The sequence below is a fragment of the Malania oleifera genome, chromosome 7, assembly GCF_029873635.1.
Source record: "Malania oleifera isolate guangnan ecotype guangnan chromosome 7, ASM2987363v1, whole genome shotgun sequence".
Taxonomy (NCBI): Eukaryota; Viridiplantae; Streptophyta; class Magnoliopsida; order Santalales; family Ximeniaceae; genus Malania; species Malania oleifera.
The window spans coordinates 19,577,141-19,649,229 of NC_080423.1; the positions used below are offsets into that span (position 1 = coordinate 19,577,141).

At 36.7% G+C, this 72,089-nt stretch overlaps 4 protein-coding genes across 4 annotated transcripts; 3 read left to right on the top strand and 1 right to left on the bottom strand.

Moving 5' to 3' along the window:
- Positions 1–8,300: 8,300 nt before the first annotated feature.
- Positions 8,301–8,747, top strand: LOC131160769 (egg cell-secreted protein 1.4-like). The gene has a single exon (XM_058116652.1). It carries the CDS (start codon positions 8,301–8,303, stop codon positions 8,745–8,747), a length of 447 nt encoding a protein of 148 aa, XP_057972635.1.
- A 1,739-nt stretch (positions 8,748–10,486) lies between these two features.
- On the top strand, positions 10,487–10,942 carry LOC131160770 (egg cell-secreted protein 1.3-like). Its single transcript, XM_058116653.1, has one exon. It carries the CDS (start codon positions 10,487–10,489, stop codon positions 10,940–10,942), a length of 456 nt encoding a protein of 151 aa, XP_057972636.1.
- Positions 10,943–33,631: 22,689 nt separating this feature from the next.
- LOC131160771 (egg cell-secreted protein 1.1-like) lies at positions 33,632–33,940 on the top strand. Its single transcript, XM_058116654.1, has one exon. It carries the CDS (start codon positions 33,632–33,634, stop codon positions 33,938–33,940), a length of 309 nt encoding a protein of 102 aa, XP_057972637.1.
- Positions 33,941–35,051: 1,111 nt separating this feature from the next.
- Positions 35,052–35,867, bottom strand: LOC131160772 (fasciclin-like arabinogalactan protein 19). The gene has a single exon (XM_058116656.1). The coding sequence runs from the start codon at positions 35,865–35,867 to the stop codon at positions 35,052–35,054; it is 816 nt and encodes a 271-aa protein (XP_057972639.1).
- Positions 35,868–72,089: the final 36,222 nt, after the last annotated feature.

Here is a 72,089-nt window from a genome sequence, read left to right on the forward strand (position 1 = left end):
GAGAGACGAATGCTTTGGGCTACGCTCAACTGGGAATCCCAGATGCTGGAAGGCACCAAAGTCGAAATTAAGGAAATGACCCTCTACAAACGAGAATTGGATAGCCACTGGGATGAACAAAGGAGAACATTTAACTAGGCGCTGGATAAAGCAGATCCATTCATAAAACAGGCCAGGTACTGGGAGGTTTAATACCAGGCATTGAAGCAAAGAGTAGACAGATGGGCACCTAGAAGGTCAAAGCCAGCTCAAGAAGGCTCGAGCCACGTCAATCAGGGCAAGCAGGGGAACCAGAATCCTGCATCCATTTAGTTCATTCAGAAGCTCCCTGTATTTTGTCAAAAATGTTTTACGGAAAATTGTAATGAAATGATGGTGATTTTTCTCGAAACCTTGGTCAAAGCACATAGGCTGCATACATGATTGTATTATTTGTATATGTTCATACACTAACTACATGTTTGCATACATATTCATTGCATACTCATACATACATTATCCTAAAAAGCATGGGTTTTATGTTTAGGGGAAAAGAGAAGTGATCGTGAGTCGGCAAAATTGAGGCGCCCACTCATCCTTACAATACTTGGAGAAAAGTAAGGATCATGGTTGAGCAGGTAGAAAACTGAATTATGGGCCTTGAACAAGGGCAAGAGGAGATGAATGACAAAATAAGAAAAATATTGAATTTATTAATGAGCAAAGGGAAGAAGATTTGGACCTAAATGATGAAACGATGAGGATCCCGTACATGCTCCGGTTTTTACCCCAGTCCATAGGCAAGCATCTGGGCCACCACCGATTGTAGTAAAAGGCCCACTACCTAACATGGCCCCATTTATCCCAGTGGCACCAGCACTAGGATTTCCCATGGATAGAGCATCTCCAATGGTGGCAACAGAGGCAGGAACAAGTAAGTTTGCAACTGAGCACCGCTGCGACGTGCTCAAAGAGCGCTTGAAAGCCATATAGGGGGTTAACATATTTGGTTCCTTCAACCCTACAAATCTCTGTCTGGTACCCAAAGTCGTTTTGCCACCAAAGTTTAAGGTACCAAACTTTGAGAAGTTCGATGGGACCAAGTGCCCACAAACTCATCTTCGTCTATACTTTCATGCAATGGTAGCCTATTCTGATGATGAAATATTAATGATGCATTGTTTCTAAAGCAGTTTGACTAAAGCAGTGGCTCGGTGGTATATTCAACAAGATAGGACTCGAATACGAACTTGGAGGGATCTCCCTAATGCCTTTGTCGTCTAGTACCACCATGTAGTAGAAATGGTGTTAAATCGATTGACGCTATGAGAGATGGAGAAGAAACCCACCGAAACATTCAGGGAGTATGCTTATCGGTGGAGAGATGTGGCTATTTAGGTGGACCCTCCTATAAATGACCGCAAGGCCATTTTTCTATTTGTGGACACATTGAAAGACCCCGATAGCTTTGGTGTATTCCCAAGAAAGGAGGGGGGGGGTGAATTGGAATTTTAAAATTATCTCCTAAGTTTAGCTAATCTAACAGCAGTATATTCACAACCTAGGGTTTGTCTATACAGTTCCAAATGCATAGATAAATAAAACATGTGGAAATTAAATCATGCGCGACATTCACAATATAACATACACATGCGATAAATAGATTATGAAAAAAATAAAATACACACACGATATGTTATCTGGATTCGGCCAATACTGCCTACATCCCTGCCTCTAGCGTGCAAGCCCGATGATTTTACTAATGCTCACTTAACAGGTAGAGTAGAACTGGTTACAACCAGGTCAAATTAACATAGGGCTAACCTCAATCTTTACAAATTTTCCTTGTGGGGTAGAGAAGGTGTAGTAACTGGGAAAAATAAAATTAAAAAAAAAAAATAATAAAATAATAAAATAAAATAAATAAATTAAATTAACAAGTAAAATGAATAGTATAATAAGGAAAAAATATATATATATATATATGTATATATAAATATTGAAGCATGTATATATATATATATATATATGTGTGTGTGTGTGTGTGTGTGTGTGTATATATATATAAGTAAGTTATTATGATATGCATTTAATATATAAGTTAAAGGTATATATATATATATAGAAAGTGTGAAAGCTTCTTCAAGAAGCTTTACTTTAATTAATGATTACTATATATAAAATATAACTCAAGCTTCTTCAAGAAGCTTGCTTAGATTTTTTGGAAGTGCTCTCTCTCTCTCTCGTCTCTCTCTCTCCTATGACTCTCTCTCTTTCTCTTCGATTTCGGGCTAGTTTTACGCTAGATCGACAAACCGAAGCCACCACAACGCTCCTGGCGAAATTCTCTATAAGTCTGCCGGAGCGGATCGTCAGGGAAACGAAGTTGGATTTCATCCTAAATCCAAGTTCGAGGGGTGTTGATTGGGAACGTTGGGAATCATCCCTAAGTTGAGGGTATTGAGTTGAGAACCTTGTGGGTACGGGGAAGATTTTCTTAGGGGCTTTTTAGGAATCAGGTAAGGGGATAAATTAAGCTAGTTTTGTTTTGAGAAAATGCATGTATATATATGTAGCATCTGGTTTCAGGAAAAATAAATATATTTATATATATGATTTATATTTGGAAAATACTGTTTAAATGATGATATGTTGAATACGTGGAAAATTTGTTTAGTGTGGCATGAGTATAAAAATGTTGTGAAATACTATTTTCTGGGAATAGGAACGATATGGATTTCTATGATGGAAAATCGGAATATGGGCCGAGATATATATATATATATATATATATGTGATTTGCTGGCATACGGGCCGTGCTATGTGGATATGTTTGCCGGCGTACGGGCCGTGCTATGTGAATGAGATTTGCCAGCGTACGGGCTGTGCTACGTGATTTGCCGGCGTATGGGCCGAGCTATGTGATTTGCCAGCGTACGGGCTGTGCTATGTGATTTACCGGCGTACAGGCCGAGCTATGATAAAATGTGTAATTCCGGAGTACGGGTCGATGATTTTCATGAAATATGTATATGTGAAAAATGATATGATTGATTTGATAATTATTGATATGAGATATCCATGTATCATGATTTTAGTATATGTATATGATATCAGAACCTGGTTGGCTTGGTCTAGGCAAGCACTTGCATGGTACCGTTGCTATGTGTCCATGGTCCTCGTGATCATGATACCTGTGTTAACGCCGCTGTAAGGAGTGGTGTGAGATTGGATGGTCGATGTGGTTATTTTCAAGAAGTGTGCTGTTATCGCCCCTGGTGTACGGACCAGTCTGGGTAGACCCATCGGACCTACAGACTACCGTTTGACTTGGCAGTGGTTGGCCAACCATTGTCAGGTCCCGCCTTCGGGCCACACAACCTAGTCATATGGGGGTAATACATAACAACAGCCAATTAACCTACCAGGATTGTTTTTATGTTATTATTATTATGATATGAGATGAGAAATGTTTATGAAAATGCAGTATGTTCTGCCATGTTTTGATATGCATATGTTTTCCCAGATTTGATAAACAGTATTGAATATGTTATGTATGGTATATGTAGAATACAGAATACTCATGTTGCCACACACTAGTATTAATTTATTTCCCTTACTAAGAGGTGTCTCACCCCTAAATCTTATACATTTTTCAGGAGCCCCTGATAGGAGAGCGGGAAAAGCCCCGCTGATCTAGATCAGTTGTTTGCCCTCTTTGGAAGGGTAAGTTTTTGGTAGGGACAGTTAGGTTTTGTGGGGATTGTCCCTAGATTTCATTTTTGAAATGTATATACTATGAGATAGTAATTGTAGTGACTCTGGTATGTGTTATGCACATTATGATGAGATGTATATGATTTTATACTTTCTGCTGCGTAGGCTTCTGCTGTATGTTTTGTTATATTCCTGGTGCCCACGGGTCCAGGTGGATTGTGACTTGCTGAGTTGGAATGTATGATGTGATGATAATTTATTTATATAAAAAAAATATATATGTGAAAAAGGAGCAGGTCGTTATAGAAGGCCCTAGGTCAAATTCACAGGGCTGATCCCAACTTGATCCTTCCGAGTTAGATGAAACCCCCTTAGGCCACACTTGGAATTACAACAGATGTAAATTTTTGCGTACATAGAAATGCTTCTTACACAAGAAGATCTGTACCACTAAACTGAGTATAATCAATTAATCAATGCACATCAATAACATAGGAACTATAGGTTCAATGCAGATAATACTACAACTCTCAAGATAATGTCACTAGGCAATTCAAGTGTGAGAGTGTGTTTGCAATCTATCTTTGAAATAACATATAAATATATATCAACCACAAATAGGGTTTCAAAAATTTTCAGAGAATGTAATCAAAATATCACTAAGATGTTTTCTCAAGATTCTAACATAAGAGATATTTGAAATCAAGCTTGTTTAAAAAAAAATTATTTCACAAAGCACAAGAACAAGTCTTTGAATACTTGCAACAATAATGCAAGATTCAAAAGCTCAAACGAATTATCCCAAGATAATATTTATCAATGAAATAATCTAGGATCAACTCAAGCTAACTCTATAAAAATGATTTCAACAATAATAAATGAGAGAATGTACTAGCTTTAGAGTAATGCATGAAAACACACAAATATATTCACCCTTCAAGTTGCAACAATAATGCAAATGAAGAGAATACAATAAACGCTCTCTTTATCAAAGATGATTTTGTAAAGAAGAATCAAAGAGAGTGCGAAAAATTTGCTTGGAATGTTGAGTATATATAGGAAAAAGGGTATAAAATATTTGAGAGAAATTTTCCTAATCACTTTTTCTAATCTCTTGCTAATCCTTACAAACGAGGAGGTAAATATAGAGTTCCCCAAAATTATAACCGTTCAGGACATGTAGGGTATTATTAGGATTGTTTTAAAACATTTTAGCAAAGTTAACCTCTTTTAAAAACTTTTAACCTCAGTAAAAAATTGTCCAACCCAAGAGCACCGATTGACTGAATTTAAGGTTTGGTTGACCAAGTGACAGAGTTTGGTTGACTGTACAAAAAATAAACTGAGAGTTCGATCGACTCTACTGAGGATCTTAAAGGCGATTTTCCCAAATCCGCATGGTTTGGTTGACCAGTCTGTTTTGAACTATGAAGTTTGGTTGACCAGGGAGTTGGAATCTCCCACGTGGGGGTTCGGTCGACCAAGGCATTGCCTATATATTTCTGGTTAGTCAACCGAGGGGTCAAACCGTTAACCTGGTGGGAGTTCGGTCGACCAAGTTGTATGAACTTGGCAAGGTACGGTCGATTGTATTATGGTCAAAATGCTGACCTTTGACTGGTTCGGTCAACCAAATGTTCTTATACATTCTGGTTCGGTTGACTGAACATGCATTTTTAATGCATTTCAGTTCTAATCTCCTTATACAACGATCCTATTCATATAAGCACATTTGTTTATGCATGCATGTGGGTCCTAAGGTCATTCTTGGTCTTTTTGAGGACATACAAAAAAAAAAAAAAAAATCCGACGTTTGTTTAAGGTCATTTGATTTTCAAGTGATGTAAAAGGACCTAAAGTCATTCTAAGGGCTTTGAGCTTATAGTTTGTACATGCATGATATGCATTAAATATTACAGACCTTTCCTATATTACTATTACAGACCCAAATGAATAATAACGAATTACAACATAAATGATTTTTAGGGTCTTCATGCTCTACATCATGTGCCATCAAAGTATTTGCGAATATAAACCTGCACACAAACTTGATAGCTATTAATTATCAGTATTTGTCATTATCAAAACCAGGTGTGACCCATAAGGTGAACAGACCCCTACCGTGGGCACCTACGGTAAGCGACTCCCCATGACTTCATGGACATCGTGGCACCAGGAGCTAGGATTGAAGCAGACATTAAATAGGGCTTGCTAAAGAACAGTGGAACCGAGGTCAGACCAAGTAAGAAGTGGGTCGGAAAAAAGAGAAAGGAAGAAACCCAGATGGTTCAAGGACCATTTAACAGGAGAAACCAGAGAGGTCAGAGTCAGTGGCCTAACAAGAATTTCATATAGGAGCCAATGGTAAACCAGACAATACATGCGGGCGCTGGGCCCCAATTCATGGCTACTCAGTACACAGCTCCCATTCCCACGCTGGCTTGATAGAACATACCGGCCTGTCCAAATATACAGACTCATGATGGGAATGCTCCCCATAACTGGAGAATCGAGCCAATTCCCATGACTTACACGGAACTATTCCACAACTGAAAGAAAGAGGAATGGTGACAACCATACCCGACATCCCCGTAACTAACCCTCCCTAATAGTGGTACAATCTTGAGGCTCACTACGCATATCATGCGAACTCTCCCGGCCACGTTATCGACCGGTGTTGGGCATTCAAGCCCAAAGTTCAGGATTTGAGAGATGCAGGGTGGCTAGCTTTCAACGAAAAATAGCCCGGAATCTAGCGAAACCCCCTGCCTAACCATGGGGAAAACCATGTTGGAATTTTAGAAGCAGGAACCAAGGGAATCCGGGAAACAGATCTCGATCAAATGACTTTAGATTGGGTATATGGTGAGCTCAAGGCAGCAGGCCTAGTAGGTCTAGAGGCCACTTGTCTAGAATGCACACTCTGTAGATGCCAAAACTTAGGAAAAAGAACCGTACAACGATGAGAAACATTCCAAACTTTTTTGTGTAAATCGCTTGATAGTAAGATTGTGGAGGTTGGCTTTGTTAAGAAGGATAGAGAAATCTTAGCTATAGGGGACAACGAACAGGAGCATCCCCAATACATGCGCCGACCCTTCATCCTCATTGCAAGAAAGACCCACTATACCCCTTAAGTGCCGTCTCATCTTGTTATTTCCATTCCCCAACCATTTCCATATCGGAGTGAGAAAGTAGTATCCAGGAAGTATGTCTGCGAGGCTCACGTTGAAGGAGGCACAAATAATGTTGTGGGAGTAAAGGGGGTAACTTGTAGCGGGAGAGTGTACACGCTCGAACGACTAGAAAAACAGAGTGCAGAAAAGGCAGGAGAGTCGAGTAAAAGCCTTATTAGTGACGAATCTTCCCAAACCGTCACTAATATTGTTAACTAAATTATTTTTATATATATTTTTTAAAAAATACTATTAGTGACGAATATAAACCGTCACTAATAATAGAGTATTGGTGACGAATTTTTCAAACCATCACTAATAGTGTTAAATAAATTATTTTTATATGTTTAAAATAAAAAGACTATTAGTGACGAATCTAATCCGTCACTAATACCTCATTATTAGTGACGAATTTTCAAAATCATCAATAATAGTGTTAAATAAATTATTTTTATATATTAATACAATAATAGTAGCGACGGTTACTCAATCGTCACTAATAAGGTACTTTTAGTGACGAATTCAATTCGTCACTAATATTACAATAATCGTCGCTTATATTTTCCCGCAATAATTTTTATGTGAAAAATAGTTTCTCGCGATAATTTGAGCGGGAAAACCTATTTATAGTGTCATATTAATGACGGTTGCTAAAATCGTTACTAATGCAATTCGTCACTAATACTACAAGAATCATCGCTAATATTTTTTTGAAATAATTTCTATGTGAAAAATAGTTTCTTGCGATAATTTGAGCGGGAAAACCTATTTATAGTGTCATATTAATGATGGTTGCTAAAATCATTAGTGACGACTCTTAAAAACCGTCACTAATACCTATTTTTAGTGATGAAATTGAATCCATTACCAATAATTTCATCACTAAAAAATAATTTTTTGTAATATTTATATTTTTCTTTTATGTGATTAGTACTCCTAGATTCCCTAACACAACCCTTTTCAAGCATTTTAGTTCTTTTCTTCTCCATGGGAAAAACTATATTGCTAAAAATCACGTAATATCATGTAAGTCTAACATGGTAGGAAGTGACTTTAGCATTTTGGAGCACCGTGATAATCATGTAGTAGGAGGTGATTGGATGCAATATTATGGAATATCATGCAAGTCCAATGCAGCATTTTGGGGGACCATGTGGGCTTGTGAGTGAAGAAGCATTTAGTAAGTAGCAGGGGCCCATATCTTCAATACGTTCTGTTTGGTCTATGGATCGTCACTGCCACTTCCAATTCATATATATGGCATTCATTTTCCTAATTCCCTCTTCATCTTCTCCCAACCCCCTCACTCTAAACATCGCACACGCCTCCGTTCATATAAATTAAATCACAAACCCCTCTACCCCTCATCCATCTGATCACCTTCGCTATTCATTTTATTACTTCTATTCCATTATCTCTAGCTTACCAATGGTTTCTTCCTCTTTCAAACTTCTGCTTGCCGCAATAGTTTTGCTGGCATACAGCGCTGCAGTCTCTCTGGCCGCGCGGCCGCTGAACACCGATTCGTCGTCGATTGCGCCGCTGGCCTCTCGATTAATGCAGGTGGACAGTAACAACTCATCCTCCTTCTCCTCCGACAACAACTACTGCTGGGACTCACTGTTTGAACTCCACTCCTGCGTCGGCGAGGTCATCCTCTTCTTCCTCAACGGCGAGGCCTACCTCGGCCCTACTTGCTGCCGCGCCATCCACACCGTCCAGCTCCACTGCTTGCCTTACACGATCGACTCTCTCGGCTTCACCCCCCAAGAAAGTGACATCCTCCGTGGCTACTGCGATGCTTCTCTCTCCGGCCACCTTCGCTCTCCACCCCCCGAGGCCCACGTCAATGTTTCTTGGAATTTGCTCCCGTAGCTCCGCTACATGTATTATAATATGCGCGCGCGCACGCAGACACACATATATGGCGCTTTCTTGTTTCTTTTCCCACTTATGCAGTTGGATGTCTTCACTGTGATATCCAATGCCTACTAACAATAAAAAAAAAAAATAAAAAAAAATTGCTCTTTTGTTTTTTCCCCTTCAGAAAAATTTTCTCAGTTAATTTCTCGTTTTCATGTTGAATTCATTGGCATGGAAATTTTCAATTCATATATATATATATATATATATCATGCAAGATGACACTTTCATTTATATATGCAAGCGTAGAATGCTGGCAGGCTTGCTATTGGGGTGGATTTTGATTGAACCGTCAGGAAGATGCTAATAACAGAACCCACCAATATTTCCAATTATTAGGCTTAACTTAATTCTTGTTTTCAGATGGATTTCTATATATGCTACACATTATATCTAATGTAGTCTGCTTTTGTATTGTTATAATAATCTCACATTAGATGTACATATTAAAAAAATCTTATACACGTATAAGGTGAGGCAAAGCGGGCTCTTACATTTTCTTACACGTATAAGAGAGGCAAAGCCGGCTCTTACATTTTCTTGTTTAACAAATAATCTGAATTAATGTCTTGTTTTCATGTTCAAGACATTGATACGTATTCCATACCATATACATGTTCCATTTAAGTTATGAGGTAGGCATCAAAATGTATTTTTCTAATTAAAGAGTTATTAGCATAGATAAATTTAATTTGATTTAGTAAATATTTGAATTTTTTTTAGATGGGAAGTTTATTTGACTTGAAAAAAGCCTTAATTTGGCGCTCTATGAATCATATGATTGAATTTAAATATAGAACACTCTTTTATTATACTAATTTTTTATAAAATACTTTACGACACCTAATACGGTAAGTAACACATGCTCCACACGACTTTCAGGTTATTAATTGATTAAGAGAAATATATTGGTTTTTGTTTATGTATATATATATATATATATATATATATATTTATATATATAAAGAAGGATATTAATGGGGTGTATGATCTATTATTGATGGGACATATAATTTTAATAGGGCATTTAATTCACGAACTAATAAAAGGACTATATGGTAGAGGTAGTTTGGCTTCAAAAATGAATATATTCAAAGTGCTTGGACAAAACATCATTGAGTTTTGCTGTTTATAGTAAGAAAATCACGATAAGAAAAATAATAATTGATGCACATAATATTATTAGTTGAATTTAGTAAGCTTTTTTAGTCAATAAATTCTAGCAAAATATAAAATTAACATCAGTTTTTTTTTTTCATGTAAAGATTTTCTTTTGCAATGAATTGAGGCTTCGAAAATGGATTTCTACTATCTGATTTGGGTTCTCGTGGGTGGTTTTTTTTATTTCAATTTCATGTTCCAAATAATGAGATGGCTGCACACTCTGCTGTGAGTTGCGACATGGGCAGATATGAAGAGTCTACAACTCTTAACAGTTCTTCGGTTATACACATTACCGACAGATCGACGATATCTTCAATTTCTTCCGTTTAGCCCATGGATGCGTCTCTTCCACTTCCACTCCTCGCATTCATCTTTCTTCCCTCTTCATCTCCACCTTCTCCATATATATAAATTAACCAAAACCCATTCTTCCCCTCATCCATCTCACCAGCTCAATATTCATTCTTGTAATTCTCTGTGGTACACCACACCCACACTACCCTTACACCACCATCTTTAGTTTACCAATGGCTTCTCTCAATTTCCTGCTTCTAGCGCTGGTTTTAGTGGCATGCAGCGCCGCCGTCCCATGGGCTGCGCGGCCGCTGAACACGGAGTCGTCGTCGATTCCGCCGCTGGCCTCTCGATTAATGCAGCTGGACAATAACTATAACTCTTCCTCCGACGACAACAACAGCTACTGTTGGGACTCCTTGTTTGAACTCCACTCCTGCATCGGCGAGGTAATCCTTTTCTTCCTCAACGGCGAGACCTATCTAGGCCCCACTTGCTGCCGCGCCATCCACACCGTCCAGCTTCATTGCTTGCCTTCCATGATCGATTCCCTCGGCTTCACCCCCCAAGAGAGCGACATCCTCCGCGGCTACTGCGATGCTTCTCTCTCCGGCCACCTTCACCCACCTCCTCCCCTACCGGAGACCTTCAAGCCCGACGTCGATGTTACCCAGAACTTGCTCTCGTAGCTCTGCTAATTTTATATACATATATAGACGCGCACACACGGGGTGCTTCCTGGTTTTCTTTTTCCACTCCTGCAGTTGAATCTCTGTACTGTGATATCCCACACTTTCTACAATAAAATATATATATAACCACTCTTCTCTTTTACCCCATTTGAAAAAAGGAAATTCACGAAAATTTCATTTATACAAAGGCAGGTAGAATGGCAAGCTTGATTAATTAAATATTAAGGAACCTTTTCAATGTTGGGTTTGGGTTTCCTACCGTACCGATATGAAGAAAGGCAAGTCTAAAAATCCGATGAGGCACTTTCTTGAGTGAAAGAATAAAATAGGTTTTTAAAGTCATCAAACAGAAAAAGAGGGAAGAACATAGAAAGTGAAGTATAGAAAATTATATTTGTTTTTCTATTGCGCAATATTAGTTCAAGTCAAATTGTCGTTTCTTTTATGATTTACCTGGAATTTTAGCTACAATAGAGGAAATTGGTTTTCGATTGTCATTTCTTCTATTCCCATTGATGGTCCTTTCATAGGTTCCTAAACAAAGGATTGGTTCGTGTTTTAGTTCCATCCTTCAAAATATTAAATATTAAGGATGATGCTATTTTCAAAACCCATCCTTTTCAATTATTAACCTGAACTAATTTCTTGTTTTATGTTTATGATAAACAAATGTGTAGTTTCTATAATAAAAAATATTACTACTCTCTTTTTGTTTTTAAATATTAATTATATGAGGTTGCCAAAGCTGGCTGTTACATTCTCTTCTAAAAATAATCTGGATTAATTTCTTGTTTCATGTTGAGGACATTGGCCGTATATATTCTCTAGAGTAAATATTTAAGTTACGGGAAAAGCACCATATGTGTTTTTTCCTAGTAAAAATAGTCTCTTCAAATTATTGTGTTAGACAAACTTAGTTTAATTTAGTAAATATTTTTATGTCTATGAGCTAATTTTGTATCGAAGTTTGAGCTTTAACTCAAATGCAAAAATTAAGCTTAACTTGTAATTTAGCTGATGAGTTATGCTCATATTTGATAATAGATTAGGATGAGTTATGCTCATATTTGATTAAAAGAAATCTTCTCAAGATTTAAAGGATGACTAACCAGTTCTTACGAACTTGCTATTACTCTGAAATCTGACACGGATATAAGAAACAGAAACCTTTGAGCAATCTTTGAGAATTTTGATAAAAGAATATTTCTAAAACAGCAGTTTTTCTGATGCACAAGATCGGTCAAAGCCGCAGGTGCAGAGCATACTTATTTGAATAAAGAGATTTAATAAACAGCCACACTCGTATTAAATATTGTTAAAATTTTTATAAAAGAAGGAACTTACAGAAATGGAGAAGGATGGGAGAAGGGAAAAGTTGAGTGGAGCTCGAGGACTCAGGCTTTCTCTAAGAGAAATTAAACCCTCAACTTGGTGCGAGGAACAACTGAAGTTGAACCTCTTATTTATAGAAACTCAGGCTCGGACTTCACACAATTTGGAATCCGGGGAATTAAGTGCGGGTACTCATTGGGCCCCATCGACCACTTAAATGACACGGAATCCTTACAGGACAAACGAGCCAACACAACAAGACGAAATACTTTAAATAAAGGTGACAGCACATGGACGGCTGCATTTGTGTGGGGAGCCCACCACCTTTAATTAAAATATTTGACACAGACAAAAGAAATACAATCCTGGCCCCGAGTGGTGGACAGGTGTAAAAGGGTCAAAACAAAATAAATAATTTACAAAGCTGGGCCAAATGGCTAACAGCTGGAAATCTTGATAAGTCTTGATAAAATGACAGGATGGCCTGTCGCTGCTTTTCAAAGATGCCAAAGGGGTCATTGTCACGAATTATTTTGAACAAGTCTCATCTGGATCATTCATGAATTTATACCAGGATTCAATATCGGATCCCAGTAGGTTGAAATTTGGAGCCAGTGGAGCAGGTGGCGAATCGGGTTCGGATCCGGATTCGTCAGAGGCAAGTTGAGCAATCATCTTGAGTAATTTTGACTTTGTGGATGATTTTGACTTTCTTGAAGAGAGTGAGACTGTCGACATAGTGTCGTCTTCATCTTCAAGAACAATTTTCTTCTTCTGAGTAATAGGATCAACTGGTACTGAAGATTTTGATAACCAGGCACGAACTTTTCCTTCAGGCATGATAAATTTATCCCACCAGCGAATTTTGAAAATTCTTCTCAAAGTTCTTGAATGTCCGAATGAACTATCTTCTGGAGAGACGATGACATAATCCCAGCAGAAGATCCAAGTGATCATGAAGAATGAGCAGAAGAAGAGAAGGCTTGCTGTCTCTTCAAGACGTCCCCTTGAGTAATCTTTAGGGAGTTTAAAATTTTTTCTAAATAATTTAAAATCATTTTGAATATCTTTTGGGAAAATGCCAGCTTCGGCTCCAAAGAAGGAAAACCAAGTAAGAAACCATTTTGGGAAAGTTTTAATAATTTTTTGATCAAAATGAATAAACCAGGAATGAGTAAAATTCCTTATGTAGAAAACAAAGTACCAAGCATTTTGGTAATCTTTATAATCATAAGTCTGAGGAATAAAAATTCCTTTAAAATCTTTTGATGAACGAGGAGCTTGTCCCCAGGAAGAAGGAGAAATAACCTTGATAATTTTTATTTTTGAGAAATTTATCTTTTGTGGATCTTGAAGATCATAAGTGTGGTCAATAATAACAGAATTTGTTTCAATAAGAATCAACTCGTAAAATCTTCTGTCTTTGATAATGTCAGGAGTGTCAAAATGACATCCTCGGAAGAAACATCTTTTGATAACTTCGAATGGTTGAGCTGCTTCCCATTCTTCTTCAATGGGAAAAAGATCTTCATAAATGTTTTTTGTAAAATAACCCTTTGGAGAGTCTTTTGAAGAAGAGGGTTTAGGAGAAATGACTTTTCCTTCCGTAATGTCTTTATAACTAGGGGTTTGAGGCTTTGAGGGTCTCTCAAGAGGTGAATAATGGTTTGATAAAGGAATTCTTTCTGGAGCTTTTGAAGAAGAGGCAACTTTGGAGTAAAGGTCACTCGCTGTTTGTCTTTTGGCCATGATTCCCCTGTAAGAACTCTCTTGTTAAGAAATCTGGAATCGAGTTTGAAGTTCCATGAATAAATTCGATTTTAAAATCAAAAACCGAAAGAATTGCTTGCCATCTTGCGAAAATTTGTTTTGAAACAAGATTCTTGACATCCTTTTCGATAATATTTTTTTCACTGGCACAATCAATTCGGAGTAAAAATTCTTTGTTAATCAAATCGTCTTGAAATTTTTGAATACACAAAACAATTGAAAGCATTTCCTTTTTAATGGTGGAGTAATTAACTTGAGGTCCTGACCATGCTCCTGAATGAAATCTAACTAAGGTTTCTTGGGAATTAATTTCCTGTTTAAGTATACCTCCAAATTCTTTTGTTTAGAAACTGGTTTGTTTATGTCCTTTTGCTTGCCAACTATTTAAACTTTCCTTTGTTTGAGAACTATCCTGCAAGTTATGGTATCAGAGCCAATTTTATTCATTGCTCTTTCAAAAGTTTTCTATAATTCTTGTATGTTTTGATTTTCTCTAAGCGTTGGTAAGGCAGTGAAAATCCGTTGGTCAGCCCGCTGTTGCTAGGAGTGCGTTTTAGGGTGGTCCCGGTGCCATTCCCGATTAAGAAAACCTCAAAACCTACAACTAGAATAGAAAACCCTAGAAAGAAGATGGATAAGATAGTTCAAAATATCATAAACAAAGGAAAATTCTTAGCAAAAGAAAAGAGTGCACAAGTAGGAACAAGCAAAAAGTCTGATAAGAAAGAATTACAAATATCACTTGGCAAAATTGAAAGAAGATTATCAAATTGGAATGGTAAAAGTTTACCAAGTCAAGATTCAAATAAAATTTGGAAGATGACTAAAACAGAAAGTCAAATTATCAAACATAAAGGTTCATTAGAAAAAGATGAAGAATATTTTATCAAAATTATCAATAAATCAATTTCGTTAACAACCTGTGAAGCAAGACAACAAAAGAGACTCTTTAGCATTGATGACTTAGAATCACTTAGATCAAAATATGATAGACTTCATATCGGAATGGTCCAAGTAGGACTATTTCCTTTAACAAGAGCAGGACTTAACAAACCAGTTTGCGTTGTTCTTCGGGATGCCAGACATCATGAATTTAATGATTCCCTGTTAGGCATGTTAGAATCTAATATTGCTGAAGGACCAATTTATTTTGAATGTTATCCAAATATTAGAGCCAATCTTAATGATGAATCATTATATAAATTATTAACATTAGATATTCAGACTAAAGGTTACGATATGGATTCAAGAAGTTCAAATCTTGAACTTATTTATCAAATTTATTATAAGGCAACAACTTCAACAATATTACCAAATTCAATTCAAACAAGTGAAAAAGGAGAAACTCTTATGTTACAAGCCAATTATAACAGAAAATCCTTTGCCTCTCATCCCAAGAAACTTCTATGGAATGAGATTCAGGCTGGGGGAGAGTGGGAATTCTCAAACCTTAATGAAACAGATCACCAAATTATTCCAGAAAGACAGAAAACAACTGCTACAAGAATTATTCAAGATCAAGAAGGGAATGTTAAAATTAACTTCCAACCTTTACTCACAAGAAGCCAAAGTCTAGGACAAACCTCTAGACAACCAATAGACTTAGGAAGAAAAAGCATCTCAAGTCTCTACACTTACGTTGAACCAAATCTTAAGTTAAAGGGTGTTGATTTTGGCCCTGAAATACCTCAAGGCTATTACCAAGAAATACCAGAATCAAGTTCTCCGACAGAATCACAAATCCTTACGGAAGAACAAAGAGAAAATCTTTATGAAGAAAGTCAAAGAAAAAACATTATGGTTATTAATACAGACTTTATACCAGATATGAAATTAATCGAAAAAGATTATTATCATGAACTCAATGAGAAAAACAGAAGATTATTTATCAAAAAATACAATCGTGAAGAAAGAGAACAAATTAAGTTAGAATGGTTTAAAAAGATGAATCAATTAAAAGAAAATATCCCTTTCTTCAGATTTGTTAAGGAAAGACAAGAAATTAATGTTATTCAAGATCCAACAAAAAATTGGAAAACCACTGATAATTACTTTATCAAATCTATTCATCCGCCAGAAAATTCAATCAAGTTTAATTATAAAGGAACAGAAATCTTAGCCTCACCCTTTAAAGAAGCAAAAGGGAAAACAGAAGTTGATCAATTAATTAGTCAAAACAATTACACAAATCAAATGCTTAGGTCAATAGCTACTCAATCTACAAGGATTGAAGAACAACTTGAAAACCTTACTGAAATAAAGCATAACAGCACTTATGAAAAAGGTGAATCAAGTAAATCAAAAGAAAGATTAGAAGAACCAATTAGTTTTGATATTATTGATCATAATCTTAAGAACTTTAATTTTGACAAACAAAATGAACTACTTATCAAAAGAATTGATGAATTAGTGGGTCAAACCTCAAATTTTAAAATTAATACAATATCTAAGGAAGCAGCAATTAATGCTCTTGAGTCAAACTTTAAGGAAGAAAGTTTTGACCTTAACAAAATCAAAGACTGGAAAAGTCAAAGTCAAAGAACTTATTATAAAAAGCCAATTCCACCAAGTCTTTTATCAGAAGAGTCAAATGACCTCCTTCCTCAAAGAAATTTCCAAGGAAATGAAATTCATAAATGGAGAATTGATGGTCTTACTGAATATCAGCTTCATTCCTTTTTACATCAAATGGCTATGGCAGCCACTGCCTACAGATTACATTCAAATAGAGCCAGTGAAACTCAAATTGTTTCACTACTTTCCCATGGTTTTACTGGAACACTTAGAGAATGGTGGGATCATTATCTCACTCCTTTTGAAAAAAGACAAATTTACGAATCAAAGAAAATTAAGGAAGAAAATGGAAATGTTACTCAAGAAAGTGATGCTGTTGCAGCACTCATTTGGTCAATTTTTAGGCAATTCATAGGAGAACAAAGTAGCCAACATGAGAAGAATAGTGTTATTCTTCTTAATCTTACTTGTACAAAATTATCAGATTTTCAATGGTACAAAGACATTTTTATTGCCAAAGTTATGAGTAGACCAGATGGAAGATCTGGATTTTGGAAAGAAAAATTTATTAGTGGATTACCAAAACTCTTTGCTCAAAGGGTAAGAGACCGTGTCAAAGAAACCTTAGGAACAAATTATGAATCAATCACCTACGGACAAATAGTTTGTACAATTAATCATGAAGGTCTCAAGTTATGTAATGAACTTAAGATGCAATCTCAGATGAAATCTGAATTTAGAAGAAACAAAGGTGAACTTGGAGATTTTTGTGCTCAGTATGGGTATGAAAAGATGCAAGCACCCTCAAGAAAACACTCAAAGAAAATTCACAAAAAATATAAACCATCCAAAAAATATTATAAAAATTACGATAAAAAATATTATAATTGAGTAGGTTGTTAGTCTAATTTGTCCTTTAATTTTTTATTTTGAATGTTTCAAGTTTGATTTAATTCGTTGTTTTAATTGGGTATACATTTAGTTTATTGTTATTTTTATTAGTTGTCTTATTTTATTGCTGCAATGAGTTATTGTGTGATTAGTTTGATCTGAAAATTTTGGATTGAGAGCATGAGTGGCTAAGTTCTATAACTTGGGTGTTGGTTCATTGTTGGTTGCTTTCCATGGTTTAGTAGTTTTATTGTTAAACTTTTATTTGGCTAAAATCGAAAATTGAAGGCATTGTTGATAAATCGCTGGCTCTTATTTCTTATTTTGTTGTTGAGGTTAGGTACATCAAAACCTTGATTTAATCTAGGATTTTCATCAATTATTTTTGCATGAAATTTGGTTGATGTTTAGTGAGAGTTTTTATTTCCTTCCACTTGGATGTGGCAAATTTACTCGAGCTTTAGTATGAAAATTTCATCTTATTAATGCCTTGATTAGATTAACAAGAAGAGGAGTAAGACCTAGGGAATTAGTAAACGGTGGAAGCAAAAAGACGTTGAATTTGTAACCCAAGTGTTTGGTAAATTGTTTTAGTTAATCTGTTTAGTTTTGTCTGCATTATTAGATTTATATTTTTGAAAATTTGATAAAAGTCAATCTCATTTTAGCATTTTTCTCTAGCATTTTTCCACTTTTTTTACTGCTTTAAAAAACATAGAAAGAAAAAAAATATTTTCACACCACATTTTACAGCAACAGGGTCTCACTAAACTTTCACAAATACTTTGATACTCAGTGGTCCCTGTGGAATACGTTCTGGACTCATCCTTGATACAACCTGACACTTCTGTACTTGGAAGCACAACTCAGAATGAGTCAGAGGGTGATTTGTTTTCAATTTCATGTTCCAAATGAGCGTACTCTGTTCTGACACAAGGATACGATGAGTCATGATCTACAACTAGAGTACAATTCTTTCAATTATTTTACATATATGAGCAGCCATACCCATATATCTTCAAATTCGTTCGGTTTGGTATGTGGGTGTGTTGCTTCCACTTCCACTCCTCGCATTCATTTTTCTTCAATTCTACCCTCTTCATCTCCCCCAATCAATCCATCAGTGATCATTGGGTGTTTCTTCCATTGCCTTCATTGTCCTTTGTTAATTAACTAATTTTTCTTCCCTGCACCACACCACACTGAACTAGCCGTAGTCCATTATCTTGAGTTTAATTTGTAAGACATTAATTGCCTCAAATGAAATTATAATCATATTTGTTGAGATACTGTGAAAGGCCTTTAAATAAATATTGTTATCATAATTGTAATTATGTTTTCTGATTAATGATCTTGGAATTTCGTAAAACTATAATGATATCTCGGAATATGAGAAGTCTATAATTATGATATATTATTAGTTACTTGATGGAAGTGATTATAAAAAAGAGGTTAGGGGTTGGTCCTATCTCAACCTATGATGCTTATATAAAATATATCCATCAAATTAAGTTGAAGCATAAGGAAGAACAAGGGTTGTGAGATAGAAACACAGTTTAAAATATATATATTTGGAGGCTATGGATCAAGATATGTTTTATTTTAACGTTAATGATTGTAAAATTATGAGTTTCAAAGGTCTTAAAATTATGATGTATGAATAATATTTATCATGTTTAAACTTACATGTGGTGTTGATCTCACTGGTCACACCCGGTTTTGATTATGACAAATATTCATTGTATCTAATGAGTGTTTGAAGTTCTGTGCAGGAACTAAGAGTGATAAGATCAAGATGTACACAAAGCAAGCAAAGCTTGAAGACCAATTTATAATTCAGCATTGTAATATATTTAATTGGTTTGTAATATTAAGTAGGTATTTGTTTTGTAATAAGCTCACACACATCACATGTATGATTTGCTACGTAAGCTCAAACAAACCATGAATGAGAAAGGACCTTAGAAAGACCTTAGGGTTCGGTTGACCGACACCGGACTTTTTCAGTGTCTTCAAATTTGGACACAAAATGAACCTAGGACACTCACTCATGCATATATATGTTTGAATATTTGACTTAGGTAATTGCATGCTTGAAAAAGGACAAAAATGTACAAGTATTGTACTTTCGATCGACCAACCCACACAGGTCATTTTCTCTTGGTCGACCGAAATCGGTCTGGGTCAACATGTTGACCACGGTCCGGTTGACCGAGCCTTTACAGTTCATTTGACCCCGGTCGACCGAACCACCTAGGAGTCAACCTTTTGACCATCTGATCGACCGAGAACTTTTGTTCTCCAACTACCTGGTCAACCGGAGGGTCCTCGGGAGAATTCCTAGCAGTCTGGTTGACCGAACCAGGCAATTCAAATTGGCTTGGTCGACCGAAACTCGAAAAATTGGGAAATCGCCCTCTCCTGGTCGACCGTGCCCTTAGTTCAAAAGTTCCCTGGTCGAACGAACCATATGAGACTTGGTCGACCGAACCTATTCTAGTCGACCGGACCTCTCGGGTTGCCCTGATTTTTTACCGCAGTTAATAATTTTTAAACAGGGTTAAAATGCTCTAAACTTCATTAAACTTTCCTAATAATACCCAATAGGTCCCTAACGGTCATATTTTCTCCCATGTCTATATATATGAGTTCATTTGACAAAATTAGACGTGATTAGCCACTTTGATTAGGGAAGAATTTTCTGAAAAATAAATACCCTATACTACTCATTTTGAGCCTCATTCACTCATGCTTATCGTTTAATAGTGCGTACATCATTTGTAAGTGGATTGAGTTTGTGTTTGGGAAGGTTTGCTCTATTGGTTGTATTTGTTTGACACAATTTTCGTGAGAGCTAAACCTAAGAATTCTTAGCGGGTTTTTGCTAATAAGCCTCTCCTAAGAAGACTTGCTTAAGCTTTTGAGTATTGCATTTGTATTGCAATTTCTTAGGAAGCTTGTATTTGTCTTTGGGTTACAAAATCATTTTCAAAACATACTTAAATATCTTGTGTGATTTATATTGATATATTTGTGAAAAGATATTTGTGTTTGTGATAGTGATCTTTGTTGCAATATTCATTAACTCATATATCCTTTGCTGAATACAAAGATTGAATATCTTTTGCAAACCGAACATATATATTATTGGAGCATCATATGATTGAGGAAACCTGCTCATTGAAATAAACATATTGTCTGTCTAGTATCTTTGTGTGAACTATTATATTGAACATATCTTGTGATACAAAGATTGTTTGTTTGACACTCTCACGTACGCATTACACTGATAGAAAATACTTTGAGAGTTGAACCATCTTGACCACATTGAGCTTACATATTGAATCATATTGTGGTGTTTGTTATTGCGCACATTTGGGTACATATCTGCTTTACACGAAAGCACAATCACTGTACCATCTGATTATATACACTTTTGTTGTATATCCAGGAACGAGCCTGAAGAGGGAGACTAGCCCTGGAATAGTACCGGATTGGCTTAGACCCGGTTAGGAAAGCTAGGTGCATCATCCTGTTAAGGCGTGTAGGTTGAGGTCAGCCCCGCTAATTGACCTAGTTAAGGTTGAGCTCAGCCCTGTGTTAATTTGACATGGTTGTAAACGGTGACGCTCCACCCTTAAGTGAGCCTTTAGTGGAATCCCCGAGCTTGCGAGCTTGAGGCGGGACGTAAGCATAGTTGGCTGAACCCCGATAACATATCGTGTGTTTGTTTATATTCATGCAGTTTATATTTACCGCACATGTATGTTATGGGTGAATGATGTGTATGACTTAATTTCCACATTATACTTATCTACACATTTAGAAATTGTATAGACTAACCCTAGGTTGTATATTTACCGTTGTTGGATAAATTAACCTACGTGAAAAAGTTTTAAATTCCAATTCTCCCCCCCCTCTTGGGAATACACCAATTCTAACATGTGGTATCAGAGATAAGCTATAGAAACTCATGATTTTCGATTATGATTAAAGGTTCATGTTTTGTTAAATTTTAGTTTATGAATTAAGGCATAGTAACCTTTTATTTTTTTAAGGCATAATGGTGTAAGTATGGTACCTCTTGGTTAATAAAATCTGACAATGCAACACGTCTCCAAAGTTATTTTATGTGCATTGTGTTTAATTCTATTTTACCATGATACTTTACAAAATTTATGTAATAATAATGATGGTGCAGAATGTCTGATGTGATAGTAAAGGCATAATGGTGTAAGTATGGTACATCTTGGTTAATAAAATCTGACAATGCAGCACTCCTCCAAACTTATTTTATGTGCACTGTGTTTAATTCCGTTTTGCCATGATACTTTATAAAATCTATGTAATAATAATGATGGTGCAGAATGTCTGATGTGATAGTAAATATATATAATGTTAATGTATGCTAATATGAATCTACAAGTATTTTGCCAACTTGATTTGAAACTTTTAAGTGATCAGCCCGCTACTATTACTGGTTCTAGTAGTATGAAGAAATAACCTATTATAATAATTGGGAAAGATCAAACAGGTTAAGTTTGATGTTTATGCGAATGGGTGTTGCAAATAACATCAAAACAACTATTCCCAAAACTGAATGTGCTAAAGAGTTTTTAAAGTTTGTGGGGGAGCGTTCCCAAATAGCAGATAAGTCTCTTGTTGGGACATTAATGGGTATGTTGACCACCATGAAGTTTGATGGTTCACATACTATGCATGAGCAGGTTGTTGAAATGACAAATATTGCAGCAAAACTTAAGACATTGGGAATGGATGTGAATAAAAATTTCCTTGTTCAGTTCATTTTAAACACATTATCGACTAAGTATTAACCATTTTAAATGAACTATAACACCATGAAAGATAAATGGTGTTAGAATTGGTGTATTCCCAAGAGGGGGGGTGAATTGGAATTTTAAAACTTTTTCACCTAGGTTGATCTATGCAACAACGGTATGTACACAACCTAGGATCAGTCTATGCAATTTCCAAACGCGTAAATAAGTATACTGTGAGAATTAAGTCATACGCATCATTCACCCATAACATACACGTGCGGTAAATATAAAGTGCAGAAATATAAGCAAACACACGATATGTTGTCGGGGTTCGGCCAACTGTGCCTATGTCCCCGCCTCAAGCTTGCAAGCTTGAGGATTCCACTAATAGCTCACTTAAGGGTGGAGTGGCACCGTTTACAACCAGGTCAAATTAACACAGGGTTGACCTCAACCTACACGCCTTAACAGGACGACGCACCTATCTTTCCTAACCGGGTCTAAGCCAATCCGGGACTATTCCAGGGCTAGTCTCCCTCTTCAGGCCCGTGCTTGGAAATACAACAGAATTTGAAATACAATCAATTGGTACAATGAATAAGCTTTCAAGTAAAGCAGATGTGTACCCAAATACGCGCAATTACAAACACCACAGTATGATTCAATATGTAAGCTCAATGTGGTCTAAGATGTCAACTCTCAAATAGATTTACTATTGTTGTAATGAGTGTGTGAGAGTGCAAACCTAAATGATCTTTGTATCATAAGATATTCAATCTAAGTGCTCAAACAAAGATATTATCCAAACTTCATATATTTCAATCAACAAGTTTTCTCAATATATATATGTATATGAAGCTCTAGCAATGTATAAGTTCGGTTTGCAAAAAGAGTTTAATCTTTGTATTCAACTATAGATATAAATCAATGAATATTGCAACAAAGATTTTTTACACACAAACAAATATCTCTTTAAAGATTTATCAAAACAAAGCACACTAGATATTAGAAAGTATTTTGAAAATGTTTTGCAACCGAAAACAAATACAATCTTCTTAAGATGTTGCAATGAAGGTGCAAATCTTAGAAGATCTATCAAAGTCTTCTTAGGATAGACTTATTAACAAAGTCTCCTAAGAATTCCTAGGTTTAGCTCTCAATGAAAATAAATCAATCAAATATGAATGGGAGAGCAAACCTATTAAATATAAACACTCAATCGACTTACAGAGGATTTAAGAGATCGAAAAAGGTAAGCATGAGTGAATGGGGATTGGATATGAGTATTATAGGATTTGGGATTTTCAGAGAATTTCTCTTAATCAATATTTTTTTAATCCCATGCTAATTATCCCAAATGGGGGGGTGTTTATAAACAACCCTTGAAATATAACCGTTGGGGACCTATTGGGTATTATTAGAAAAGTTTAATGATGTTTAAAGCATTTTAACCCTGTTTAAAATTTGTTAACTGCGGTAAAAAATCAGGACAACCCGAGAGGTCCGGTCGACCATAATTGGTTCGGTCAACCAGGACTCAAATGGCTCGGTCGACCAGGGGACTTTTGAACTGAAATGCTCCGTCTACCATATATATGTGTTAAGGGCAATTTTTCTAGATTCAGTCGACCAGGAGAAAAATGAACTAAATGGTCGGTCGACCGGGATAGGCGATTTTTCAAATTAGCGCTGTTCGGTCGACCAGGACATTTTGAACTGCCTACTTCGGTCGACCAGACCACTGGGAATTCTCTCGAGGACCCTCCGGTCGACCAGGTAGTTGGAGTACAAAGTTGGTCGGTCGACCGGGAGGTCAAAATGTTGACTCCCAGGTGGTTCGGGCGACCAGGGTCAAATGAACTACAGGGTCTCGGTCGACCGGGACCTAGGTCAACGGTTGGCCCAGGGATGGTTCGGTCGACCAGGCCAAGAATGAACTGTTTTGGCCGGTCGACCGAAAGTGTACCAAGCGTGCATTTTGGCCCGTCTTAACACAATAAAGCCCTATTTAAGTGCCTAGCAAATATATGTGAATATGTGTGTGTCCTAGGGTCATTCAGGTCCAAAATAGAGACACCGAAAAAATTTGGTGGGTTGACCGAAGGGTACACCCTAAGGTCTTTCTAAGGTCACATTCAGTTTATGGTTTGTTTGAGCTTACGTAATAAATCAAGAAGGTGATGTGTGTGTGAGCTTATTACAAACTAGACCCCTAATTACTATTACAGACCTTTCCTACTTAAATATTACAGACCCGAATATAAATTACAAAAAATCAATTATATCAAGGGTCTTCAGAGTCTTCATTTTCCTCCGGGTCTCTGAGTGCTATCATAGGATACTGCCAAGATAAACCTGCACATCAACTTGGCAATCATTAAATACCTGAGTATTTGTCATAATCAAAACAGGTATGACCCATAGGGTCAACAGATAAATGGAATGTGCATGAGTTGCACAGTATGCTAGTTCAAGACGAAACATAACCGAACAATAAAGGAATTCACTCTATTCATTATGTGAACAATCAAGGAGTTGAAAAGAAAGTAAAGAAGCATGGAAAGGGGAAAGGATCTTTAAAGGATAATGAATCCTCTTCTTATATCTAGAAGAAGGTATCAAGTAAGGACAAGTGTCATTTCTGTGGGAAACCAGGACATTACTAGAAGTACTACTTAAAATGAAAAGTTTGGTTCGAAAGGAAGGGTAAGCCTAGTGCTTATGTATGTTTCGAATCAAATTTAGCTGAAGTTCCTTATAATACTTGGTGAATTGATTCTCGATGTACAACTCATGTTTCTAATATGATGCAGAAATTTCTTATAATTCGAAACATAAACCCAAATGAGAAGTTTATCTTCATAGGGAATAAAATAAAAGTGCCAGTTGAAGCTGTTGGGACTTATTTGTTTAATCCTAGACACTAGTTATTGTTTGGATTTATATGAGACTTTTTATGTTCCTAGTATGTCTAGGAATTTAGCTTCATTATCTTAATTGGATGTTTCTGGATACACTTGTAATTTTAATAAAGGATGTTTCAGTTTATTTAAGGATACATGTATGGTTGGTTGTGGAATGCTTTGTGATGGATTATATAAGTTAATACTTGATAATCATTATGCTGAAACACTTTTAACCTCGCATCTTAGTATTGGAACTAAATGAAGTTTAGTGAATGAATGATCTGCTTACTTGTGGCATAAATGGTTAGGTCATATTTTCAAAGAAAGACTGGAAAGATTAGTAAAGAGTGAAATACTTCCAGATTTGGATTTCATTGACCTTGACATTTGTGTAGATTGTATTAAAGGAAAGCAGACAAGACACACAAAGAAAGGAGCCACAAGGAGCACTCAGCTTCTAGAAATTATACACACTGATATATGTTGACCCTTTGACGTAAATACCTTCAATAATGATAGATATTTCATCACCTTTATCGATGTTTTTTCACGTTACGGATATGTCTACTTACTACATGATAAATCTCAAGCGGTAAATGCTTTAGAGATTTATGTAAATGAAGTTGAAAGACAATTAGACAGAAAAGTGAAAATTGTTAGATCTCATAGAGGAGGTGAATATTATGGAAGGTATAACGAAACTGGACAACTTCCTGCTCCATTTTCTAAATTCCTTGAACAACGTGGTATTTGTGCTCAATACACAATGCCAGATACACCAGAACAGAATATCATAAAGGTGTAATAGGACTTTGATGGATATGTTTAGGAGCATGATAAGAAGAAAGTCTTTACCCAATTCATTGTGGATGTATGCTTTAAAAACTACCATGTACGTATTAAATCGTGTTCCTAGTAAGGCAGCTCCAAAGACACCATTTGAGCTTTGGACTGGCAGGAAACCAAGTTTACGACACCTACATGTTTGGGGTTGTCAGGCAGAAATTAGAGTTTATAATCCACAAGAAAAGAAGTTGGATACAAGAACAATCAGTGGTAATTTCATTGGTTATCAAGAAAAATCGAAAGGGTATATATTTTATTGTCCTAATCATGTCATAGAAATAGTTTAAACTAGAAATGCTACGTTCATTGAGAATGATGAAAAGTGGTAGTATGGTTCCATTAAATGTGGAAATTAAGGAAATTACAACTCCTGCTATTCGAAGTAAACCTATTATAGAAAAACCACAAGAGGTTGCGTTAAGACGATCTCAAAGAGAAAGGAGATATGCTATCTCGGATGATTATGTGATTTATCTTCAAGAGTCAGATTTTGACTTAGGAATTGAAGATGATCTAGTTTCGTTTTCATGGGCCATTAGTTGTGATAATTTTGATAAATGGATGGATGCCATGAAAGAAGAGTTAAAGTCTATAGAATAAAATGAAGTTTGGGATCTTGTAGAATTGCTAGAAGGTTGCAAGACAGTTGTGTAAATGAGTTTTTAAAACCAAACGAGACTCTCGTGGTAACCTTAAACGTTACAAGGCCAGACTTGTTGCTAAAGGTGTTACTCAAAAAAATGGTATTGATTATAAAGAGATTTTCACTGGTCTCTAAGAAAGATTCTTTCAAAATTATTATGGCTTTAGTATCTCATTACGATTTAGAATTACATCAAATGGATGTGAAAAATGCCTTTCTAAATGGGAATTTAGATGAAGATGTATATATGGATCAACCACTGGGTTTTATAGTTGAAGGGAAAGAAAATTTGGTGTGTAAACTTAAGAAGTCAATATATGGACTTAAACAAGTTCCCCGACAATGGTATCTTAAGTTTAATAATACCATTGGTTCCTTTGGATTTAAAGAAAACACTGTTGATCGATGTATATATCTAAAGATTAGTTGGAGTAAGTTTATATTCCTGATTCTGTATGTTGATGATGATTTGCTTGCAACTAATGATCTTGGTCTCTTACATGAGACTAAAGAGTTTCTCTCTAAAAAATTTGAAATGAAAGATATGGGAGAGGCAAAGTATGTGATCGAAATAGAAATATTTCAAGATCAGTCCCAAAGACTGGTTGGTTTGTCTAAAAAAGGTTATATAAATAAAGTTTTAGAGTGATTTAACATGGACAAATGCTTAGCTTCACTCTTTCCAATTTAGATAGGAGACAAGTTCAATCTCATGCAATGTCCTAAAAATGATCTAGAATGGAGGCAAATGAAGGATGTTCCTTATGCATCCGTTGTTGGGAGCTTGATGTACGCTCAAACGTGCACAAGGCCTGACATTAGGTTTGTAGTATGAATGCTCTATAGATATCAAAGTGAAAGAAGAAACAATTGAATATTTTCTTCATTTCTTTGTTCATATGTACATCCCAATATATAATACGATTACCTATTCTAAACAAGGAAACAATTTCCTTACTGAATAATATCAATTCCCCCATATTTACCCACTTCCCTAATTTGTATATTATTTACAATGATACTCGGGATTGAGATTTTAATACTCTCCCTCAAGTTGGATCATAAATATTAATTATCTCCAACTTGCTAATAAGATCATCAAAGCTCTGTCGTCCTAACCCTTTAGTGAGAATATCTACAGTTTGTTCCTTGGTTGGTACATAAGTCATACATATAATTCCTTCTTCAATTTTCTCTTTGATGAAGTGTTTGTCTACTTCCGCATGTTTAGTCCTATCATGTTGAACTGGATTAAGAGAGATGCTGATAGCTGCCTTATTGTCACTGTAGAGTTTGATAAGAAGGTTCACCAGGACCCGTAATTCCTCGAAGAGTTTTCGTAACCATAGTCCTTCACCTATCCCTTGAGCGGCTGCCCTGAATTCAGCTTCAGCACTATTACGAGCCACCACATTATGTTTTTTGCTTCTCCAAGTTACAAGGTTTCCCCAGATGAATGTACAATAACCTATGGTGGACCTTCTATCTTCCACTGATCCTGCCCAGTCTGCATCTGTAAAGATCTCTACTTTCTTGCTTTCACATTTCTTAAAGAAGATTCCTCTTCCCGGGGATCCCTTGAGATATCTAAGGATCTTGTATACAACATCTAAGTGAACTTCTTTTGGTGAATACATGAGTTAACTTACTACACTGACTGCAAATGCAATATCTGGTATAGTATGTGATAGGTAGATCAGCTTGCCAACCAATCTCTGATACCTCTCCTTTTCTACTAGTTTTCCACAATCTTCAACCCTCTTTATTGTTTCTATTGGGGTTTCGCTTGGTTTGCATCCCAGCATGTCAGTTTCAACTTGGAGGTTAGTAACATACTTTCGCTGAGAGACACTAATACCCTTTTTCGTTTTTGCCACTTCCATGCCCAAAAAATACCGCATTTGTCCCAAGTCTCTAACTTCAAATTCAGTAGCTGGAACCTTCTTCAATCTCTCCATTTCTTCAGTATCATCACCAGTAAGGATTATATCATCAACATACACTATTAGAATTGTTCTCTTACCTCCTTTAGACTGTTGGAAGAATAGTGTATGATCTGATTGCCTTTGTTGATACCCTTGATTCTTTAGTACCTTTGCGAATTTTTCGAACCACGCTCTAGGAGATTGTTTGAGGCCATATAACAATTTCTTGAGTTTACACACTCTGTTTTCTTCACCTGTTCTACTGAATCCTGGTGGTATAGTCATGTATACTTCCTCTTCTGATTCTCCATTTAAGAAAGCATTTTTAATATCAAGTTGTTGTAGTGGCCAATCTAAATTGGCTGCCAAGGACAAGAGAACCCGAACTGTATTTAAATTTGCCACTGGTGCAAATGTTTCAGTATAGTCAATGCCGTAAGTCTGTGTAAAGTTTTTTGCAACAAGTCTGGCTTTATATCTTTCAACTGTTCCATCAGATTTATATTTCACTATGAAGACCCATTTATAACCCACTGGCTTCTTCCCTTTCGGTAGATTTGTCAACTTCCAAGTTCCATTTTTTTTCTAGGGCTCACATTTCTTCCATGACTGCCTCTCTCCATTTTGGTATTTCTAGAGTTTCCTGAATGTTTTTTGGCATTTTCATCTCGTCAAGGTTAGAGACAAACACACAATATCCTGTAGACAAACTTTTATAAGACATGTATTTCGACCAAGGCTATTGAGTACATGACTTGGTTTGTTTTCTGATTGCAATAAGTAAATTGATATCATTAGGTGCAGGATTATCAGAGGAAGACTTAATTACCAGATTGGGATTAGGCATGGGCTCATGGTTATTCGGAGCCATCACCGGTTCCAACGCTCTTGGTGCCTCAGGTATGAGATTCTTCCTCTCCTTTGTTTTCGGCTTTCTTGAGTAAACCAGCATGTCTGCCTTGTTTTGCTCTCCTGCATCTCCCCCTAAGGGTAAGTGCTCTGTTGTGTTTGGCAAGTCAGGAAGTAATGCAATGGAAGACTCAATAGATGGGTCAGGGAATGGGGTAACTGGAGTAACCGGAGAGAATGACGCAGATTTAGTAGTAAAGGGATCAAAGAACCGATCTTCACTCCATTTCTCCCCCTGAAGAGAGGGCTTTGGGAAATAAGGAGTGGTTTCAAAGAAAGTGACATCAAGACTAACGAACAGTCATTTTGAGACCGGATCATAGCATTTGTAGCCTTTCTGGGTAGGTGAATAACCAAGGAAGACACATTTAATGGCATGAGGATCCAATTTATCGCGATGGTGTGCATGGACATGAACAAAAGCAGTACAACCAAAGATTTTCAGTCGGAGACTGGAAGGGAGTCGAGAGGTAGGAAAGTGTTCTTGTAATTTCTGAAGAGAGGTGACAAATAAAAGTGCTTGACTTGGCATTCGATTAATGAGATGTGTGGCTGTTAAGATGGCATCGCCCCAAAAATAATGTTTCATATTGGCAATAAACATTAATGCCCGGGCTACTTCAAGTATATGTCTATTTTTTCATTCAGCAACCCCATTTTGTTGAGGGGTATCCATACAAGAACTTTGATGAACAATCCCATTATCTTGAAGATAAGTTTCCAGGATGGTATTAAAATATTCCATACCATTATTAGTACGTAAAATCTGAATATGAGTCTAGAAAATTGATGAAAATGGAGCGGACTTCAGTTTTGTCTTTCAGTAAGTAGACCCAACAAAGATGAGTATGGTCATCGATAAAGGTAACAAACCATTTTGTATTGGTGCGATTTAGGGAACGTGAGAGATCCCATACATCACTGTGAAACATAGTAAATGGGCGAGATGGTTTGTATATAGATGATGGAAAAGAAGTACGATGATGTTTAGCAAGCTCACATACTTCACATTGAAACTCAGAAGCCATTTTATTTGAACAAATAGAAGGAAACAAACGTTTTAGATATTGAAAATTGGGATAACCCATCCATGAATGCCATAACAAAAGTTCACTATTTCTAGAAGTAGATGCAGAATCACAAATTGCAGTATTACATAATTCACTCAAACTTGCCTCCTCAAAGTAGTAGATTCCCTCATACGCTTTAGCAGTGCCAATCATCTTCCCCGATGATAGGTCCTGAAAAACAAAATGAGAGGAACCAAATTTAGCAGAACAATTCGAGTCTTTTGTTAACTGATTGATGGATAACAGATTGCAAGATAACTTGGGGACATGTATGACCGATTGTAAAGTTAAAGAATCAGATATGCGAATACTTCTTTTTCCAGCAACTGGTGAGAGAGAACCATCTGTAATTTTTACCATCAAATTCCTGGCATATGGTGAGTAGGATGAGAAATACTGATAAGACCCAATCATATGATCAAATGCACCCGAATCAATTATCCATGGAGATTTGTAACATGATGTAGTATTTAAAGCTGACAGATAATTACCTCGGTGATCCAGGGAACTAGAGGAAGACTGACCCGATGTTTGCATTGATGAAATCATCTTATATAGTTGATCCAACTGTTCAAGATTGAATGCATTGCTAGAATAGGTATTGTTGTTCTCTTCTTGTAATCTTTCAGTTGATCCGTTAGTGCTGGCCTGGTACCCACAATTTTTTTGGTATTGTCTCGGTTAACAATCTGCCGGTTTTCCATGAATCTCCTAGCAGGTATTTTTCAAATGACTTGTTTTTTGGCAATGTTCGCACCATAATTTACTTTTTTGTGGTCGTCGACTAGGTCCACCTGGGCCTTTTGATACAAGAACCGAGACATCCAAGCCAGCGTGTCCAGCGTGCCCATCTAGTTTTTGGGCGGATATGGGTATGGGGAGGTCTAGCCCAGCAGGTTCATTTTGAGGCCGCAGCATCACACGCCTCCTGTTCTCTTCCCTCCTGACCTCTGCGAAGACTTCTCAGGTTGAAGGGAGAGGTCGCCGGCCAAGGATCCGTCCCCTCACTTCGTCGAGCTCTCGATTCAGGTTGGCAAGAAACTCGAAGACCCTCTCATTTTTGAGCCTCCTTCAGTATCGCGTGCTATTGCCGGAGCACTCCCACTTGTCATTGATTCTCAGATCGAGCTCCTGCCAGAGATGAGTCATCTCCATGAAATACTCGGTAACACCTCTCTCACCTTGCCTTATCTGCCACAATCAGGTCTTGATGTCGAAGATTTGCGAGTAGCTTTTGACGTCGGAGTATGTCTCACGTATGACTTCCCAGACTTCCTTCGCCGTTGGCAAGAACAAGTAGACTTTTCCGATTGATGGTTGCATCGAGTTAATGAGCCAAGCTGTGACCATGGAGTTTTCGGACCTCCATCTTTGCAAGGCTACATTGTCGAAAGGGTCTGGTTTCCTCCGCTCACCGGTAAGATAACCGAACTTTCCTCTTCCCTAAATCACCAATCTCATGGACTGAGCCCATTCACGGAAATTTTTTCCGTTTAATTTTTCCAATGAGAGTGGAAAGACGGTATTATCCAACCCATTCGAACCCCCACCGGATGTGGCCTCTGAGTCACTGATGATGTTTGCTGAAGAGGTAGAGCCTTTGCTGTTGACGGTGCCGATTAGGTAGGTTTAAGAAAACCTAGCTCTGATACCATGAAAGAAGAAACGATTGAATATTTTCTTCATTACTTTGTTCATATGTACATCCCAATATATAATACGATTACCTATTCTAAACAAGGAAACAATTTCCTTACTGAATAATATCAAATCCCCCATATTTACTCACTTCCCTAATTGGTATATTATTTACAATGATACTTGGGATTGAGATTTTAACACAAAGTAATCTAGGAATGATTCACTGGAAGGCTGCAAAGAAAGTTCTAAAATACTTGTAAGGAAAGAAAGATTACAAGCTTATGTATCGAAGGTCTGTTCATCTTGAGGTGGTTGGATATTCAGATTCTAATTTTGCTGGATGCATGGATACAAGAAAGTCCACATTTGGCTATGTATACTTGCTGGTCGGAGGAGCAATTTAATGGAAGAGTGCGAAACAGTTTATAATTGCTGCATCCACTATGGAAGCTGAATTTGTAACTTGCTTTGAGGCTATAGTTCATGCTAATTGGTTGCGGAACTTTTTTTCAGGACTTGAAATAGTCAACAGTATCGCAAGCCTCTGAAAACTTATTGTGATAATTCCGCAGCTGTCTTCTTCTCTAAGAATAATAAGTATTCCAAGGGTGCTAAGCATATAGAATTGAAATACTTTACTGTTAAAGAAGACGTACAGAAACAAAAAGTGTCAATTGAACATATTAACACCGATTGTATGATATATGATCCTTTGAAAAAAGGATTGCCGCCCAAAATATTTATTGGTCATGTTGAAAAGATGGGCATTATTGAATCTTAATGTATGTTGTTCAATTGATATTTGAGTTCGATGATGAAAATGTTTTTGTTATTTTTGTTTTCCATTTTGTATACATAATTGTTATGGAATAATGATAACATGATCAAATTTGGACCTAATGTATGCCTCTCAATTAAAAGATCATTATGTGCAATGGAACTTGTATTGTAGTGCATGGAAAGAACTATGTTAATAAAGATGATATGAAACCGCCATGACTCCTACAAGTTTTTTATATATTAATGATAACTAATGTATGCGCATTATGATCAACTACATTAAGTAATTTCACTTGAGTCAAGTGAGAGAATGTAAGACATTAATTGTCTCAAAGGAATTATAATAATATTTGTTGAGGTAATATGAAAGATTTTTAAATAAATAATTATAATTATATTTTCTGATTAATGATCTCAAAATTTTGTAAAATTATAATGACATCTCGAAATATAAGAGGTTTATAATTATGATATAATTATGATACATTATTAATCATTTGATGGAAGTGATTATAAAAAAGAGGTTAGGGACTGGTCCTTACTCTTCCTTATGTTTTGATTTAATTTGATAGATATATATATATATATATATATATTTAAAGGTTAACGATCAAGGTATACTTTATTTTAATGTTAATGTGAATAATGTTTATCGTATTTAAACTTATATAATTACCAATGGCGTCTTCCTCTCCCAATTTCCTGCTTGTTGCACTGGTTTTACTTGCATGCTGCGCCGCCGCCTCATTGGCTACGCGGCCGCTGAACCTCGAGTCGTCGTCGGTTGCGCCACTGGCCCCTCGATTAATGCAGGTGGACGGTAACAATAATTCTTACCCCGGTGACAACAGCAACAACTACTGCCGGGACTCCCTGTTTGAGCTCCACTCATGCGTCGGCGAGGTCATCCTCTTCTTCCTCAACGGCGAGGCCTACCTCGGCCCCACTTGCTGCCGCGCCATCCACGCCGTCCAGCTCCACTGCTAGCCTTCCATGATCGAGTTCCTCGGCTTCACCCCGGAAGAGGGGCGACATCCTCCGCGGCTACGGCGATGATTCTGTCTCCGGCCACCTTCACTCTCCACCTTCCCCGCCGGAGACCTTCAAGCCCGACGTCAATGTTCACCAAAACTTGCTCCCGTCGCCCTGCTAATTATATATGGCGTTTCTTTTTCTCTGTTTCCACTTGGATTTCTTTGCTATGATATCCAATGGCTTCTACAATAAAAATTCAAATACTCTTATACAAATAATCTGATTAATTTATTTCTTGTTTAAATGTATGACATTGGGCTTTTTAATTTATCTTTTCCATATACATATGAAAATAATTTAGTATTGAGCTTTAGTGACCAGTTCAAATCAAAACTGAGAACTCACTAATTAAAATTAAAGTCTTTTATTCTTTAAGAGCCTTAATTGGGCTATGGGGGCCAATGCTGATTATCGATTTGAAATACATACAACTATTTTCTCATGTGAAAGTATATATCAACATTTGGTCATATTCCATGTATAAATTTTATATTTCTAAAAACCCCACACTGTTCAATATCTCGAAGAATGCATCACCAGGTGCTATTTCAATCTTCACCTTCGGCATGCAGGTAGAAAATGCTCATTGCATTGAGGGACAGGAAGCAAATTATTTCCCACTACTTCTCCTTTTAATTATTTTCTAGCTAGGATAGATGTTTGATCCTTTGATCGACCGAAAATTAAAATTGTTCATGCGTAATATTGAAAATTAACAAAGCTGATCATCAATATCTATGTTGTTAATGCATATGCAAACTGAAGATAAAGATAAAAAGAGTTGAGTTGCCATCTAAGAAATCCAATTACAACTTTCAAGTACAAATCGCTACTCGCACGCAGAGTAAAAATGAAATTCAAGCAGAAGCTAATGGTTCCTCTGTTTTTCCATTTGATTCCTTGGGAAAAAAAAATTTGACAAAAGGGAAAGATTGGAATATATCTTTAGCAAGATTTTTGGTGGAGTAAGGATTTGAACTTCCTAGAGTCTTTTTCTTCCGTACAATTTCTCGGAGCCAAACGGCAGACGTGAAAGTATAAAAAGAAATCGTCAATACCTGATTTACAAAGGAACATGATGATTGTACTTCATAAAATTCCCGTGTTTGATTTCATCATGCTTGTCGCGGTGCCGGCGATCGCTCACTTCCCGCTTATTCTCTTTCTTCCGCCTCTGATGCTCTTCGCATTTTCCGGAACTCAATTTCTCAGCAGTCTTAGCCGTTTCAGTTCCCTCCGGCGGCGGATTTGATGCGGACTCAAATTCCGGCCGTGAACATTCGTTGGACCAAGATGTCGGCGATGAATGCCCTACATCGCCAGTAAGATTCTTTGTAGATCCGTAATCGGCAGAAAGAATCCCGTCCAGTCCATGAATGGCGATGTCGAGCGAAAGGTAAAGATTCGGAACGGAGATGCGGACGCCGTCGACTGCGACGTATTTCGAGATGGTTCCGTTAATGGAGACGCGGTGGTTGGAGATCGTGAGGTGATGTCGATAAAGGAGAGACTCGATGCGGGAGCCGGGAGACAGGCGGCGGAGATCGGCGAGGGAGAGCCGGCGCGGCAGGACGTGGAGACGGAGAGTTCGGACGTAGTCGTCGGCGACGGAGGACATGTCTAGGCTGAAGAGGTCAGAGTCAGGGGGAGCGAAGAGGGTGAAGGAATCGCCGGAGAGGAGGCGGTAGCGGAGGTCGGAGGTTGCGATGGCGTTGCCGAACAAGTTGTACTTGTGAATCTTGAGGACTTGGATCGCCGTTTCAAGGTCTTGATCTGTGAGGGTTGTGGCCGTGGCAGTTGCGGAGGAGGAAAATAGGAAAGAGAGAGTGAGTAGAAACATTGGCGGCGGCCGTCGGCCAGGGAATTTGGTTGTCTTCATCGAGAGAATGCTCGAGAGAGAGAGACTGAATTTGTGATTCAGTTGGCTTTCTGTTAAGTTTGGCGCGCTTTAGTGGAAAATTTCATATAGGGAGAGAAATTATGAGGTGTTTCGCACTGTCCTGGACGCAAATCTTTGCATAAATCAGGGCCGTACGGTGAATCCTCAAATTTAGCCAAGTCCTGATGGTCAATTTGTAACTACATCCATTTCAGTCAAGATTAAGGTGACCCCACTCATTGGCTTTTAACTTTTTGCATACGTCCCTTGGACCTATCACCCTCGAGGGCCAAAACTATTAGCATGTCCTAAATTTATCCACCTATATGTGTTAATAAGTTAATAGCAGCAAATGTATTTTATTTTCTATCTAGTTTGTAAGAGTATATTGACATGAGGTAATGTGATATTAGTAGTGCCTAAAAGTTATTTAACATAATGTTAGTGGTGCTTAAGAGTTGTTTAGCATGATGTTAGTGGTAGCATGATGTTAGTGGTGCCTATTTTTGTACTTGTAACAATTTGCTTTTAGCTTATATAATGGTTATTTCCTTATCAATGAAGTAGTAGAGTTTTCAATCCAACTTTATTTCCCCTTATTTTTAAATTTATCATTTTCTTCTTCCATTTTACATCAGTTGTATTAGAGCCAAGTTAGAGTTCCACAATGGCTTCTGAAACTTTTGTGCAGCAAGCCATTTCACGCTTTGATGGTCACATGACCATTGGAGCATGCTCATGAAATTTTTTTTGAGGTCCAAAGAATATCAGACAGTTGTTGTTTCTAGAGTAGTAGAACCAGTAGAAGGTGTTGTACTGATAGATGCACAGAAGGTGGAGCTTGCACGGCAGAAGTTGAAGGATCTCAAAACAAAGAATTATTTCTTCTAGGCAATTGATCGTTCTATCCTGGAAACCATTCTTTATAAAGAAACTTCCAAGCAGATCTTGGACTCTATGAAGAAGAAGTATGAGGGGACAGTAAAGGCGAAGAGAGCACAACTGCAAACACTTCGAGGCGATTTCGAAACTTTAAACATGAAGTATGGAGAATCGGTGATAGATTACTTCTCCAGGATGATGGCAATTGCAAATAAGATGAGAATCCATGGCGACCAAATGACAGACGTCACTATCATTGAGAAGATTCTTCGTTCGATGACAACAAATTCAACTCTATTGTTTGTTTGATTGAGGAATCTAAAGACATTGACAGCATGTCCATTGATGAATTATAAAGTTCTTTTTTCGTTCATAAGCAGAAAATAAATCAGCAAGACAAGGAGGAGCAAGCGTTACAAGCCTCGACATCAAACGGAGGAGGTCATGGGCAAGGAAGAGGCAGAGGTGGCAATGATGGTAAACACTCAAATCAAAAATCTAAAGATTTTGATTCTCAAGGGAGAGGAAAAGGCCATGACAACAACAACAATCATTCCATGCCAAGTCATAGTCAGCAGACAAATCAAGTTAAATGCTACAGGTGTCACAAGTTTGACCACTACAAGTCATAGTGTCGTACTAATATAAGGATAGATGGTGGAAAGTAGTCCAATTTTGCTTAGATGAAGAAGAAGTGTCTTTGTTGATGACTTGTCATGTGAAGGAGGGAACCCACAAGAAATTCTTGTGGTATTTAGACACAGGATGCAACAACCATATGAGTGGGGAAAAGTCTATATTCTTTGAATTGGATGAAGCTTCTCGTGATGTTGTGAAGTTTGGTGATGGCTTTACAGTCTCTGTTATAGGAAAGGGAAAGGTAGTAATTCAAACAAACAAAAAATATATTCAAACTATTTCTAACATTCTTTTTGTTCCAGATTGGAGAACAAGCTTACTCAGTGTTGGTCAACTATAAGAAAAAGGATATGGAATCTCTATAAAAAATGGAGTCTGCAGAATTGAAGATGAGAAGTTGGGCTTGATAGCTCAAGTCAACATGACAGTCAACCGAATGTTTCCATTGTATCTCTATGACACAGCTCACTTGTGTCTTTCTACAAGATTGAGAGAGAAGGAATGACTATGGCATTTTCTCTATAGACATCTTAGCTTTGGTGGTTGAAGACTTTACAATAGAAGAATACAGTGACATGTCTTCCTCAAATTACAGCTCCTTTTGAAGTTTGTGAGGAATGCATTGTTAGTAAACAACATCATAATCAATTCCCACAAGGGAAATCATGGAGGGTGAAGGCTGCACTGGAGCTTGTTCATTCCAACATTTGCGGGGTAATAACTCCACGCTCTAATGGAGATAAGAGATATATACTTACTTTCATTGATGATTTTAGTTGTAAAAGTTGGGTTTATTTTTTGCAAGAGAAGTTTGAAGCCTTTCTAGCCTTTAAAAGCTATAAAGTAGTGGTTAAGAAAGAATCTAGTAGTTCCATAAAAATTCTTCTCACAGATTGTAGGGGAGAATATAACTCACATGAATTTACAAGTTTCTATGAGACTCATGGAATCAAGAGGCAGCTTACAGCAGCTTATATGCCCCCCAAAAAATGGCATTTGTGAAAGGAAGAATCATACTATTCTAAATATGGTGCGATGTCTTTTAATAAGGAGCTACATTCCAAAGAGCTTCTGGCTTGAAGCAGTTAACTGGAGCATTCATACATTGTATAGAAGTCCCACACTTGCTGTTCAAAATAAGACACTAGAGGAAGCATAGAGCGGATGGAAACCAGCTGTTGATCACTTCAGAATTTTTGGGTGTGCTGCATATGCCCATATTCCAGATGAGAAGAGGAAGAAGTTGGATGACAAGCGAGAAAAATGTATTTTTTTTTTTTTTTTGTGTTAGTGATCAATCAAAAGATTATAAGCTTTACAATCCTAACACTAAGAAAATACTTAGTCGAGAAGTTGTTTTTGATGAAGATCAAATCCGGGAATGGAGCCAAAATGTAGTTGGAGAGCCAATTCCAACAAGTTTTGATGGAGAAGATGGTGATGAAGCAAACCAGCCAACACCTTGCTCCAGCAACTGATGCATTTGAGAATCCTCAAAATGAAACCCTTGTAGCTTTTGAAGTCACTCCAACAGCACCAGAAGCAGCAGTTGAATCACGTTCTCATCCTGTTTGAAGGAGGCCAACATGGATGTCAGATTATGAGGCAACCGAAATTGATCAATCTGAAGACCAAATCACTCATTTTGCTTTATTTTCAAATTGTGATCCTACAATGTTTGAAAGTGCTGTCAAACAATCAAAATGGTGGAAGGCTATGGATGTTGAAATTGCAGCCATCGAAAAGAATGACACTTGGGAGTTGTCTGATCTTCTAGAAGGGCACAAAACAATTGGCATGAAGTGGGTTTACAAGACAAAGCTGAAGGAGAATGGTGAAGTAGACAAGTACAAGGAACGTTTGGTGGCCAAGGGCTATAAGCAAGAGTGTAGTGTTGATAATAAATAAGTCTTTGCTCTAGTTGTAAGGCATGACACAATCAGATTGGTGATTGCATTAGCAGCTCAGAACTCATGGTCTATATTTCAGCTGGACGTGAAGTTGGCGTTCCTCCATGGAGATTTGAAGGATTGGTATTTATCGATCAAACTCCTCGTTATGTGAAATCTAAAAATGAGCATAAAGTGTATAGACTAAAAAAGGCTCTACATGGATTAAAACAAGCCCCACGGGCTTGGTACAATTGTATAGAAACTTATTTTTTGAAGGAAGGATTTCAAAAATGTCCTTATGAACATACACTTTTCATAAAAGTTGATAATGGAGGGAAAATGCTCATTATTTGCTTATATGTAGATGATTTAATCTATACTGGAAGTAATACAACCATGTTTGGAAGCTTTAAGAAATCCATGATGGTTGAATTTGAAATGTCTGATCTTGGCATGATGCATTACTTTCTTGGCATTGAAGTGTTGCAATCTTCTACCGGCATTCTTATTTCTCAAAAGAAATATGTGCAAGAAGTCTTGGACATGTTTCAGATGAAGGATTGTAATCCTGTGAATACACCATTTGAGTTTGGTTTGAAGCCAAACAAAGATGATGGAGGAAAGAAGGTTAACAATATTCTTTACAAGCAGATTGTGGGTAGCTTAGTGTATTTGATTGCAATAAGACCTGATATAATGCATGCTGTAAGTGTCATTAGTAGATACATGGAGTGCCCAACAAAGACTCATCTTTTGGCTGCAAAAAGATATTTTTGGTACTTGTAGGGTACTAAGGAGTTTGGGTTGTTCTTCAAAAGGGGAGAAAAGTCAGATTTGTTTGGATTTACATATAGTGATTATGCAGGAGATTCTAATGATCATAAAAGCACATCTGGGTATATTTGCATGTTGGGAACAAGAGTAGTTTCATGGTCATAAAAAAAGTAGCCAATCATCACATTGTCATCCATTGAAGTTGAATTTGTTGCAGCAACAACTTGTTCTTGTCAAGCTCTTTGGCTGAAGAAGATTCTTGAAGAGCTACAGTTCAAAGAAGATGGCCCTACTCTCATTTACTGTGACAACAGTTTAGCAATAAAACTCTCAAAGAATCCCGTTCTATATGGTCGAAGCAAGCATATAGATGTAAAGTATCATTTCTTGAGAGATCTCACAAATGATGGAGTAATTAATCTAGTTTACTGCATAAGTGAAGACCAAATTATTGATATTCTTACAAAGCCTCTCAAATTTCCAGCATTTTAGAAGCTCATAGAGTTACTTGGTGTTTTCAATTCAAAAGTCCTTATCTGAGGGATGACACTTTAAAGTTTGAGTCTTATTAAACTGATTTTATGTATGGAACATCAATTTAAGGGAGGGTTTGTTGAATAAATTAATAGAGCAAATGTGTTTTATTTTCTGCCTAGTTTGTAGGAGTTAGTTACCACGATGTTAGTGGTAGCATGATGTTAGTAATGCCTAGAAGTTGTTTAGCATGATGCTAGTGGTACCTAGGAGTTGTTTAGCATGCAAGATGTTAGTGGTAGCATGATAGATGTTAGTGGTACCTATTTTTGTGCTTGTAACCATTTGTTTTTAGCCTATATAATGGTCATTTCCTTATCAATGAAGTAGTAGAGTTTTCAATCCAACTTTATTTTCCCTTGTTTTTAAATTTATCATTTTCTTCTTCCATTTTACATCATATGCAATGACAATATCTTAAAATTTAAAGATAAGAAATTTATTGGGAATTTTCAAGATAAAGAAAAATTCTACACATTTGAGAGATACTCAATTGTTGTATGGTAGAATGATATTTAAAGAAAAGTAATTTAATTAAAATTAAAGAATGAAAGTTTTTGTTTAATTATGTTTTAATGTGTTGAGATTATCTTTTGGTATCTTTCAAAAGGATGCATATGTAGGGATGTTTTTTCTTTCTCCTCATGCAACCATAATACTGAACTTGATTTTTGGCATGCATATCATAGACTATTGGTTTTTGTATTCTAAGAGTAGCTAGTAGACATAAAATTGATAATAATTAAATTAGGTATTTTGACATCATTTAGTGATAACTTTGTTGATGTGATTTGACCCATATCTCATTCTTCATCCACAATTTCTTATATTGAGCTCCCCATTTGCATCAAAGGCAGTTCAAAGATTCATACCAATAGAAATGACTTACGAAACGTGTTGACACGACTTGACTAGAGGCATATTATGTTAGTTTTGAAGGACATGAGTCTCCATGAGTGCGTGAATCGTTCATATCAGGCTATGTCCTTTTCTATGATTAGGAACTTGATAACAACAATAGAAACAATTTGGGAAGCTCTGTTCTCTAAGATTACGAGCTTAATCACACTTAGTAGTAGCATCAAATCTTAGGATACAACTTTAGAACATGATCCCCTTTTTACCTACCATCCTGGATAAAAGCTCCAATCCTCTTTGTAGATCCTTACTTGAGTTAGTTATCTTCATGGATAACAGATGCAGAGTGTTATTGCTTTGAAAGATTCCCATGTACACCTTGAAATTTGTGCTTTCTTGTTTTAATTGTCTACATATTTGCCTTGAATCACGTTGAACTATGTATGTAAATTTGATATCTTTTTATTGTGTCTTTATCTCTATAGTTATTAATTTCATAGTTCTTATATAATTAACATGTATGCCTTCTTTAGTTGTACATTCTTAAGTAAAGGCTTTGTCAGTTCTAATTTGAGCTCTTATAATAAGGATTTGAATTTAGTATTTTAAACTTGATGCATGTCCATCCAATATTTTATACTTGAAGCCACTCCATCCCTTACTTTTTATTGTGCCCACATAGAAACAAGATTTGTGCAAATAAATTATTTTGACCTTCAAGCTATACAATTGTGAATTTGTCTATTCTTTCATCCCCAATTTTTTCATTTCATCAATAATTCCTCCGCCCACTTTGATGGGTGGAGAGGAACACTCAGTCACTGGATGTGACTGAAACTCAGTGAGGATAAATACCAAACAAGTATATTTCAATATGAAAAATAATACAGAGGAATTCAAACAACAAAATCTCTCGCTCACTCACTGGCTTTCAACTCTCAACACACCACATTGCTCACATTTACTCACACACAACTCAGCTATTTATAGTAATTATAGAAATCAAATAATCAACAATGGTGGGTGCAAATCTTCAATAGAGGTGGGCTGGTAGGTGGAGTAGGTTGCCTGTAAATCTCCAATGTCCACAACGGTGGGCTGCCGGTCTTCAATGGAGGTGGGCTGCCGGTCTTCAAGTTTAATCTTCAACATCCCCCCTTAAACTTGACTCTCCTAATTTTGTCATTTCGAGCATTGTCTTCAGTCTTGCAAAAATATCATGCCTGAGTGGCTTTGTGAAAATGTCAGCAATCTGATCATACGTTTTGCAAGATATCAATTCCACTTCTTTTTTCCTGTAACCCTTGACGACATGTTTTGCTTTGTATCTCTGGACTTCTCTTTGAGTGTTCTTCTTGGTCTTGTAGACCCATTTTACACCAATAGTTTTGTGGCTCTTCGGGAGATTTGTCAACTCCCACGTCTTGTTCTTCTTGATGGATTGAATCTTCTTATCCATCATTTTTCTCCATTTGTTTTCTTCGTTAGCTTTCTCAAAGCTATTTGGGTCGCTAGTTAGCAACAGGCAGTTTAGAGCAATATATTCTTCCATTGGTTCTGTATTTTCATACAGATCGGCTAGATTTCGAGCTCCTCTAGGTCTCATGTCTGAGATTTCACGCTCTATTGGTGATGGAGCTTCATTTGTCTGTGGTGAACCATGTGGAGGTGTCTGCAGCTCAGGAATTTGTGGCTCGATAACCACTTCTCTTGTCTGTGTAGGTTCTTCTCCTTCAAGTGTCAATTCCGCATCTTTGGAACATTCAACCTGGTCCCATTTCCAGGATTCATTTTCTTCAAAGATGACATCCCGGCTATGAAAGACTTTCTTGTTGATGGGATTGTAGAGTCGATATCCCATGGTGCTATCGCCGTACCCTACAAGGATACACTTCTCTCCTTTATCATCCAGCTTTGTCCTTCTTGCTTCTGGGATCTTGGCGTAGGCTATGGAGCCAAACACCCTAAGATGACTCACACTGGGCTTGTGAGTACTCCAGGCTTCATATGGTGTCTTTGTATCAAGACTCTTCGTCGGACACCTATTGAGCAGATAGACTGCACATAACACTGCTTCTGCCCAAAAACTCTTGGGCACATTTTTATCCTTTAACATGCTTCTAGCCATGTTAAGAATTGTGCGGTTCTTCCTTTCGGCTACACCATTCAACTGGGGAGTGTATGATGGTGTGAACTGTTTCTGAATTCCTTGTTGTCTAAGGAATTCCAGGAAAGCTTCGTCTTTGTACTCTCCTCCTTGGTCTGACCGGAGTGACTTGATGTGGAAGCCACTCTGTTTCTCCACAAGAGTTTTGAACTCTTTGAACTTGTCAAACACCTCTGACTTCCTTTTCAAGAAGTAAACCCAGGTCTTCCTGCTGTAGTCGTCGATGAAGGTGAGGAAGTATCGATTCTGTGCATTCGAAAATGGTCTTAGTGGACCACACACATCTGTGTGTATTAGCTGGAGCGGTATGGTTGATCTCCAGTTGGCTTGCTTTCCAAAGCTGTTTCTATGTTGCTTTCTCAAAATACAGCTTTCACATATCACATTTGGATGATGAATATTGGGTAAGCCCTTCACCATCTTCTTGCTTCCTAATTGCTTCAAACTTTCAAAGTTTAGATGCCCATACCTTAGATGCCATAGCCAGTCTTTGTCTTTGATGATAGCGCTCAAACACCTTGGCGTATCATGTTGGATGGCGAGCGGAAACATTCGATTCTTTGCCATTTGAACTCGAGTAACAAGCTTTCCTCGAGCATCTATTATCACCATCTGCTTATCACTGAGGCTAATTCGATAGCCTCTCTCCACGAGCTGTCCGAGACTAAGTATATTAGTCTTCATGGCTGGCACATAGTAGACGTTGGAGATGTAAGCATGATCTCCAGACTTCTGTTTGATCAAAACATCTCCTCTCCCTTGGACTGGGATTTTAGAATTATCGCCGAAAGATATCTCCCCCTGAACTTTCTCATCAAGTTCAAAGAATAAGTTCTTTCTGCCAGTCATATGATTGCTGGCTCCAGAATCAAGGTACCAAACGCTTTGGTCCTGGGGAGTTGAATTGTGTGCCATCAGCATCAATGACTCTCCATCTGCATGATCAGTTTCGGCAAGGTTGGCCTCCTCGCTAACCTTTTCTTGTTGTCGTCCCCAACACTCATTGCTATAGTGTCCATACTTGTGACAATTATAGCATTGAATGTTTCTTTTATCTTCATTCGAACGATTTTTGTATCCTCCCCTTCTTCCTTGTCCTCTGCCTCGTGGGATATAGTTCTGTTGATTTCGTCCTCCTCTAGTGGGACCTCTTCTGTCTCTGCCACCTTCTCTGGAGTTAAAATTTCCAGAATTTCTTCCACGAGATCCTCGGTCTCGTGCTCTTCCTTGTTGTGACGTCCCCCCTTTGTCGTATCTATCTGTAGTGAGGGACAACTTCGTTTGGAGAGCTTGCTCCAGTGCTTTATCATCACTTCTTCTATTGACTTTTTGCTCATGGGCTTGGAGTGAGCCCACAAGTTCTTCTACAGACATTGTTTCCAAGTCTTTTGTCTCCTCTAGGGTCACAGCTATATAATCATATTTTGGATCTAAAGATCGCAAAATTTTTTCACAAATTCTCTCGTCATTGAGAATTTCTCCATTTCTTCTTAATTGATTTGATACTACCATTACTCGTGTATAGTAGTCTGAAATGGATTCAGTAGACTTCATTTTGAGAGATTCGAACTCACCTCGCAATGTCTGAAGACGAATCTTTTTTACTTTATCTGCACCTTGGTGTATTCGATGGAGAGAGTCCCAGACTTCTTTAGATGTCTTCGCGGAGGCAATGATTTCGAACGTGGCCTCATCAAGGCCTTGGTAGATTATGGATTTTGCCTTGCAATCTTTCTTTCGATCGGCTCGCAAGGTCGTTCTTTGAGCTTCGGGCATAGCTGCTTCGGCTTCTTTTGATGGGCTTTCTCTGTACCCATCTTCAACGATATCCATGACATCCTGAGAACCTAGAAGGGCTCTCATTTGAATCGACCAGTTGTCATAATTCTCTCGGGTCAATTTTGGAATGACCGATTGGATAGTACCGTTAGCCATCGAATTCAATATATAAAAAACAGAGAAATGAGGACTGATTTTGGTAAATCTAATGCCACCAATAAATTCAGAAGATTGAAAAACCTTAGGAACCGGTTTTGTTTGCAAAGAACCGGTCTAAAAATCACCGAACCGGCTATAGGAAATTCTGGTAAATTTTTAAACTAACCGGTTCAACTTAACGGCCGCTTAACGGCGTTAACTGTTCCGTTACCCCACGTGGCGTCCTCTGCGCGTGCCGCGTGTCGCTGCTGGGAGCGGGTCGGATGCTGGTCAAGGCGCGGGTACGGATCCGGGTTTCTGGTCGCTGGGCCGGGTTGCGGGTCGCTGTCCGGGTCGGATCTCGCCAATTGGGCGAAGAAGACGCGTGCGGGAGCGTGAGGCGCGTGTCGCCGTCTGCCGGAGTCTTCGTCGGCGCGTGCAGCGCGTGGAAAGAACGCTGTCTTCGTGGGAGGCGCGTGGGAGCACGTGTAGACTCTCCTGGTGGCCTTTTGAGACGTAGTTTCCACCGTTGGAATCGTCTCGAGTCTAATTGCACAATGGCAGGCTCAATTTGGGATTTGGAGCAACCTCAAAACTGAGAAGAGAATTGAATTTCTCCTCTCTTAGCCTCTGTTTGGTGAATTCCAGCGTACCTGAACGCTCTGATACCACTGATGGGTGGAGAGGAACACTCAGTCACTGGATGTGACTGAAACTCAGTGAGGATAAATACCAAACAAGTATATTTCAATATGAAAAATAATACAGAGGAATTCAAACAACAAAATCTCTCGCTCACTCACTGGCTTTCAACTCTCAACACACCACATTGCTCACATTTACTCACACACAACTCAGCTATTTATAGTAATTATAGAAATCAAATAATCAACAATGGTGGGTGCAAATCTTCAATAGAGGTGGGCTGGTAGGTGGAGTAGGTTGCCTGTAAATCTCCAATGTCCACAACGGTGGGCTGCCGGTCTTCAATGGAGGTGGGCTGCCGGTCTTCAAGTTTAATCTTCAACACACTTGTCCTTCCAAACAAAATCCTTCATCACTGATCCCTCAACTAGGTGATTCTTGCAAGCAATCTTGCACTAAATCTCTTAGCATTTGTGCACTAAGTTCCCTTCTTCCCTTTTCTGTTTGGTTGATGTGAATATCCATTCATCTATGCATCTTGTGAATTCGTATACTCTTTGATCCCCAATTTTTTTCATTTCTTCAATATCCCTCCACCCACTTGTCCTTCTGATCAGAATCCTTCAACAATGGTCCCTCCATTAGGTTCTTACATGTAAGCTTGCACTAAATCTCTTAGCATTTGTGCACTAATTGAGCTTCTTTCTTCTCTTCTCTTATTTCTTGATGTAAATGTCCATTCACCTCCCCCCCCCCCAATCCATTTACTCAACCCATATCTATTTCTCAATTTACTTCATATGTTTATCATTCTATTTATTTAATTTCCTTCACTCTTTATAGAAAAAAGTCTAGCGAAATTTATCTCTCCTATTCAATAAGTGAGCATGCCTTTATTCTTTTATTCATTTTGTATGGGGATATTCGTTCATCCTTGTATGGGACATTCTTTTCATATTTGTTCTTTCATCATGAAGATATTCATTTATCTATTATGCATAAGCTTGGGATCGATTAGATATCATTGTTGTTTTCTACTTTTTGTTTTTGTTTCTCCATAATGAAGAAACGGATTATAAAAACATATTTGTTTAGGGTCGTTTGGTATCACTATAAAAAATTAGAGAAACTAAAAGTAGAAACGAAAATTAAAAATCGGAAATAAAAGCTTAAAACTAGAAACTAACAACCTGTTTGGTTAACATTTATGAAACTAATACAAATTGAAAACTTAATTAAAAAAATGATTATTGTCATCTTTAAATCAAAATATTATAAAGATATGATTCAAATAAAAAAATTACAAGTAGCACACTTAAAAAATTATTATAATAAAAATAAAATTTGTTATAACTATATTTCTTAATTGTTTTGCTTTCAAAATTTATCTTTACAATAAAAATTTTATTGGACTTGACAATTGAAAAAAGTAAAAGTATTTTGTAACTGGCTTCATTATTATTATTTTTTTGAAATTTATGTATATTTTTATTTTAATTATATTTAAATTCATATCATCATTTAAATTTGATCTTAATTTAAAAATGCATAAAATGAATAATTCAATCCAAAAAATATATTTCAGGATTTAAAACTTCTGATTACAGTTTGCCAAAACAACTGAAAGTCATAAAATCTGGTTTTCAGTTTTTTGGCAAACGGCTGAAAACTGGAGGCAAAAATAGAAAATTGACAAAATAAACAAACACATTTCTATAATATTTTTTTTTTCATTGTAAAGAAATAGAAACATAAAAATAAAATGAAACCAAAAAGACCCTTATGATGTCAGTTTTCTATTTCTATTGCCATTTTTTTTAGTTATTTGCCAAAAAATTAAAAATCAGATTTTATGCTTTTAAGGTGTTTTGCAATCTGTTGTCAGAAATTTTAATATCCAAAAATAGTTTTTTTGGATTAAATTATTTATTTTATAGACTTTTAAATTAAAAAAAAATAAATGGTCAAATGAATTTAAATATAATTAAAGTAAAAATATACATAATTTTCAATAAATAACAATAAAGCCAATTGCAAAATACTTTTACCATTTTTCAATTGTCATGCCTAATAAAATTTTTCTTGTAAAGTAAAATTTGAAAGTAGAACATTTAAAGTAAAATAATTATAACAAATTTTATTTTTATTGTAATAATTTTTTAATGTATACTATTTCTAATTTTATTATTTTAATCATATTTTTATAATATCATTTGATTTAAAGATAAAAAGAATATTTTTTAATTATATTTTTAATTTTTATTTGTTTTATAAATATTAATTAAATAGGTTTACGATTTATTGTTTTCAATTTCTATTTCTAGTATTTGATTTTCATTTCTCTATATTTTGATAGGGGTGATCTAATGGTAGTACTTTTCTTGCACTTTCCTATGAAAACTACAAGGCACTAACCAAAGAAGTTATTCTATGCTTGAGCGAAAATGTGTTGAATAAATATACGTGATTGTACAAGGCTTTTGGACATATGCTATATGATTAATTGTCAATAATTTCTTTTAGTTGTATGTATTGATTTGTGGAGAAATAAACATGAGCTCATGTTATACTCTTAAGGATTTAATGGTAGTTTGACTTGGTGGCTTTTTTTTATATTTTATTATGACTAGTGACATATCTTTAGCGAGGTAATTCCTGGCCTTCTATGCATCCATGCCTCTTATTTAGATGTGAGATACGTATTATGTGGATTACACTTCTTTAACATTATGCTTGTCACGAGTGAGATTCACATAGCTTGCGTCTTAAATGAAGTGGGACTCATATAGCATGTGCCTTACATCTAAACAAGAGGCACACAAACATATAGAGACTTTGCAATTTCTTTAACACATGGTGCTCATTGCATTTTCAAAAAATTATTCAATGATGACGAGAAATGTGATGGCTATTTTGATTCCAATGCTCAAATTATATAATGGTAACAACATGTATATCTCCTAGCTTGTGTAATGAACATTAACAACGATATTAATTTTGATTGTTGTAATATATTAACAACGAGAAAATATATCATTTTTATTAGGTTTTAACAATGAGTGAAGCTATAACGTGGGGCGATGATGAGTTCTTCAAATGTCATTGAGAAACTTAATATTAACAATGATTTCTCTACTTGTCAAAGACATTATATCCTTATAATGATTGATTTTGATTCTTAGTCCTCATACAAACCATGAAGAATTGCACGTTCATTAAAGAGGCGTACGCTCACCAAAAGAAAACTTACATGCAAGAAAGGGAGAAAGAAAAAGAGGGCCAAAGGAAAAACTCCCTTTAAGGACTCAAGGATAAAATAGAAGCTTGAAGCTAGGGAACGGTAGGCTTCTAAACTCCCTCTTATCGATCTCATGCATCTCACACGTTTTGCATGGATCTTTGATGAAAAATTTGCAATATGCTTTGATTTTTTATAATGTGATTGTGTTATAAAGTCGAAATCTTTACTGTGCTAGTGCATGAGAACTGTGATAAATGTGTTTTAGTCGGGGTTCCCATGATCAATATATTACAAGAAAATTGAATCTGCGAGGGAAAAGTAGAGGGAATGAGTTTTAGGGGCTACTTCTGCGTGCATGGTTGGTCTAGGAGCATAAGAACTGCCAAAGGGACATTGTTGGGGTGTTTAAAGGCCAAAACGCCCTTTAGATACATGATCGTCGGCATTATTGTTGGTGCTGGTCAGCCTGGGTTTGGGAAGGCCATGTCACGAGCTTTTCAACTTCAATTTTGTTTGGGTATTTTTTTAGAGGTGTCCAAGGAGTTGAATGGTCGCAAAAGGTGTTTTTTTTTTTTTTTTTTGGTGTTCAAGCTAGTCGGGAGAAGGCTTAGTAGCGTTAGGCATCTTCTCCGACGATTGTAACAAAAGGTGTGTTTTTTTGGTGTTAAAGCTAGTCGGGAGAAGGCCTAGTAGCGTTAGGCATCTTCTCCGACGATGGTAACAAAAGGTGTGTTCTTTGTTTTGTGTTAAAGCTAGTCGGGAGAAGGCCTAGCTGACTTAGGCATCTTCTCCGACGAGATATTTCTTTAAACGCTCGCTGACATATGTGCAAGGCATGTGTCTTTGGGATCAATTGGCCAGTCCATGTCGACTCATTGGCCGGTTCTCCTTTTATTTATTCATGTATTTATTTATTTTAATTTTTTTTATTCCTTTAGTCTCTTTTAAGTTCAATTTTTTTTTTTAAAAACATTTTTGTAGTCAAAATTTTGAAAAAATATGGGGAAGCTAGGATTTAAAAAAAAAAAAAAAAAAAAGATTTAGGAGTAGTTTCATGTTTCTTTTATTAGCTATTTATTTTCTATTTTCTTCAATTTATGCTATTATATTTAAAATTTTAATTTTAATAATTTTAATTTATTTATGTTGATGCTTGAAAACAAATTGTGGATTTAGAGGTCAATTAAGTAGAAGGTTGGTGAAGAACGGTTCTCATTTATGATATGAGCTCTTCGAAGGTCCTTATGGCCTCTAGTGGATTTCTCTGGTGCCTAAGCTAGTGAATAACTTTGAAATTAATGTGTGAAAGAAAAATGAGAGGTATAGTGAAGAATCTGTCTAGATGTGGTGATCTCACCTCATTTTGGTCTCACGTGTCCTTTTCCTTTATTCAACTCAAAGACGTGGGTTCCCCCTATTCGAATGTGGTTATTTACCTCTTCCCATCATGGGAACGTATGTTTCTTTTTGAGATTGGAAGGTTAAGAATCACTGTCGTGGGTATGTGGGTCCCTTCATCAAGGAGTGGATAATTGAGGTAATTCATAAGCTCAACAAATGAGGTCAACCAAGGAGTTCAGCAAGAAAAGATAAGCTTTGGGTAGGTCGATTTTGGGAGCCTTGTGAGTAGATCGATTTTAGGAGCTCTACGAGTAGGCCAAATTTAGGAGCTTTTATGAGCATCTTAGTTTTAAGAGCTCTGTGAGCAGGTCGATTTAGGAGCTCTATGAGCAGGTCAATTTTGGGAGCTTTGTAAGTCAGTTTTGGAGCATTATGAGTGGGTTGGTTTTTGGAGCTTTTATGAGCATTCAATTTTAGGAGATTCTATAGGCAAGTCTGTTTTATAGTAAGTCGATTTTGGGAGTAGCTCGATCAGGTTGGTTATTGTTTGGTACCTCTTCGTTTACTTGGTAACTTGAACCAAGCTGGTGGAAGAAAAATAGGTTTCATCTCATGCTCTCCATGATCGAGGTGCCATTAATCATTTCTTTGATTCTAATCTGTCCTTAAATGTGGTCTATCCGCCTATATGAAAATTGATGGGATGTTTCTTAAGTTCCTAGTATTTAGACCTTTGAGCTTCTCTATGGTGGACACTTTTCCTTGTTTATAGTGCACGGGTTATGACACTTCATTTTCTCACCAAAAGGCCTATTTTCTCTTATAAATCAACCTTTGTTCCATTCCCTACGTGTCACTTTCCATCTGCCAAGTCTCCTTAAGTCTTTGAGAGAACTCTTCCTTGGAGCTAGTGTTTTGGTTGGTCATCATCATTATTTGTTGCCATTAACTTATTTCGATAGGTACGTTTTCTCTTAATCTCTTTTGGGCTCTTTGTTGAGCATGATAGGGCGATATGGAGGATTAGATTACTAGGAATTACTGCAACTTTGATCTAGATGAGCTCTCTCAAGGTGGAGCTAGTTTAACAAAGGTGAGAGACTGAGGTGGAGTTGAGGCAATTGATCTAGTCATCTAATCATCACATATGATAGGTTTGGAGGTGTGCATCTTATCGATGGAGTCTCACCTTTGACTAAGGGGAATGTTTCATATACCTACCTTGGTGCAACTTCAAATTTCAAGCAAAAAGAATTGAGCTCACCAGCATTGATCTAGAGAGCTAAGCCTATACGAGGAGAATAGGTTGTTGCTTCCCTTAAATCTTATTCCGTTTGAGCTATTCTAGTTTTATGGGCTCACCCTAGGTTAATTGGCTCCTAACCTTTATCCGAACTTGGTCAATTGTCTTACCCTTGTTAAGATGTTAGGGTGCATACCGAGCCTAAACCTTATCAGGGCATTCTTCCAGCTTAAGACTCATCCTTAAGAGTTAGGGTGGTGCTACTTCACTTACTATCCTAGTAAAGGCTTGGTTCATACCAACCCATCCTCACTTCATGGCTAGAAAGGAAGATTTTTTTATGCCTCTAGAAAGCTTGTTTGGAATAGAAAGGCCTAGTGGAAAGACTCTGATCTTAATTTAGATAGAAATTCTCTCCCAACATGACCTCTTCTGAGATGGCTGTATATGAGAATCTCTTAGACTCCACCGTTAAGTACAAGGTAGTCCATTGCAATGAATTTTTTGGGGGTCCCTTGTTGGTTAAGTGTGGGCTAAGCCCTTACATTCTAATTTTTGCTGGTAGGATTCATTATTGTGTGAAAATTGTTTTCTATCTTTTTTGAGTCTAAATTGTGTTTTCTTTTTACATACATAGAGGGGTCAATTGGCTTAAGTAGTTTTAAGAGGATGAGCAAGAGTAGCTCCAAGTCCAAGAAAAGGAAGGGGTCAAGCTCAGGTGGTCCTCAGATGATGGCCACTTTGGCTAGGGGATATCGATCTCCTTCAACTGATTAGGTCCTTGTTCCTCTAGTTGCTACTACCCTTCACAAACTTACAAGCTTTCTTTTGTACTCCCGTCCTGCTTCTAGCTTAGTGATCTCCTAATGTTATGAGGGAGATGTTGCTCCCCTAATGGACGTCAAACCCTCTCAGCACCCTAGGCCCCCCTCCTGTCCTACTTCTAACTTAGTGATCTCCCAATGTTCGGAGGGAATATTGCTCTCCTAATGGAGGTCAACCCCTCTTTGAACCACAACATCCTTTCTTATATAATTAAATATCAAAGGAGGTGTAGGTATTTTAGATACATGATTCCTCCGCACCACTTTGCTTTTCATAATGATTCAATTGCCTATAAACTCATGAAATGCATCATTGTTAAAATTAGGATGTAATCCTAAGAGGGGGGCGGGGGGTGAATTGGGTTCTTTAAGAATTATTTGCAGAATTCATTTACTTTAACAATTAACTATTCTATCTTTATATACATACATACATACATATATATATATATATATATATATACATATATATATATATATATACATATATATATATATATACATATATATATATATACATATATATATATATATATATATATATATATATATATATATATATATATATGCAGCAATCAAAACTATGTCAATCACGAGCCTTTAGATATGAATATAGAAACTAATACACAATCTAAATCTACAATATGAGACATTCAGTTGAGCACTTGCTCGGAATGTAATTTTTAGCTTGATTCAAATAGGTTGACAACAATGTACTCACGAATAAATTCTGTGATTCGATTTATGCCTCATTGAATTAATCAATATTAAGATATGAATTTCAGCAACAAAAATATTTTCTGTCAAAAACTGATTTTTGTATGTACCTTGTTTTAATTTCAATTCTAATTCTTCAAACAAACTTTAGTACTTATGATTCAAAATGGATACAAGTTTAATCACAACCAATCTATATTTAACTATATCTAATATTTACCAAGCTCATATTTTCAGCACAATACAATATTTAACAAGAATGGATATTTAGCTGGTTGATGATGACAGTATCTGATATTCACAAGTATTCAATTTTCAACAAGATATCATGTTTACTATGATTTGATATTCAACACTATTCAATATTCGGTAAGATGATAAAGAAAATATATCCAAGAATGCAGGTTATATCTTGCAAAAAATAAAGATACTAAGGAAGAAGAAGCTGAACACCGTGGTTTTTACAAGGTTCAGCAATAGCCTATGTCCTTGCCCCAAGCAACCCACTGTGAGGATTTCCTTTACCAACTTTGTTACCGGGTGAAGTTACAACCTCTCCCCCTCAAAGGTGGAGTTCGCATCTCTAACGAGAATCTCCTCTTGTTAGGCAACGATTCAATTCCTGAACCATAAAAAATATAACAAACAACAAAAGCTTGCTTGTACAATGAAAAGCTTCTCAAACGAGCAAATTAGTACACATTAGATTCAAAATAATACTTCAAATAAACAATTAGTTAATTCCATCTCTTTCTCTGTGGGAAGGCCTAACTTTTCGGTTTGGATTGTCTATAAGCTAATCTACTTGTTTTCTCGGTCAAAAAATGTATTATTAGTTGAGGGACTAATACAATACTATATTTAATAAATTCTTCGCTAATAATAGGATATTAGTAACAGTTTTCATAAACTCTCACTAATATAGTTGACTTTTCCTAGTCAACAAATGCATTATTAGTCATGGTTTCAAAAACCGTTACTAATACTAGCCTATTAGTGACAGTTTGTATAAACCGTCACTAATAACATTCTTTTAGTGACAACTTTTGAAAACCATCACTAATATTGTTTAACAAAAAATTTTATTTTATTTTTAAAATAAAAACACTGTTAGTGATGGTTTAGCAAATTTGTCGCTAATAATAGGCTATTACTAACGGTTTTAATAAACCGTCACTAATATTGTTGACTTTTCTCCAATGAACAAAATTATTATTAGTGATGGTCAAATAAACCATTTCGAATAAATGACTATTATTGATAGTTTATAAGAACTGTGACCAATAATACATTTTTAGTGATGGTTGCTGAGAACTGTCACTAATATTATTGATATTTTTACAGTCAACATGCATTATTAGTAACGTCTTATAGAAAAGTTACTAATATAATTCTATTAGTGACGATTATTTAGCCGTCACTAATAAGTGGCTTTTAGTGAGGCTTTCAAGTCGTCACTAATACCTTAAAAAAAGTCTCTAATATTTTTCTGGGATAGTTGCCGCACGAAAAGTGGTTTCGTGCGATGGTTTGTGCAGGAAAATTGATTTTTAGTGACGAAAGTACTAGTGACGGTTTCAGTTTCATCATTAAAAATGCCTTATTAGTGACGATTAAAAAAACCGTCACTAATACTTACACTGGTAGTGACAATTTTAAGAAATTGTCACTAATTATAAGTCACTTTTAGTAACGATATTGAAACCGTCACTAATACTTTCGTAACTAAAAATTAGTTTTTTTTTGTAGTGTAAAGACAAGAAGGAAGGAAGATTTCCTTTTTCGGCCATTCAATGAAATGCCAATGTCCAAGAGCCTAAACAACAAAGTTGAGAAGCCTAATATTCTATTCTTTTGAAAAGGGGGGTTGGCCTCAAGTGATCCTAGATTTTTTGAAAAAAGAAGGGTAGAAGAAGAAGATGACAAATGTTATGATTGATTGCAATGAAAAGTTTCAAAGATGACCCCTTTTTGAAAATATGGGTTAGGTGAATCAGCATTAAAGTATCTCAAGTAAACTAGGAGTTGGATGGGATTTTTGGGATTATTGATTCAGTTTTGGATTTATGGAGGTCATAGTCCTAGTCCACTGATTGAAATTGAGAATTTAATAATGATGGGATTGAAAATCTCTTGATTGATCTAAGTTTTTTAATGGAGATTAAAATTTAAATTTTGGATTGAAATCAATCATTTGATGAGGAAGGATTTAAAAAATCCATTGGTTGGCAATCTGGGTTTAATGATGGTGGACATCGAATCTTTGATCGAGGTCAACCATTTATTAAAAAATTTGCTACATGTATGCAAGATGAGTTTGAGATGAGTATGATGAGTGAACTCACTTACTTTTCTTGGTCTTTAGATCAAACAAGCTAAAAATAGAACATTTATTAACCAATCTAAATACATAAAAGATCTGCTCAAGAAACTTGATATAGAAGGTGGCAAGGCATTGGGAACCCCGATAAGCTCCTTTATTAGTTTTGATAAAAATAAGTAAGGAAAACCGATAGATGTCAAATACTATCGAGGTATGATTGGTAGTCTACTCTACTTAACAGTCAGTAGACTAGACATAATGTTCAGCATTTGTATGTGTGCTAGATTTCAAGCATCACCTAAAGAATCACATCTAATTGTTGTTTAAAAGATTTTAAGATTTTTGATAGGTACAATAGACATAGGTTTATGGTATCCTAAGAATACGTCCTTAGAAATGATTAACTACTCTAATGCGGATTATGTTGGGTGCAAAATTGACTGCAAGAGTACAAGTAGTACATGTCATGTCTTAGGATGATCTCTGGTATCTTGGATTCCTAAGAAATAGAATTCTATTCCTTTATCTACTACTCAGGCTGAATATGTTGCCGCGGGAAGTTGCTATGCTCAAGTATTATCTATGAAACAACAACTTAAAGACTATAATTTGGATTATAAGTGAGCCTATTAAGTGGAACATTGTATGTGCACAGTGTCACATGCAAATGCTCATCCCCCCCCCCCCCAACTTAAGTGGAACATTGTCCTCAATGTGAAAGCATAGGGGAAATAGAAAATACTGTGCACGGGAAAAGTAAGGCGTACCTGAGTGGCAAAATAATGGAAAACAAAGATCGAACTACGAGAAAATAGACCTGAAAACTAACTAAAAATAAAATAAGATAAAATAAAAGGTAAATAAGGGAAATAAAAACATCACAATTGTCTTGGCGGAGGCTCTGGAGGAATTTCGTCTGGTGGCCGCAGGTCTATAAATTGCATCGGCGGTTCTCCAAATTTGAGTCGCCACAGTGGATCAGTCTTCATACTTGCACGAAAATCAACCTCAGATAAATTAATGCGTGTCAAAATACCAAACAATTTATGTGCAGGTCGACCCTCTTGTGTTGACAAGAAAGGGTCTTATTCAACATTGTTTCCAAGAAATGTGCTTCTATACGAACTAACAGTTGAGAGAAAGTGATCGGAATAATTACCTGCAGTTCTTCAGAAGCATTAACATTAAAGGTTTTACCTGGTTCTTTAAAAATTATATGCTCACCAGACTGGTCACCCTCTTTATTGGGTGTACATATCATCATACCACTGCAAGAGTCTGCCTCCACATTAGGTTTTTTAACATTTGATTCAGGCGGGAGTGACAATTTCATGATTTCTGAGCTCGGAGTATGAGGTATCACAGGTTGGTACTTCGTATGAGTATCAGTCTCCTCATCAACTAACTGCTCTGCTTCTGGCCCTGTTTCCTCTAATTTTTCTTTGACCTCTTCTGGTTCAGCCGTGACTTCTAGTGCTGGGACAACTAGTTGTCCGACGATGAGCATCTTAGGCTGGGGAAATTCTTTCTCATTTCTTGAAGTAGTGGTGGCCTCTGCTGTCTCAAGAGAAACATAGTGCATTTGTTGGTACTCTTGAGGACTAGGCTGAGGTTCTGCGAGCAATTCTTCGTTTTCTAAGATATCCAACTGTGTGCTTATCGCATTAATGGTGTCCCGCAATTCATTATTATGATCGACTTGAGTTTGCATGAATTGCTGGAGTATGTTCGCCATCTGAGTTATGCTATCCTCTAGAAATTCTGACGGCATACAGCTCTGAGGGATCTGTGGTGGCTGGTATTGAGGCGGAGGAATATCTAGGTAGTTTGGTGGTTCATACGCATCACCACCACTAATTGTACTGATAGGGTGTGCAGTCATGGGTGCCTGAGTGTATCGTGTGTTGCACTGTGGGACATTGTCAGCTAAGTAATCAAAGAATGATAATACTTGATCTGGATCCTCGCTGACGGGCTCTCCATTAGACATAGTCTGGACAAAACACTTGCAATCAGGGGTAAGAGCAGTATAAAAACAATCAGCTAACCTCCATGAGTTGAACCCGTGATGTGGACAAGTGCTTAGTAGATCCTTGAATCGCTCCCAACAAGCCCAAAATGTCTCGTCATCCTGCTGCACAAAATTAAGAATCTGTTCCTGCAAAAATTGAGTTATCTGTGAGGGACAAAACGCATGCAGGAATTCTCGCTCCATATTAGCCCAATTAATGATAGAGTGAGGTCTCATAGAATGAAACCAAATTAGTGCCCTATCCTGCAAAGTAGTAAGAAATAAATTCAATCTAGTAGATTCGTCAGCTTTAGCATGAGAGAAAAATATGTTGCAGGTTAACTCAAACTCTGCTAGGTGTTGATAAGGGCACTCAGATTCCGTCCCGTAAAACTCGGGTAGCAATGACGTCCTTCCACATTGCATCATGAAATTAAGCTCGTCATAAGACAAAACAGTGGAAGAGGATGCAGTGGCATATTCATGCTGCAAAAAATCCATTATCGTGCGCAGTGCAGGTGCAGCCATTTTTCAAAACTCAAAATTTTTTTTTTCTTTTTCATAAAACTAATAAAAATGATGGGAAAAACGCAAAATTGAGACTAAGAACAACATTTCCCAGCAACGGCGCCAAAAACTTGACTGACTCAAAAAATGAGCAGCTCGAAAGCTATCCCAAGTATAGGAATTCTATCGTGTAATATTAAGCCCAAGGGCTAGATCGTCTCCTTAGGGAATTCTTTTTAATCTCAGATTTTACGTTCTTCCAATCGAAATTAAAAAGGTACTGAACTCAATTCAGATTCGGGTTTTCAAGATTGTGGAGGCTCAAATTACATACACACGCAAATTAAAGTCCTAAAATTAGCACGCACGGAATTAAATAACAATAACGGAAATCCTAGTCTACTTAAGGAAACCCTAAAACACACTTAATTAAAGATGACAACTTTGAATAAGGAATTATAACACGCAGGAATGGAAACTCAATCAAACACACACACGCGCGGAATAAAAATCAAATCTTTAACATGAACTAAAAATTACGAACCAAAATCACAATTTAAATGCAGACTAAAAAATGAACTTTTAATACGAGCCAAGAACTCGAACCGAAGGAACAAAACACAAACAAAGACCTAAATTTAACAAAACACAAGAAAACCTTTTTTTCTTTTATTTAAGATTGAAACTGGACCTCATTAGATTACTGCAAAATAAACTAAAGTACTAGTCAAATCTACCATGAAATTAATTGAGAAAATACATAAATAAAGTGCAATAATAAGAAAACACCCTAAACAACGACTCAAAAACTAAAACTTTCCAATAAACCTCAACGAGAACTTAGCAATGTCCAACTAAATAAATAATTTTAATAATAAAAATATACCTGAGACAATTATTCAAACTCACACTTTTCAAACGAAACTAAATAATAATAAAAAGAACAATGTTTACATAACATAAAAAAAAAACAAGAAAAATGAAAAAGGAAGAGAGAGAGAGAGAGAGAGAGAGAGAGAGAGAGAGAGAGAGAGAAAAGAAAAGGAACAGAGGCCTGTGGAGTGCTCGGGCTATGTTGGAATGGTGGCAGCAGGGGGAGATGGCTTTGGATGCTCTAGCTGCTGCTCATGGTGGTTGCTAGTCGTGGACTGCTGTGGCGCTCTGCTCAGATGCTGGAGCTGAGAATGGGAGCCTCAGTTGGGCTTGCGAGTTGCTGAAGAGAAGGAGATGGCCTCGGATAGCAGAGGAAGCTCGCCGGAGTTGCAGCAGAGGGGTTGAGCTGTGACAGTCTGCTATGTTCGCTGGGTTCTGAGGGAGCTGCAGAGGGCAGTGGCCAGAGAGGGGGCTGGAGCTGCTGCTAATTCTAGAAGGCTGCCGGAGGGATGAGAGTTGTAGAGGAGGATAGGGGAAGAGGAAAGAAGGATAGAAACAGAGAAATAAAGTAAAACAGAGAGGAACTAGGGCAAGAGAGGGAGATAGCAAGCAAGAAGAAAAGAAGAACAAGAGAACAAGAGGAAGAAGAAGAAGAGAATGGTGCGGCTGGGGCAGCACCCAACAGGGAAGAGGAGAAGAGAAAAAAAAATATTTAAAGGGAGAGGGGGATGCGCTGCCCTAGGATCCGTGAAGCCACGACCCGAATTGTCCAACTGGACCCGAATTGTTATATTTTTTCATTTTTTTCTTTCTCTATTCATCACAAATGTGACTCTTTTAGAGCCCGTTTCTCGCAAAACTCAAAACATGAAAGTTGTAGATAATCATTTTCTCTTTCTCTATAAATTTGAATCGTCTCAATTGAAGCTTGGAAAAAAAAGTTATGCACAAAATACGAACAGGTATCGGTTTTGGTTCTCGGGAATTTTCCTGCGACAAAAAATTACCAAAACTTCATAAATAGTGCAATAAAGTTCAAGAATGATGATTTTGGCACTTTATTAAAATATTAGACAATTTTGGACATTTAATTAGAAATATAAACTGTAAAGCCCTCGTTAAACGTCCAATTACGCAGTTTCGGCGCATAATCACCCATCAACGAGGACGCTGTCTCATTGACGAGTTTGGCCGGGTCAACTTATTTATAAATATTTTTTCACTTGCTTAATGGTTAAAAAACCAAAAACCTCTCTCTCTCTCTCTCTCTCTCTCTCTAGGATTTCAGTTGCCGGAATCAACGATCCAACGTTACTATGTGGATCATGAGGGAAATCTCTACGTTTATAGCGAATCAGAAATTTGTTTCGAGGATTTTTGAGTTTTGACCCAAAACCGAGGAAGGGTTCGATTTCAATTTCGTTTCGGTATATATGCAGTAGTAAGAATTATAGTGAAGTATAGTTCTTAGATGTTTAGATTTTGGGAACTCGGTTCGTAGTTTTGGAGCCGTAGAGTTCGGGTTTGTGGTATTCGGGAAAAGGTAAGGGGATTCTGTTTATATCAGTTATTTTTTAAATAGGGATCGGTAAACCTGTAGTTTACGTTCGTATGTATGTTTTAACTACTTATTTGGGAAAATCTATCAAGTGAAAATGCGGGATTTTTGGGTTACAGTTTTTGGGAAAATTGGGGGTTTCGGGTATCATATCTATTTTTGTTGGAAAATCGTATATTGTATAAAGCTGTAGTATTGAGATGACCGTACTTGTATTTGTGTTAAATTGTATTTCTTGAACTGAAAATGATATGATTTGTGTATGCTCAAATAAGTGTGGGATGAAGTATTGTATGTAAAATGTTCCAGGTTTTGTAAAACAGCTAGGGGCGGCTAATCACCGTACATTGATGAGTATAGGAACATGAGTTCCAAAATTGTTCCAAGTTTTATAAAGCAGCTAGGGGCGGCTAATTACCGTAAACTGTCACCATGTCTCGGCTAATTACCGTGGGCGAGAGTGTTTGGCTTTATATTCGAGGGTGTGAAATATCACCAGTTTGTTTTGGCTAGTCACCGATGGGTGTGAGTGGATGCTATACTGGAAACGATATCGCTGTAAGACTTTGGTTATTATAGGGTATCGTGTGCTTGAATGTAACGACACTGACCGTATATTTGGTATCGCATGTACTGGAACTGAATTGTGAAAATACTGGAACTGTATCGTGTTATGTTTTTTGTTGAAATAACACTTGTGTGTCACACATTGATATAACTTGCTTTCTTCCTTACTGAGAGGTGTCTTACCCCGAATATACAAATGCTTTTCAGGTCTTTCGGGTAGCCGAAGCTAGCATCCTAACATAAGAAAGCGTGGGTGTCGGTTAGCTACGTTTAGTACTTGTGTAAGTACATGTTTTGTAAGTGGGTTTTGAGTGTTGTGTTTTGTAGACACCCGAAGTATGTATTGTATTTTGGGAATGTATATTCCATTTATGTATAGACTCAGGTATTGTATGATGTATGTATAGAAAGAACATCACCGTTGTGTATTTAATGTGTATGGACATGTATGTAATTGTGCATAGGGTTACGTGTACCCCACGGGGTCGGACCCTCATTCAGTATAGTATCATATATGTTTTAAATGATACAGAGATAGGTTAGGTTACTAAAATCAAATCTGGGACCCATCCGCGGGTTTGGGGCGTGACAGCTTGGTATCAGAGCAAAACCAGGTCTTGTAGACTGGGTTAGAAGTAGCTTTGTGTACATACCAGGGTATAGGATGTAGGAAATGAGTGGAGTATGTATAGGGTTGTTTTGTTGCTAGACAGGGACTCATTGGTGGTGTTCTATGTTTTTCCTAGAATGATGATTTCAGTATAACTATGGCAAACCATTGATGGTTTCATGTCAGTGTGGTAGGACAGACTTGGACCCGTGAGAGTAGTAGTTGACATAATTGGTTTTCAATGATTGTGTTAACTGTGTAGGATATAGGAATTCTAATCGATTCCTACCTTATTTTCAAAATGGAGCCCAAGGATAACAACTTGGAAAGTAATTCCGAAGGGACTGCGAGTGATGGGTCTCCTTCTATGCCTTGGGGTTTGACAAGGCAGGTTATACGGAAGAATGGGCGGAGTGTTAGGAGATGTGAGCATTCTCCTACTGCTACGGGTTGTACCATAGAGAGGTTCACTTGCATGCACCCTCTGACGTTTATGGGAAGACCCGATTCGATGTAATAGAGAACTGGGTGCAAAAGATTGAGAAGATATTGGAAGTTCTGCACTGCACTGACCAATAGAAGGTTCTCTATTCTACCTTTTAGCTGGAAAAAGAAGCGGAAAGATGGTGGACGGCGGTGAGTCTACTTTGAGAAGCAGAGAGTTGGTCCATCTGGTATGACTTGGAGTCGCTTCAAGGAGGTATTATTCGAGAGATACTTCCCGGCTTCCACTCATGATGCGAAGGCTGATGAGTTCTCGAGCTTGACTCAAGGAACCCTGACGATGCAGAGATATGCTGCCAGATATATTGAGCTATCTCGTTTCAGGCCGTATTTGATCTCGAATGAGTATGAGAAGACTCAGAGGTTCGAGAAGGGCTGAGGAGGGACATCTGCAGGCTTGTGGGGATGCTACAGATTCGAGAGTTTTCTATTCTAGTGGATAAAGTCACAATAGTCGAGGCCGACCTCCAGGGGGATGAGGTGGTATAGGAACAGAAGAAGAGGCCAGTATCTTCTGGTTCTCAAATTGGTCCTCAACAGGGATAGTGAAAGAAGAAGAAGAACTATAGTTCGGGTTATCGCCAAAATACCTGTTGGTCTTATAAGGCTTAATATCCTATTTTGATGCTAACAAACAAGTAGAACTTAACATATTTGGTTAAGTGTTGTTATTTTTAGGACTAAATGAAGAATGCAAGGATAAAGAGTTCATGAGAGCTTGTACTTCAGAAAAGGATAATTATATCAAGCTCGAGGCATGGATTCAAGAATAAAAAGCCAAAACTCAACTTGGAAAGCTCAAAGTTCAAATTAAGCTCAAATTTCAAATGCTATATCTTGAAAGCGCACAAGGATCAAGGAACATGAAAGCCTTGTATAAATGCAAGTAATCCAAATTGAAAGCTCAGAGAAGTCTGGAAGATCAGAAGTTTAGCAAAGAAGATCAAGAGATCTTAAAGCCAAGAAAATGTCAAAACAACTTAGGTCCAAGTCTTTGTATGTTCTTCTAAGTTTATTCAAATATGAAGTTTTCATTCTGAAGCTCTTTAGGCAAAGAGACTTAGAGACCTTAATATAAAATTTGGAACAAATATTTCATAGTCAAACAAGTTCATATTCCAGATTAATTGAGCAAAGAAGAGAGAATTTAAAAATATGGTTGAAATGCAAAAATGTCAGTTGACAGACGACTGTCTGTTAATGGACAGACGACTAGCCAATTTAGTATAGCTTAGCTGAAGACAGAAGCTTGACAGACGACTGTCAAGGTTCTTACAGACGACTGCCAATGCCAAGTGAGAAGTCTATGAGCGTTCTACTAGACGACTGTCCACTCTCTGTGTATATTGGAAAATTTGAATTGTTCATGGACATACGACTGCCACCCTACTAAGTTGTATTATAACTACATTATTCTAGTGATAGATGACTACCAATCAAGGGACAGACAACTGCCACCTTTCTGCCTCTGTTTTTATAGTTATAACATATGGACAAATGACTGCCAGGACTTCACAGTCGTCTGGCTCGCGACATTTTTCAATTTTCCAACGGATATAATTTTTGAAATTCAAATTATTGGAAGCTTAAATAATTTTATTATTTGGAAACAACTCTAAGTATTCTTGGGGAACGAGCAAGGAGGATTTCTACCTCTATAAATACCCTCAAGGATCATTGTTTTAAAACACTAAGAGAGATCAAGAAATCAAATTCAGCAATTATACTCTCTCAAGCCTTCTGAAATTCTAAAATTCTGAAAGTGCTCTATTGCTCACATCTTGCACTAAATATGCTGAAGTCTTGCTAATCTTCTCACCAATCTAGTGCTTCAATTTCTAATTCTTTCATCTATTGAAAGAACTCTGTGGTGATACAATTTTGGAGCAATTCTGAATTTCATATTCTGAATTTACTTTGAAGTATATTAGTTGTGCTGTAATTTTTGTACTAACCAGCTATTTGAGGAGCAAGTTCTTTGTACACATTTATTTGATTTTTTTCTTGTAGATTGACGAATCCATGGACTGTTTGGATCGTTGACTAAGCAAGCGGATATTGCTTAGACAGGGGGGCTCTAGCCTAGTTAAGGAGTGACTGGACGAGGGGATATCATTTGGAGAAGGCGGGCTCTAGCCTTAACCAAGGAGTGTTGTAAAGGTTTGTTCCGTCCGTTAAAGGAACATGTTTAGTAATCCTTTGGTGGTTTACCAAAGGCAAGGACGTAGGCTGGGTATAAGCTGAACCTTGTAAAAATTCTAGTCTCACTCTCTTTTTCCCTTACTCTTTATTTTTAGTACATATTTTGAAATTAGGAATAGCTTCCCAAGAGGGGGGGGGGGGTGAATTGGCTTTTAAAATTTATTTTAATTCCTTTTTAGAATTCTTAAACTTATTTCATTTATTTTAACCAATTTGTGACTGATTTTTTTAATTTGTTAAGCACTCAAGAACTTAGTTTCTTTACGTAATTTTTAACCATACAAACATTCAATTATTCAACCAAACCAATCAACTAAAATTATAAAGTAAACAAACAAGCCAATACACAACACTTATGTAATATAACAACTTAAGATGGTTGTTTGTTTATATTTGCCAAATTTGAATCAAGCCCTGTAGTGAATGAGAATTTATGCTTGCTGATGTAAAGTCCTGTATAGATGAATCAAATCACTCTGTCCAAATATTTAAAACTCAAATAAACTCTTGGTAAATTTATCTTTGGGATGTTAACCAAGTAACGTACTCCCTTTCAGTTTCTGCAACCCAAATCAAAATTAAACCTTAAGTTTGTTTAATTTTCAAATATTACATAGTATATATGATTATCAAATAAACCATCCATGCAATTTAAATATGCTGAAAATAAAGAGTAAGGGAAAGAGAGAATGAGATAGAGATTTTTACGAGGTTCGACTTATACCCAGCCTATGTCCTCGCCCTTGGCAAACCACCAAAGGATTCACTAAACTTGTTCCGTTGACAGGTGGAACGAACCTTTACAACCTCCTTCGTTAAGGATAGAGCCCGCCTTCTCCAAATGACATTCCCTCATTCGATCACTCCTTTAGGCTAGAGCTTGCCTCTCTAAGCAATATCCCCTTACTTAGCCAATGATCCAAACAATCCTTGGAACGTCAAAGAACTACAAGAAATACAAGATAAGATTTGCGTACAAGTATACTCTCTTAAAGAGTAAGTTAGTACAATTTCAGCACTATATACTTGAATGTAAAATATCAATATGAAATACAATGAAGCTCAAGTGTAGAATTTACCAATATCCTTCTTAGATGAGGATTAGCAGTAGAAATTCATAGGAGGAAGGATTAGCACTTCAGAATATTTCAGTAAAAGAGTTTTTCAATGAGTGAACAAGAGAGCTTTGGAAGAACAAGAGTGCTTTTAGCTTTACAAGCAAAATTCTTGGATGAGTTTTGATTTGAAAAACCATGTATTTATAGGCTTTCAAACTTTTTTCCATATTGCAAAAGTTTCCTTAGAGAGTTTCCCAAATTTTTAGAAAGTTTGAAGCTCAAACAGTTATATTTTAAAATATTAGAATTTAAAAAATTTTCCTGTTGAACAATGTTCAGATGTCTGACCGTAGTGATCCCGTTTCAGTATTTTGACCATAATCTTTCCTGTATAAGTCCAAATTAAGTGTTCTTGGTTTCAAAAGAAAGCTAAGAGAAAACTATACAACGTTCATGTTGACCACTTTTTAAAGTAATGAGTTTTTGATAGAGAATAATTCACCTTAATGCGGCTATATAAAAAACTGACATCATTTGGGAAAACTCTTTTTGGTGCTTTTTATTCCAAAAATGATTCTAACCTTTTTAAAATAATTTTTGACCTTATAAAAATATTTTTTAGGTATTTTAAAAGGTATCTAGGTCTAAGAAATTAACCTAAGAGCTTCAAAATATTTCAAACGATATTTTAAACATTAAAGCACTTACATAAAGACTTCTAAGATATTAACATTCTAAGTTCTTGAGTCTTCATGCTTTGTCCTTGGATTGAGTTCATCTTTTCTTCGAGCTTCCATATTCTCTGAGCTTTCTCACTTTGCCTTTCTTTGGCTCTTTGGACTTTAATATGCCTTGGCTTTCAACAACTCATTCATGTCCTCATATTTTTCAAGGTTTCAATCTCATCTTTAAATCCATGCTTTGACTTCTTTGAGCTTCATTTGATCCTTGTAAGCACCTTCACCTTACTTTTTCATATATGAGCCCTGAAATAACATTACTCACAAAAATATATTAAATTCCACTTGTTTGTTAGTATCAAAACAAGATAACAAGATTTTAAACCTTGTAAGGCCAACATATTTAAATTGCGTGGATGGTTTAAATTGAAAATCATACACACTATGTAAATTTGGAAATCAAACAAACTTAAAGTTCAATTTTGATTTGGGTTGCGCAAACCGAAAAGGGAGTACATTGGTTAAACCATTCTTTGCGGAAACCATACGGAAGTACGTTACTTGGTTAAACACCCAAAGATAAATTAGTTGAAAGTTTATTTGAATTCTAAATATTTTGAAAGAGTGATTGAATTTTATATTCAATATCATATTGAAGAAACAAATTCATGGCAAGGCTGCAAATTGATATCAGCAAGTATAAAATAATCATTCACAACAAGGCTTGGTTCAAATTCTTACATTATTCAAAGTGTTGTATATCTCATTCTTGGTTTGTCTGTTTTTACTTTCAAATTGTGGTTGATTGGTTTAGATAGTGTAGTTGAAGATTGAATGTTTAATTAGTTGATTGTTTAAAAGAATCTCAGTTATTGTGTAATTGATAAATTAAACAACTAAGTTATAGAATTGGTTAAAGAATTAAAAAAAAAAAGGTTAAGAATTCTCAAAAGGAATTAAAAGAAAGTTTTAAATTCCAATTCACCCCCCTTTTGGGAAGCTATTCCTAATTTCAATACCGAATGGCAGGGTTCGTAGAGGGATTCGTCTTCCGCACCATGCACTAGATATCGTAAATGGCATGACGGTGAATGCCAGCCTTTCTAGGGTAACTGCAACAACTGTGGAAAAATGGGTCGCATATCTCCAAACTGTCAGGCACCGATGAGCGATATGCTTGCATAGAGCCAGAACCGTGGAAGTAATTAGATGCCTTAGGGAAATTATCAGGAAAACATTGCTCCAGTGAGAGTCTACTCTCTTACTTCAGCAGATGCGGAACACACTGGGAACGTGATGATAGGTACCATGTTATTGCTTTTGAATAGAGTTGTTGTTTTATTTGTTTCAGGGGCAACCCATTCGTTTATATATGCTAGTTTTGTGAAACTGTGTGGGGTTGAAACCCAAGTGATGGATGAGTGGTTATCTATGGCTACCCCGACTGGGAGTGTAATGATTTGTAGTAAGATGTTGGGAAGTAGCCTAGTGATTATTTAGGGAAGGCTGCTACCGGGGAACATAGTAGTGTACGACATGTGTGGATTTGACATCATACTAGGGATGAATTGGTTATTCTCTAGCTATGTGGTGATTGATTATTGTAGGAAGGTAGTTTTGTTCAGACCTCTTGGGGAGCAGGAGAATGAGTTCGTGGGATCGTGTGTGCATTCGACGCCATAGATTCTATCAGCTATACAGGTGAGGAGGTTACTCTTAGAAGGTTGTCATGGGTACCTAGCTTGCGTGAAGGAACCACCTCGTAATGATTTTAAACTTGAGGATATTCGAGTGGTTAATGAATTTCCGGCTGTATTCCCAGAAGACTTACCCGATTTACCTCCTGATCGTGAGGTGGAGTTTATTATTGAACTACTAACATGTAAGACGCTAATTTCTAAAGCTCTATACAAGATGGCTCTAGCTGAACTTAGAGAGTTAAAGGAGCAGTTACATGAACTACTGGAGAAGGGCTTTATCCGACCTAGTATTTCGCCTTGGGAAGCTCCAGTGTTGTTCGTAAAGAAGAAGGATGGGTTAATGTGAATGTGCACTGATTACCATGAGATCAACAAAGTAATCATGAAGAACCGATACCCGTTGCCTCGTATATATGATCTTTTTGACTAGCCACAGGGAACGCAGGTCTTTTCGAAGATTAATCTAAGGCCAGGGCATGAAAACCATATGAGGTTGGTACTTCAGGTACTGCGGGAGAAGAAGTTGTATGCTAAGCTGAAGAAGTGCGAATTCTGGCTGAATCAGGTCATGTTTCTAGGCTATGTCATGTCGAAGGGTGGTATCTCAGTTGATCTTGGTAAGATAGAAGTAGTGGTTGACTGGGTGAAACCGAAGAGCGTGCAAGATGTTTGGAGTTTCCTAGGATTGGCTGGGTATTACCGACGGTTTGTGGAGGGATTCTCTAAGTTATCTAGCCCTCTAACACAGTTGACGAGAAAGGGTGTGAAATTTGATTGGAATGATGAGTGCGAGCAGAGTTTCCAGGAGTTGAAACACTGACTAGTCACTGCTCCGGTTTTAACCATCCTGTTGACTCTATGAGTCTAATCCTGTTTTGATAATGACAAATCACTTGGTATTTGATCTATGCATTGAGTTTGTGAACAGAAACTATATTAAGCATGCACGGAAGGATACCGAGTCATGAAAGTCACAAAGTAAAGCTAACAAATCTTGGCAAGATCCATGGAACTCAAAGAGTACAAGAATCAAGATGCAAGCGGCAAAGTTCAAGAACATCTTGGGAATGGGTATTTAGAACTCATGTACTTACATTTTCTTATGATTTAATTTGAGGCTCAACATAACTTAGAATTTATTTAGGATTCATGCATTTCATGTATATCATTAGGGAACCTTCATGGACTTAGAAATGTTTTTGAAATCATGGAAAATATGTTTTATAAAAGGCCCAAGAAAAAGAGCAAATCATATTTTGAAATTAGAAAAAGAAAATTGAGAAAAAGGGGACTTCAGTAGCCTGAACTTCACCTCAGTTGCCTAAAGAATTTCTTCAGGAGCCTGACGATTAAGTTCGGTAGCCTGAAGAATTAATGGGAAACACAGCAAGTTGGCCAAGGCTCTTCAGTCGCCTGACCTTGGAACCTCAGGCGCTAGAACCCACTTCAGGAGCCTGAACTTCCCTCTTTAGGCGCTTGACCTTGTATTCCAACTTGACTTTTCAAAGGCTTAAGGAACTTCGGTTGCCTGGGCTTTTAACCTCAAACGCCTAAACTTGCGGGAAACTTAAAAACTCGTTTTTTATTAAAAGAACTCACGAACTATTTCATTGATCCAACGACTGAGATCAAGTCTAAGCGTAAGACACTATATATACTGAATATCTAAACCCTAGAATGAAGCTAAGACACACAACAAGAGAAGAATACATCGTATTGCAAGATTGTAGAGAAACTTGAGCTGATTGTCTACACTTCATTCTACTTTCATTGTCTTTGGGCAAATCTATTCCGAAAATAAAAGGGCATTCATTCATTCATTCAAATGTACTTTAATCCAGTATTGAGGTTTGATCTTTTAAGTTATTATTCTTAAGAACTTCTTATCCCATTACGTGTTCTTGATTATTATTAGAAAAGTTTTGATCTTGAGTGTGCATATACGTATAAAAATTGATTTTTGAAAAGATCATTACTTAAAAAAGCTTGTTTAACTTGGTTGATTGGTTTTTGATTCAAGAGTATATAAATATACATATATATTGTTCATAGAGCTTACTATTGAAAAACCTATTTTGATTAAAAGATTGATCTTGAAAGTACCTATACATATACATAGTTATTCTAAATAAGATCATTACTTGATTTAGGATGTGTGATTGATTGAAAGTTTTTGATTCAAGTGTATGTTTGCTAAAGGATCTATATTTTAGATATATTAATGCTTGATTAAATATCCTTGGTACTTATAACTATACATTTTATTGAGGAATATTTTCTAAAAAACAATATACTCAGTTTGTGATTGAATGCTTAAAATAAAACTTTGTGATTTTGATTGATTTAATATTCAAGACAAAGTTTTTATTAATAAGTTCACCTACCCCCATATTTTATGCATTTTTGAAAAGTGAACCAAGAAGCCTAGTATACTCCAAAACATTTTAAATATATCTGTACTTGGGAGTTTTGGTTAAATAGGGGTTTCTGTGGTGAAGCATATTATACACAAAATGATTGTATCGTTTTCATAGATTCATGAGCTTCAAGTTTTAATCATATGTTAATGTTTTAGGAAATTGAATTGTACTCACAAACTTTTGTTAGAAGTATTGATTTGAGCGTTATTTTTTAGATTCTATTGTATACACGGTTCGGTGTGTGAACCGGTGTGTGAGGAGAGAGCTGTATCTCTTGTAAGCAGCGGAGTAGAAGGGAGTTGTGCCTCTTGTAAGAAGCGGATTGTAAGGGAAGCTCCCTCCCATTTAAGGAGCAGGGATTTAGTGAATCCTTGAGTGGTTGCTCAAGGCGAGGACGTAGGCCAAGTCGACCGAACCTCGTAAAACTGTGTTTGTCTTCTCTCTTCCCTTTACTCTTTATTTTCAGCATTGCATTTAAATTGTGTATATCGCATGCATAGGTTGGATAGTCTTACACATAAGTAATTGAGTAACAAGAATTTATTGGTAAATATATAAGAAGGGTTTAAGCGATAAATAAGTGTCAAAGATTTTTTAAATACCCAATTCACCCCCCCTTTTGGGATTACACCTGATTCAACACATCCTATTTAGGGACAATTGTTTTGTGATTTATAGTGACACATCACTGAAGGGGTTGGGATGTGTGCTGATGCAACAGGGGAAGGTAATTGCTTATTGTGACGCCTCGATTTTTGTACCAATTTTTTTTGACAATAATAAATAAATATTTACTCGTCATCAACTACATCCATAAATCGGCCATGTCAACCACCCTATTACCATTCATATGACCCGACCCGCATTGGGTACTGAGTTAAAAGTTATTTTGTTATACAACCTAACAGAGGAAGACAATATATACATATCAGTTAGAATACAATACTCAAAGTATCAACATACATTAATATACATCACCATCACAAACTTGAAAACAACTCAACTCTAGAAGAATTACACCTCCCCTAGTCCAAAAGCTCACTCTGTGTGTCAGGGTCCCAGCAACCTATGGTCATGAAGCTCTATCACTTGACCTATCCATGTTCCCTGAAAAATTTAAATAATTTGGGTGAGACACATCTCAGTAAGAAGGAATGAATTATTTACAGTGTGTGGCCATATGAGTTCAGTTATAATACACTTTATTTTTCAAATCAACATTTCATCTGAAAAAAAAAAACACTGATCAATATATTCTCATAATCATATAGATATACAACACAAGCTTTTATAAGCTTTAAAATTATTTCTCAAATTCAATTATTTCCAACTCATATTTACCTGCAAAGTTCCTAAGAATAGGGAAGACTACCTACCCATACAAGTAGCTTCCCTCTGCCCTAACACGTTATGTAGTCAGGTATGGCCACATCTGATACCTATCAGGGCAGTCACTTTACTCAGTAAGCCCTCAGGCAGAGAGTTTCACTTCGCCTAAATTATTTATATTATTAACTCACACGGTTCCATTTCTC

Coding starts and splice junctions, on each gene's coding strand:
- LOC131160769 (XM_058116652.1), top strand. CDS start 8,301: ATGGTTTCTTCCTCTTTCAAACTTCTGCTTGCCGCAATAGTTTTGCTG.
- LOC131160770 (XM_058116653.1), top strand. CDS start 10,487: ATGGCTTCTCTCAATTTCCTGCTTCTAGCGCTGGTTTTAGTGGCATGC.
- LOC131160771 (XM_058116654.1), top strand. CDS start 33,632: ATGGCGTCTTCCTCTCCCAATTTCCTGCTTGTTGCACTGGTTTTACTT.
- LOC131160772 (XM_058116656.1), bottom strand. CDS start 35,867: ATGAAGACAACCAAATTCCCTGGCCGACGGCCGCCGCCAATGTTTCTA.